Source organism: Pristiophorus japonicus, chromosome 12, assembly GCF_044704955.1.
Source record: "Pristiophorus japonicus isolate sPriJap1 chromosome 12, sPriJap1.hap1, whole genome shotgun sequence".
Lineage (NCBI taxonomy): Eukaryota > Metazoa > Chordata > Chondrichthyes > Pristiophoridae > Pristiophorus > Pristiophorus japonicus.
In genome coordinates, this window is record NC_091988.1 from 133,548,925 (window position 1) to 133,621,013 (window position 72,089).

At 45.9% G+C, this 72,089-nt stretch overlaps 1 protein-coding gene across 2 annotated transcripts; it reads left to right on the forward strand.

Moving 5' to 3' along the window:
• Positions 1-21,678: 21,678 nt before the first annotated feature.
• cstf1 (cleavage stimulation factor, 3' pre-RNA, subunit 1) lies at positions 21,679-58,833 on the forward strand. Of its 2 annotated transcripts, none has more exons than XM_070895959.1 (6): positions 21,679-21,748; positions 37,489-37,688; positions 42,400-42,677; positions 45,228-45,425; positions 46,616-47,006; positions 54,969-58,833. In XM_070895959.1, the coding sequence occupies exons 2-6, from the start codon at positions 37,520-37,522 to the stop codon at positions 55,226-55,228; spliced, it is 1,296 nt and encodes a 431-aa protein (XP_070752060.1). In that variant the 5' UTR covers positions 21,679-21,748; positions 37,489-37,519; the 3' UTR covers positions 55,229-58,833. The 2 variants fall into 2 exon arrangements, with proteins under 2 accessions (XP_070752060.1, XP_070752061.1); XM_070895960.1 differs by lacking the exon at positions 21,679-21,748 and adding an exon at positions 22,439-23,964.
• The last annotated feature ends 13,256 nt before the right edge of the window (positions 58,834-72,089 follow it).

The following is a 72,089-nucleotide window of genomic DNA, read 5'->3' on the forward strand; positions in this document are numbered from 1 at the left end:
TGCGAGCGCCACCTGCTGGCCGTCTTCTGGGCGCTACAATATTTTGCCTTTATTACTGGACTACAGGCTACCATCCTTCATAGCGGTCACACACCTCTGAAACTACTGATGAAACCTGGATTCCTCACAGCGCCTCAGCAAATAGACATCACAATTTCTGGTCTATGAAGTGGACCCGCATGAATGTTCGTTACCCCTGATTAACTTTGAGACCCATCCTGTGCAGAAAGAGCCCATACAGGGAGCCCCAGATGTCTACATTGATGGATCCTCATATCACATCGAAGGATCCTCCCACACCGAGTATGCTGTGATATTGCCAGAGAAAACCATCCAGCGAAGATGCAACAGACAGTACTCACAGTATGCAGAAATTGCTGTGAAGGAAACTTCAGATAGATCTGTGAATATCTGGTCCGATAGTGCCTATGCTATAAACACCTATTGTGTCAAAAATGACTATTGTACATTAGATGCACACTTGGAGCTGGAATGGATCGTGGCGGAGGTTCGACGAATGTTTGGTGCGGAGGTGCGGCGGGTGATCAAGGCAGAGGTGCGGTGAATGTTTGTGGCGGAGGAGCGGCGAGAGATCGTGGAGGAGGTGCGGCGAATGAGGGTACGGGGCCCAGATGAGCCGAGAGTCATGGGGCAGCATTGCGATATGTGTGCGCACTAGGTCCGTGCAGCAGGGCAGGTCTCCAGTCATCCTGGTTAATCCTTTCCACTGGATAAAGGCCTAGCTCTGTCAAGCCCGTGTGGTGGCTGGTGTGCAACGGCCACCACACGTTAAAAAAATCCACGCACAGGCATCTTCCACCCCCTCAATTGGAGTTCAGGACTGGAACATCGGGTCCTTCATTGAAACATCTGTGAACTCTTGTGGAATCTAGTCACCCTCGTTTGAGGGACCGCCTATGATGATAATAGATGGTAAAGCTCTGGTCCATGGGCCCTGGTTACACCTGTTCTGGTCATACCTTAAATAGCAATCCAAGCCCTGCTTCAAAGGAAAGCTAGCAGCCCATAGAAAAGGGGGTCCACATAGTGAGGAAAATTCCAGAGCAGCCAAGGATGCTACGATTGATGGGAAGATAGAGGATATAATTGTTGAGCCCTGCAATGCTGTTAGCAAGGGCTCTCCAGCAGATCACCTGTAGTTAAAATCCCTGCAGCAGCAATACTGGCCATATGCTGTTGTAAGCGCCTTCCTCAACCGGCAGCCAGGGCCCCCAATACCATATTAGCCACTGCCCCTGACTCAGCGGAGCAGTTGCTGATGTTCAAAAGAAAGCCAAACGCCTGCCCGGTGGTGTGTGTTTCATCAGGGGTGGGTCAGGAACTGCTCTCCCTCTTTCACTCCCACCCCACGGCAGGGCACTATTTGGCCGTAGTAACCTTCTACAAGGTAGCATCCACAGCTTCCATGAGGGAAACTGTCATGTATTCAACTGTCATTGTAATCCATGTATAAACTGACCTAAGTTGTACACCGTGAGAACACTGACCACTAGGTGATGAACTTGTGGGAGACACTCCTAACCTGGACTTTCAGGTATAAAAAGGGAAGCTCCACCCATCTTCTCCACTTCAGTGCTGGCCAATAAAGGTTACTGGTCACAGAGTGACCTTCTCTCTAGTATGGGCCTCGTGTGCATTTATACTGTATAGTAAGGACATATTATTGGTGACAAGAAACTGGGATTTAAACCACGCGAGCATGGCCATTAGCAGCACAGACGAGAGGTACTGTGTTGGTGATGATTGGGACGATTTTATTGTGAGACTACAGCAAAGTTTCGTCACTAAGGAATGGCTGGGACTGGATTTGGTAGACAAACGCAGGCCTCATCTCCTGATGGTTTATGGATCCAGGACGTACTCCCTGATGAAGGGCCTTCGAGCACCAGAGAAGCCGACGGACATACTTTTGAAGAGCTCAGTAAGTTGATCGGGGAACACTTTAAACCGGCGAGCAGCATGCACATGGCGAGACACCGGTTTTACACGCACCGGCGGCGAGAAGGGCAAAGCGTTCCTGACTTCGTGGAAGATCTCCGGCGACTGGCGAGCCTATGTAAGTTCCCAGATGCATGCAGAGCGGAAATGCTGCGAGACTTTTTCATTGAGGGCATCGGGCACGCTGGGGTTTTCAGTAAACTGATTGAGACCAAAGACTTGACCCTGGAAAAGGCGGCTTTGATGGCCCAGACATTTATCTCAGGGGAGGAAGAGACCAGAATGATGTTTGACAAAAATCTTGGTTTAAATGCAGCAAATGGACAGGGAGTCAACATTGTTAACGCGGCACACAGTTCTCCAGGCAGACAGTGGCAATCGGACATGCCCGAGCATGTAGTCGAACCCAAAGGGGAAATTCAACAGAGACAATGGCTAGCTGAACGGCGATTCATGCCATCGCAAGGGACAAAGCGGTCAGTAATGGGGCCATCTACACCTGTCAATGGTGCATTTAAGGACAGTTACAGAGACAGTCAGAGACGATCGACTGGCAATGGACCTTTTGTTTCCACAACGGCTCATGTTGGAGGTGTGGAGGCAAACACACAGCCAGAGCTTACAGGTATCAGCAATATACCTGCAGAAACTGCAATGTCAGCAGTCACTTGGCGCGTATGTGCAGGAAGTCTGCAGCCAGGTTGATGTACGAGGAGGATGGGCCCGATGTAAGCCCTACGAGGCCAAATGGACACGGGAGGAAATCGCTGGCAGCTGAAGTTCAGCGAGTTCATGTGGAGCACATATACAGTTCATACACCAGGACGCCACCGATAATGATGAAAGTGCTCCTCAATGGCATCCCAGTATCAATGGAGCTAGACACGGGGGCCAGCAAGTCCCTGATGAGTATCAAACAGTTCGACAAGTTGTGGGCGTCCAAGGCTAGGAGGTCAAAATTATTGCCGATTGACGCACAGCTACGGACATATACAAAGGAGATCATTCCGGTGCTAGGCAGCGCCACGGTAGTCGTGACCCACAAAGATTCGGAGAACAGGTTGCCACTCTGGATTGTCCCAGGGGACGGTCCCGCACTACTGGGGAGGAGTTGGCTTGCTGTCATGAACTGGAAATGGGGCGATGTCAATGCAATTTCTTCTGTGGAACAAATATCATTCACACAGGTCCTGGACAAATTTGACTCACTATTTCAACCCGGCATTGGCACTTTCATGGGGACCAAGGTAGTGATTCACATAAACCTGGACGCCAGGCCAGTACACCACAAGGCCAGAGCGGTGCCGTAAGTGATGCGGGAAAAGATAGAAGGCGAATCGGACCACCTGCTGAGGGAAGGCATCATCTCGCCAATCGAATTCAGTGACTGGGCGAGCCCGATTGTGCGGGTGCTCAAGGTGGATGGGTCGGTCAGGATATGTGTTGATTACAAGGCCACCATCAATCGGGTGTCACTCCAAGACCAGTACCCGCTACCGAGAGCGGAGGACCTCTTTGCGACGCTATCCGGTGGCAAACTTTTTTCAAAATTGGACCTGACCTCAGCTTACATGACCCAGGAGCTGGCCACCATCACGACACACAAGGGGTTGTTTGAGTATAACGGATGTTGGTTCGGGATTCGCTCGGCCGCCGCGATCTTTCAACGAAACATGGAAAGTCTCCTCAAGTTGATTCCAAGGACGGTGGTTTTTCAAGATGACATCCTCATCACGGGTTGCGATACTGAAGAACACCTCCACAACCTGGAGGAGGTGCTGCGCAGACTGGACCGGGTAGGTCTGCGACTGAAAAAGGTGAAGTGTGTCTTCCTAGCTCCAGAGGTAGAATTCCTGGGGATGAGGGTAGCAGCAGACGGGATCAGACCTACTGCATCCAAAACGGAAGCGATCCAGAGAGCACCCAGACCCCGTAACACGATGGAGCTGCATTCGTTCCTGGGGCTCTTGAACTATTTTGGTAACTTACTTCCCAAATTGAGCATGCTGTTAGAGCCACTACATGTGCTCCTACGCAAAGGTCGCGAATGAGTCTGGGGGGACAGCCAGGAAAGGGCTTTTGATAGAGCACGCAATTTGTTATGCTCCAACAATCTGTTAATACTATCTGACCCATGTAAGAAACTTGTTTTAACGTGCGATGCGTCGTCCTATGGGGTTGGGTGTGTGTTGCAGCATGTTAATGCCAAGGGTCAGTTACAGCCGGTAGCTTATGTCCCAGGCAGAAAGGAGCTACGGGATGGTAGAAAAGGAAGCGCTTGCATGTGTATATGCTGTAAAAGAAAATGCACCAGTACCTGTTTGGCAGGAAATTTGAGCTGGAGACAGATCACAAACCCCTAACGTCCCTTTTGGCTGACAACAAGGCCATAAATGCAAATGCGTCAGCTCGCATACAGAGGTGGGCACTCACGTTAGCTGCCTATGACTACACAATTCGGCACAGACCGGGCACTGAAAACTGCGCCGATGCATTCAGCAGGCTCCGATTAGCCACCACCGAGGGGGCAACCGAGCATGCTGCTGAGATGGTCATGGCTGTTGAAGCTTTCGAAAGCGAAGGCTCACCCGTGACAGCACGTCAGATCAAAGTCTGGACAAAGAGAGACCCGCTACTGTTTTTAGTCAAGAAATGTGTCCTGAATGGGGACTGGGCAGCCACGTACGGGGCATGCCCTGAGGAATTTAAACCATTTCACAAGTGCAAGGATGAACTCTCGATTCAGGCCGATTGCCTAATATGGGGAAACCGAGTAATCATGCCCCAGATGGGCAGAGAGGCGTTCATCCAAGAACTCCACAATGAGCACCCAGGCATTGTCATGATGAAGGCAATTGCCAGGTCATACACTTGGTGGCCAGGGATAGATGCAGACCTGGAACTTTGTGTTCGTAGGTGCAACACGTGTGCCCAGCTGGGCAATGCGCCCAGGGAAGCCCCCCTTAGCTCCTGGTCCTGACCTGCCAAGCCATGGTCACGCATCCTTGTGGACTACGCAGGTCCTTTCATGGGTAAAATGTTTTTGGTTGTAGTAGATGCCTATTCCAAATGGATCGAGTGTGACATTCTCAATTCAAGCACATCCTCTGCCACGATAGTAAGTTTACGGGCAATATTCACCACTCATGGTCTACCGGATGTCTTGGTCAGCAACAATGGCCCGTGCTTTACAAGCATCGAATTTCAGGACTTCATGGCAGGAAATTGTATCAACCATGTCAGAATGGCACCGTTCAAGCCGGCCTCAAACGACCAGGTGGAACGAGCAGTGCAGATAATCAAACAGGGGATGCTCAGAATCCAAGGGGGCTCCCTACAAAGCCGCTTATCACGCCTCCTGTTGACCAATAGATCCCGACCACACTCGCTCACAGGGGTTCCACCCGCAGAGCTGCTAATGAAAAGGACGCTCAAATCCAGGTTATCCCTTATACACCCCACCATGAAAGAAATTGTTGAGAGCAGGCATCAGTCACAATGTGACTACCATGACGGGAATGCGAGGGCGCGATTTATTGATGTCAATGACCCTGTCCTTGTCCTCAACTACGATGCAGGGCCCAAATGGCTCACAGGCACTGTGATTGCCAAAGAGGGGAATAGGATTCTGGTAGTTAAACTCACCAATGGACAAATCTGCCGCAAACACGTGGATCAAACAAAAAGGAGGTTCAGCAACCCCATAGAAGAAGCAGAGGAAGAACACTTTGTAGAGTTCACTCCACCACAGGTGGCCGAACACCGGAACCAAGTGGAGGAGAGCCCACTCACTGTGGGCAGTCCGGACAGGCCTGAGGCACCGCAAACAGCAGACACTCAGGCCAGCGCCCAACAACCGGAGCCCCAACTCAGGCGCTCTACAAGGGAGTGTAAACCACCAGAGAGACTTAACCTGTGATCCCAATAAGACTTTGCGGGGGAGGTGATGTCATGTATTCAACTGTCATTGTAACCCATGTATAAACTGACCAATGTTGTACACCGTGGGAACACTGACCACTAGGTGGTGACCTTGTGGCAGACACTCCTAACCTGGACCTTCAGGTATAAAAGGGGAAGCTCCACCCATCTTCTCCACTTCAGTGCTGGCTAATAAAGGTTGCTGGTCACAGAGTGACCCTCTCTCTAGTATGGGCCTCATGTGCATTTGTACTGTATAGTAAGGACATATTAGAAACAATTAAATAATATGAGGCACAATGCCTACCGTGCCTGCAGCACCATCCTCCCACGTGCACTAACCTAGCCTTGCTTCAAAGCGCGCCTCCACCTCAAGGGCCATGGACTCACCTCCAGATAGACTTCATTGGGCCGCTTCCACAGACACAAGGCGATTTTCAGCATGCCCTAGTGGTGGTGGATCTATTCACTAAATGGATCGAAGCATTCCCCTGCCGTTCCAACACTGCAATCATGGCAGCCAAAACACTATCAAATCATGTGTTTTGTAAGTGGGGAGTACCAGTACAAGTGGACAGCGATCAAGGTTCGCATTTTACCGGTAAAAGTTTTACACACCTGCAGGAAATGTTGCGGATAAAACACAAATTACATTGCTCACCACCCCCAGTTCTCCGGAGGGGTCAAAAAGGGGAACAGGACCCTCAAGTTAATGTTAAAAAACTTATGCGTGGACCACCCCACTCAATGGGCTAACATGTTGCCAATGTGATAAATGTCGATGAGGTACACACCTTACAAAACAACAGGGGTCTCCCCTTATCAGTCCATAACGGAGAGGCTTATAAGGATGGCAGGCCAGCGAACACTAACAGGGATGAGTCCCTGACAAGGAAAACATGTAGTTCCAAGTGGCTGGAACAAGTGGTAGATCACACTGATCGGATGAATCGATTTGTGACCACAAAATTGGGGGAGTCAAAAAGACAAATTAAAAGGTACTTTGACAAGAAAGTACGTCCCTTTGAGTATCAGGTGCGGGGACACCGTAATTATTCCAAATTATGAGAAAAAGAAGCATGCCTTTGAGCCCAGGTGGTGGGGACTGCATACGATTATAGTCTGTTTGAACTTCGCGGTTTATTTGATTCAGTTACCGGGGGAAAAGGGCGTTAAGTACAAGAAATAGTATCACATTAAAAACTGCCAAAGAGTAAACACTACAGTGATCTTGTTTCCCACAGGATCATGATATGGAGCCTTATGATTATCGGAACGATACTGGCCACGACCGAAGTGGAGGGAAGATGGGGAAGCGGGAGCTGCAGCATGATTTACGAACAAGCAGAGGCCCTGAGAGCAGTGGATAACTTTGGCCATCCACTTTCCCCTCTCTCCCTAAGTTTAAAATCCATTCTACAGTGGTCATCCACCTCACAGAGACATTTAATACAGATGAGACAGAACAATAATAATAATAACTTTTATTTATATAGCGCCTTTAACATAGTAAAATGTCCCAAGGTGCTGCACAGCAGTGTTCCAAGACAAATCAGATAAATTTGTCACCGAGCTACAAAAGACAAAATGAAGGCAGATGACCAAAAGCTTGGTCGAAGAGATAAGAAGCGTCTTAAAGGAGGAAAGAGAGGTAGAGAGGCGGAGAGGTTTAGGAAGTGAGTTCCAGAGCTTAGGGCTCAAACAGCTGAAGGCACGGCCACCGATGGTTGAGTAGTTATAATGAGGGAGGTTCCAGAGGCCAGAATTTGAGGAGTGCAGACATCTTGTGGAGTTGTGAGGCTGAAAAAAATTACAGAGATAGGAAGGGGTTGGACTCATTTGTAAACAAGGATGAGAATTTTGAAATCAAGGTGTTTTTAACCGGGAGCCAATGTAGGTGAGAAAGCACAGGGCTGATGGGTGATTGTGACTTGGTGTGGGTTAGTACACGGGCGGCTGAGTTTTGGATAACTTCAAGTTTACATAGTGTGGAATGTAAGAGGCCGGCCAGGAGTGAGTTGGAGTAGTCAAGTCTAGAGGTAACAAAGACATGAATGAGGGTACCAGCAGCAGAAGAGCTGAGGCAGATGCGGAGGCGGGCAATGTTATGGAAAAAGGCGGTTTTAGTTATGCCATGGATATGCGGCTGGAAACTAATTTCAGGGTCAAATATGACACCGAGGTTGCGAACAGTCTTGTTCAACCTCAGATTGATGCTAGGGAGAGGGATGGAGTCAGTGGTTAGGGAATGCAGTTTGTGGTGGGGACCAAAGATAATGGCTTCGGTCTTCACAATATTTAATTGGAGAACATTTCTGCTCATCCAGTACTCGATGTTGGACAAGCAATCTGACCATTTAGATACCAAGCAAGGGTCAAGAGAAGTGGTGGAGAGGTAGAGCTGGGTATCGTCAGCATACGTGTGGAAACTGACGCTGTATTTTTGGATGATATCACCAAGGGGCAGCATGTAGCTGAGAAATAAGAGGGGACCAAGGATAGATCCTTGGGGGACACGAGAGGTAACGATGCAGGAGTGGGAAGAGAAGCCATTGCAGGAGATTTTCTGGCTTAGATTAGATTTTCTGAATTAGATAGATAAGAATGGAACCAGGCGAGTTCAGTCCCACCTAGCTGGATGTTGGTGGAGAGGCGTTGGAGTGGTCAACTGTGTCAAAGGCTGCAGACCATTCCAGAAGGACGAGGAGGGATAGTTTACCTTTGTCACACTCACAAAGGATGTCATTTGTGCTGTTTTGGTACTGTGGCAGGGGCAAAAACCAGATTGAAGGGATTCAAATATTGAATTCATGGAAAGGTGGTCACGGATTAGGGAGGCGACAACACGTTCATAGAAACATAGAAACATAGAAAATAGGTGCAGGAGTAGGCCATTCGGCCCTTCGAGCTTGCACCGCCATTTAATGAGTTCATGGCTTTTTATTTTGATCCAATGCTGGATACAGAAAGACCAGCATAACTGTACCATAGCAGACAGTGTCATTAACTTCAGTACCCCATTCCTGCTTTCTCGCCATACCCCTTGATCCCCCTAGTAGTAAGGACTACATCTAACTCCTTTTTGAATATATTTAGTGAATTGGCCTCAACAACTTTCTGTGGTAGAGAATTCCACAGGTTCACCACTCTCTGGGTGAAGAAGTTTCTCCTCATCTCGGTCCTAAATGGCTTACCCCTTATCGTTAGACTGTGACCACTGGTTCTGGACTTCCCCAACATTGGGAACATTCTTCCTGCATCTAATCTGTCTAAACCCGTCAGAATTTTAAACGTTTCTATGAGATCCCCTCTCATTCTTCTGAACTCCAGTGAATACAAGCCCAGTTGATCCAGTCTTCCTTGATATGTCAGTCCCGCCATTCCGGGAATCAGTCTAGTGAACCTTCGCTGCACTCCCTCAATAGCAAGAATGTCCTTCCTCAAGTTAGGAGACCAAAACTGTACACAATACTCCAGATGTGGCCTCACCAAGGCCCTGTACAACTGTAGTAACACCTCCCTGCCCCGTACTCAAATCCCCTCGCTATGAAGACCAACATGTCATTTGCTTTCTTAACCGCCTGCTGTACCTGCATGCCAACCTTCAATGACTGATGTACCATGACACCCAGGTCTCATTGCACCTCCCCTTTTCCTAATCTGTCACCATTCAGATAATAATCTGTCTCTCTGTTTTTACAACCAAAATGGATAACCTCACATTTATCCACATTATACTTCATCTGCCATGCATTTGCCCACTCACCTAACCTATCTAAGTCACTCTGTGGCCTCATAGCATCCTCCTCGCAGCTCACACTGCCACACAACTTAGTGTCATCCGCAAATTTGGAGATACTACATTTAATCCCCTCGTCTAAATCATTAATGTACAATGTAAACAGCTGGGGCCCCAGCACAGAACCTTGCGGTACCCCACTAGTCACTGCCTGCCATTCTGAAAAGTACCCATTTACTCCTACTCTTTGCTTCCTGTCTGCCAACCAGTTCTCAATCCACGTCGGCACACTACCCCCAATCCCATGTGCTTTAACTTTGCACATTAATCTCTTGTGTGGGACCTTGTCAAAAGCCTTCTGAAAGTCCAAATACACCACATCAACTGGTTCTCCCTTGTCCACTCTATTGGAAACATCCTCAAAAAATTCCACAAGATTTGTCAAGCATGATTTCCCTTTCACAAATCCATGCTGACTTGGACCTATCATGTCACCTCTTTGCAAATGCGCTGCTATGACATCCTTAATAATTGATTCCATCATTTTACCCACTACCGATGTCAGGCTGACCAGTCTATAATTCCCTGTTTCCTCTCTCCCTCCTTTTTAAAAAAGTGGGGTTACATTGGCTACCCTCCACTCCATAGGAACTGATCCAGAATCTATGGAATGTTGGAAAATGACTGTCAATGCATCCGCTATTTCCAAGGCCGCCTCCTTAAGTACTCTGGGATGCAGACCATCGGGCCCTGGGGATTTATCTGCCTTCAATCCCATCAATTTCCCCAACACAATTTCCCGACTAATAAGGATTTCCCTCAGTTCTTCCTTCTTACTAGACTCTCTGACCCCTTTTATATCCGGAATGTTGTTTGTGTCCTCCTTAGTGAATACCGAACCAAAGTACTTGTTCAATTGGTCTGCCATTTCTTTGTTCCCAGTTATGACTTCCTCTGATTCTGACTACAGGGGACCTACGTTTGTCTTTACTAACCTTTTTCTCTTTACATATCTATAGAAGCTTTTGCAGTCCGCTTTAATGTTCCCTGCAAGCTTCCTCTCATACTCTATTTTCCCTGCCCTAATCAAACCCTTTGTCCTCCTCTGCTGAGTTCTAAATTTCTCCCAGTCCCCAGGTTCACTGCTATTTCTGGCCAACTTGTATGCCACTTCCTTGGCTTTAATACTATCCCTGATTTCCCTTGATAGCCACGGTTGAACCACCTTCCCTTTTTTATTTTTACGCCAGACAGGGATGTACAATTGTTGTAGTTCATCCATGCGGTCTCTAAATGTCTGTCATTGCCCATCCACTTTCAACCCCTTAAGTTCAAGTACTTTGGACAGGAAAGGGAGGTTGGAGATGGGGCAGTAGCTAGCAAGCACAGTGGGTTCAAGGGTTGGTTTTTTGGGGAGAGGGATGATGACAGTAGATTTGAAGGAGAAGGGAACAGTACCTGAGGACAGAGAACCGTTAACAATGTCGGCTAATATGGGAGCCAGAAAAGGAAGTTGGGTGGTCAGCAGTTTAGTGGGTATAGGGTTAAGGGAGCAGGAAGTGGGTCTCATGGACAAGATGAGCTTGGAGAGATCAAGAGCAGAGATCAACGAGAAACTAGAGAAAGATGTGAATTTAGGGCTAGGGCAGGTGGGAGCATCAGATGAAGTTGGGCCCCGGTGGGCTAGGGGAAGGAAGGGAACTCGCAGAGGCAGCTGATCGGATGGTCTCAATCTTTGAGACAAAGAAGTCCATGAGCTCCTCACACTTATTGTTGGAGGATGGTGTGATTGAGACAGGGGAGAGAGGTTTAAGGAGATGGTTAGCAGTAGAGAATAGTAGCCTGACATTATTTTTGCAATCCAAAATGATCCTGGAACAGTGAGCAGTTTTTGTAGACAAGGGTAGGAATCGATAATGTTTTACGTGTTCAAGCGTCTGTCCTTCCAGGGGATTTGTAGGATCGTTGGTGGTATTTCTCCAGCGATTTGAGGTGTCTACTGTATATGGTCCACGTCTCTGAGCCATACAGGTGGGCGGGTATCACTACAGCCCTGCAGACCATGAGCTTGGTGCCAGATTTGAGGGCCTGATCTTCCAACACTCTCTTCCTCAGGCGGCCGAAGGCTACGCTGGCACACTGGAGGCGGTGTTGGACCTCGTCATTGATGTCCCCTTGCTGATAATAGGCTCCTGAGGTAAGAAAAGTGGTCCACGTTATCCAAGGATCAGGCCGACATCCCCAGCATCGAAGCACTGACCACACTCGACCAGCTCTGTTGGGCGGGCCACATTGTCCGCATGCCCGACACAAGACTCCTAAAGCAAGCGCTCTACTCGGAACTTCTACACGGCAAGCGAGCCCCAGGTGGGCAGAGGAAACATTTCAAGGACACCCTCAAAACCTCCTTGATAAAGTGCAACATCGCCACCGTCACCTTGGAATCCCTGGCCAAAGACAGCCCTAAGTGGAGGGTGCATCCGGGAGGGCGTTGAGCAACTCGAGTCTCGTCGTGGAGTGCATGCAGGAAGCAAGCACAGGCAGCGGAAGGAGCGTGTGGCAAACCAGACTCCCCACTCACCCTTTCCTTCAACCTCTGTCTGGCCCACCAGTGACAGAGACTGTAATTCTCGTATTGGACTGTACAGTCACCTGAGAACTCACTTTTAGAGTGGAAGCAAGTCTTCCTCAATTTCGAGGGACTGCCTATGATGATGATGTGTTCGAGTCAGATCTGGTGGTGCATGGCTAAACCAGTTGTCTGCCACATCCACTCAAGTCTGCGCTCTTTTGACTTGAGGGAGCAAAGATTAGGGCTGTACCAGGGGGAACGGCCAGCGTGGGAGAGAGTAATCTTTTTAATAGGGACTAGGGCATCAAAGGTGGTGATGAGAGTGTGTTTGAGTAGATCTGTGGCTGCAGAAATGTCATTGTTAAAAAAGGGCCAAAGGTTTGACAGTTTTGAGTTGATAAGTGCAGTTGTAAAAGAGTTTGGAGAGTTTTTTTTCCAGGGGCGGATGCAGAAGGAAGTAAGTTTGGATTAGGGAAGGGGAATGTGGGTTGAGAGCAATACAAGGAAATGGTCAGAAATGGCTTTAACTTTAATTGATACAATTGAAATAGAAATCCTACAAGAGATTGCAAAGTCAAGGGGGTGGCTTTGAATATGGGTTGAGGAATTTACATGGAGGGAGAGATTAAGGGAGGCTAGGAGGTTAGTGAACTCAGAGGAGAGAGAGCAAGATGAATAAAGATGGAGGTTGAAGTCACCGAGGATGAGAAGTCGCTCGATTATAATGCCATAAACAGCAGAGCTATACAAAAGCTAGGAGTCAGCCCATAGTGGGAAACAGTGTATAATGTAGGACAACACCCCTGGCTCAGGAGCCTCTCAATGTTTATGATACTGGCACAAGCCATAATTGTAGTGATGGCGATCATCATGATCTGCTCCTGAGAAAACTCCTTAGAAAACTGAACTAACATATAAGAACATAAGAAATAGGAACAGGAGCAGGCCATACGGCCCCTCGAGCCTGCTCCGCCATTCAATAAGATCATGGCTGATCTGATCATGGACTCAGCTCCACTTTCCCGTCCGCTCCCCATAACCCCTTATGCCCTTATCGTTTAAGAAACTGTCTATTTTTGTCTTAAATTTATTCAATGTCCCAGCTTCCACAGCTCTCTGAGGCAGCGAATTCCACAGATTTACAACCCTCTGAGAGAAGAAATTTCTCCTCATCTCAGTTTTAAATGGACGGCCCCTTATTCTAAGATTATGCCCCCTAGTTCTAGTCTCCCCTATCAGAGGAAACATCCTCTCTGCATCCACCTTGTCAAGCCCCCTCATAATCTTATACATTTCGATAAGATCACCTCTCATTCTTCTGAATTCCAATGAGTAGAGGCCCAATCTACTCAATCTTTCCTCATAAGTCAACCCCCTCATCCCCAAAATCAACCTAGTGAACCTTCTCTGAACTGCCTCCGAAGTAATTATATCCTTTCGTAAATATGGAAACCAAAACTGCATGCAGTATTCCAGGTGTGGCCTCACCAATACCTTATATAGCTGTAGCAAGACTTCCCTGCTTTTATACTCCATCCCCTTTTCAATAAAGGCCAAGATACCATTGGCCTTCCTGATTACTTGCTGTACCTGCATACTATCCTTTTGTGTTTCATGCACAAGTACCCCCAGGTCCTGCTGTACTGCGGCACTTTGCAATCTTTCTGCATTTAAATAATAACTTGTTTTTTGATTTTTTTCTGCGAGCCCTGAGGAGATAAATCAAATGAGGGGTCAATAAGGATATTTCCCCCTCAAGGCGGGGAATCTATAAGAACAAAAGTGTAAGTTAATGATAAAATTATGATGTGTGATGGACTCGAGACTATTGTTATGGGATGTATGCAATAGAGATGAATTTGGTGAGTATGTATAAACTCATGAACACAAAATGGATACAAAATGGCTCTTAACAGGGAAACATTACTTTACCTGTTGTAATTAAGTAGAATCCATAAGATACACGTAGACTTGTTTTGTCCGATAGGCTACGTGCATGTGTGTGTGTTTGATAAACTTATTCCAAATTGTTTTAAAAGTCTTGCTGTCAATTTAATGCCAGAGAGGGAAAATCTTACAAGAACAAAGGAACATAGATATACCCCAACCTTGCCATCCAACCTGCTGACAAGGGTGGCGCTGTTGTTTGGCAAACTGACCTCTACCTTGCAGAGGAGCAGACTGAGGATGGTGACAAACATTTGAGGGCAGCCGAAACAGAGAAAGACGCTCCATAATCCCTCACGGTTGGCAGTGTCAAAGGCCTTTGTGAGGTCAAAGAAGGCCATGTACAAGGGTTGGTGCTTCTTGAAGTTGCCGCGCAGTGAAGATCATGTCCGTTGTACCCCTTAGCGGATGGAATCTGCATTTTGACTCTAGGAGGAGCTCTTCAGCCACAGGGAGAAGATGATTGAGGAGGATTCTTGTGATCATTTTCCCTGTGGCTGACAGCAGGGAGGTTCCTCTGTAGTTACTGCAGTCGGACCTGTCCCCTTTCTTAAAGATGGTCACGATTATGGCATCTCTGAGATCTCCTGGCATGCTCTCCTCCTTCCAGATAAGAGACGTGAGTTCATGTTTCGTGCCAATAATGTTTCTCCACCCTGCTTTAGTGCTTTGGCGGGAATTCCATCTGCTCCTGTTGCCTTGTTATTCTTCAGCTGACGGATGGCCTTTTCTACCTCGTGCCGGGCTGGGGTTGTGCTGAGATGATGGTGGGTAGCATGGTGCGGAATGGAGTCGAGGACACTTGTGGAAATGTACTTTTAAAGTTACATTTCCTGTTACATGTACCCTTTGGCAATGAAATAAAATGGAGTCCCGGTCCTCCCAGAAGCCCCTGCAGCGAACAGTCTGCTTCTGCATAAACATGCTAACTTTGACTGAAACTACTGATAGCTGATTAATTGAGAAAAGCAGGAGCCATCTGTATGAGTGAGGGAACCTTGAATATACCCACCCAGCCGGAGGCTTAACCACCAGATAACAGAAAGAATGTCCTGTTGGAATAAGTACTACCCATTGTACTCCCCTGTACTACTAATAACCTGTTGCTATGCTAGACCTTAGAAGGACTAGATAAAGGTTGTACAGATATGTAAAGACTCAAACAAGGATGTGGTACTAATTAAATTGGAGAACTCTTTATCTGTATTTGCTGACCGCAAGGGCAGAACCGATACACGTGATGGAACCATAACTTGTTTGTTCTACTGTATAAAGATATTGTAAATTTGTACCACTGTAGGAGTTTTCGCTTAGCCTTTGACTGAGCGAGACTCTTCCTTGCTGCAAGTAAAGCTTATTAAAGGAACAGCTACCGGAGCTGATTGTGTCAGTCGTATATTGAGAGTCGAGATTTCGACAATTACTTCTTGGAGGTCCCACCGAGATTGCTTACTCTCTACTCTGTGAGTGAACAGATGCTGGCATAGTGCCTCTTCAGTGAAGGGTTTAACTGGCCAGAATAAGGTGAGCCTTTTGCTCACAAGAGGTCTCTTTACTGTTGAATCGCATGTGTAATCTGTTGTCCACAGTGGAGGTACTGTGATATACGAGACTCGCCATTTAAGAGCCAAAGTTATTTTTGTAATCATTTCCTTCTCAGCTTGTACGCAGAAGGGATCTGATCCTGAAAATATCCGATCTTGAAACAGCCCGGGGAGATTTTCATTAGTAAAAGGTAAAAAGAGCGCTATCGATCGATGATCCTTGTGTGATAGGATCAGGGTCCTTGTGTGTTTGGACCATAAATTAAGATTATCCTTGTTTGATAGGATAATACAAGTCCCTAAAGAAAAGTTCCTTGTGTGATAGGACTGCCTTAGAAGGGACAGGGTCCTTGTGTGATAGGATCTGGGTCCTTGTGTGATAGGACCATAAGTTTTATTAAGATAAGTTAAGGACTCGGTCTGTAGTAGCGTACAATGCAAATTGAGAATTGACTATGTGTTTAGATAGAGTTTAATGCTATGATTTGTATACCCGCGTGGATGTTAATTGTCTTAGTTGTCCTTGTTATACTGTTGTATTCAGTACTTTTGTGCGACATTGCAATTAGAGAAATGGGAAGAGTCACTAGGGAAAATTGTGATTCGGAAAAACAAGGATTGATTGAGAAAAGAAACAGTAACTGATTGATCAATTACGGTTGGTTCGTGTCAACATATCTCACACACCCAGACTGAGCCCGAATTAAGAGCCTTTTCAGGCCACGTGACGGCCAGGAGAAGTGGGCGTAGAGAACTCGGTTGACTGAAAGGATTGTGAGATCAGAAACTGTGAAAAATCTTAATTATCCAGAATGGGTGCCTGAGCAAATTAAACACCACCAAAGGGCACATCAGCCTATTTTATGCTCCAGGATTGTGGTCAGTCTTCAATTGACCACCTAAAAAAAAATGGGTAAAATGGACTACGGATGGAAACAGGCCATTTCCACCTGATGGTTCATTTAATTTAGAAAGAATAACATGTCTAGAGGAGTGTCTTATAGACAGAGACCCAGGTAGAAGAGGTAAAATAAAAAGAAAGTAATAGAAAAGGCCTGGGTTCCGATTTTTCGAGCCCACGTAAAATTAACAGAGGAAGTAAATCAATATGTAAGAAATAAAAAAAACTGATGTGATGTATGGATCCAAAAATAGAGCTGGCCAAACAATAAGCTTTGTTGAATGAAGAGAGACTTTTGTGAATATCTGTCTTTGAATGAGAGTGCTTGTGTGATTTTTGACTGCCGAATATTTGAGGTGGAAATTAATGAATTTTTCCATGTGTCTGAAAGCCTGTTTGAGAAAGTGGTGGAGCTGTCTGCTGTTTAGCTCCACCCACTTTTTCGGACAGAGTGAAAGTTTTTTTTCAACCCTTCATAGTGTTGTCCTGTAGGTGGGAAGTTTTAAGAAAGTGTGTACCTAGAATTGAATTACATTTTAAGTTAGAAACGCAGGTATGGATTTATTCAGATGATAAGTTACAGAGCTAGGAAATGCACAAAGGATAGGTTTGTTGAGAATTTTTTTTTTTTAAATTGCGTGGTCTTGTTGGTTTAAAAAAAAAATCTATTTTGACACGCTCACTTGTCAAAAGAAAACACGCAATCATTGATTACATTGGGTTGAAAGACAATAACTTTAGTCTAGGAATGAGATAAAGAACGGAGAAGGAAAGTTGTAATGCCTTTTTAAAAAAAAGCCTGTGTGGGTCTCTCGAGGCTGGGGAAGTACACCCCATTTTCCTTTGTGTAAAACCTTGACACGAAAGCTTCTAGCTCAGTAAAAAGAGTTTTAAATAAAAGATTGGCAGTACATTATTTGAAGTGGGATTTTGAGATATTTCAGGTGATTCTCCTTGATAAACATTTCGGTTGTATTGGAAAATCTTGGGTTTGGAAGCCTTTTTAATAAAATTACACAACTACTGCGTCAGAAGCTGAAGCTTAAAAAGTTGTAATTTATGAGACACTGCATCATAAAATTGAAGTTACAGAGCAAAAGATTGGAGGTTTTGATGTTCAACTTCTAAAACAGAAGTTGGGCACACAATTATAAAACAAGTGCTTTGCATTCTGTGACCTGTGAATCACTATAAGCATAAATGAGAAGTCCGATTTAAAAAAAAACAGTATTACCATATTTGACATTTTGTAATCCAACAATAAATACAAATACTACAAAAGGGAATGCAGGTGTCATTGTTTCCACTAAGGAAAAATAATTGCTCAGATCCGCCACCCACTATTAATGATGTGCTGGCCTTTCAGTTGCAGGCCAGTACAGAGGAGGTGTTGACCTGGACAAAAGATCAATGCTATAAAAATCCAGAAGGAATATGGGTTTACCATGACGGCCGTATGGTGGCGCCCAAATCCTTACTTCCATGGATTGTCCAATGTGTTCATACATTCACACATGCGGGCAAAGAGGGGATGGCAAATTATATTTTGGCAACTTGGTATGCACCAGGTATTTCGGCAATTGCAAAACAAATCTATGAAAATTGTGTTACCTGTCAGATAAGACAGAAAAATTAGAATCTGCCTCCCATCCAAATCCAATGGGGCCTTTTGTACATTTACAAATGGATTTTATTGAATTACCTATGTGTATGGGATTTAAGTATGTACTAGTTATCGTAGATGTGTTCTCTTGATGGATTGAAGCCTTTCCATGTAAAAAGGCCGATGCCACTACTGTCGCTAAATTTTTGCTAAAAGAAATCGTACCGCGCTTCGGAATTCCTGCTAAGCTTCCTAGTGATAATGGATCACATTTTACGGGAACTGTTATAAAAGAAATGTGTAAAGCTTTACAGATTAACCAATGTTTTCATTGCAGTTATCATCCACAATCAGCTGGACTTGTTGAAAGATATAATGGAATGCTTAAAAACAAGTTAGCAAAATTATGTAATGACACTGGACTAAAATGGGTAGAACTGCTGCCCTTAGCCTTGATGGTAATGCGATCTGCAACCAACAGAACAACAGACCTATCACTGCATGAGATAGTTATGGGACGTCCCCAACGACTATCTTTTACAGCACCGTTTACTGCAAAACAAATGGACATCCATAAAATAGAAGAAAATATGTTGAATTATTGTATTGCGCCAACCAAATGCATTTCCAGCTTTCATTCGCAGGTAAAAGAAGCTCAAGTCAAACCAGTGGAAGGGAAGTGTCACAATCTGGAGCCCGGACAATTCGTTTACATCAAAATCTTTAAAAGAAAAAGCAGTCTACAACCAAGATTTGAAGGACCATACCAGGTCTTGCTGACAACTAATACTGCAATCAAGGTAAAAGAAAGACCAACATGGATCCATGCGTCCCATTGCAAAAGGGCACCCGACCACGAGGAAGGGAAGAAGGAGCGAGAGAAACAGAAAAAGGAGGAACGAATAAGGAACTGTATGGACTATGGGGACTGATAGTGCTATGCTTAACAGGATTGTGCCTTGCATTATTGATAGTACCAGAAGCACAGAAACGTGAACAAAGGGAACTACAGGAAAATGTATTTATGGCGCTGAGTTATAAGTATGCTCAAGAAAGAAGCTTGTCTAATTGTTGGATATGTTCCCATGTACCTGTCCACTCCGAAGGGGGTATTCCCCGAAGATCCGTCCCCTTTAATGAATCAGAAATGGCAGAATGGTTAATAGTGCAAAATAGGACAAACCTAACCAAAGTGTCAGGAACGAAGGATCTAACAGAATGGAGGTCAGCAGGGTATAAACTTACAACCTTCCAGGGATGGTATCAGCCAAATTATAATTATAACCGTCAGCCACCATTCCTAAGTATTACTCCCGGAATAGGAAATCCTGAAGGTATAATATGCCTAGTGAGTAATGAGACTAAAGGACCAGAAGTGGGACGCAGCAAGTGTCCCCAAATGACTAAATGGCAAGCCACAGCAAATCCCACTGACGGGAGAAAGATAGCAACCTTTAACTGGACGATGGTCCATAATAAAGCCTCAGGTGAAGGGTGGGATGGTGAGACCACTCGAGTATGGATGGCACGGAAGGTCCAAAAACTGACGTCCTATAATTGCACTTACTTTATTTGTGGCCATAAAGCCTACCCATGGTTACCAGCCAACTGGATGGGGTCCTGTTACTTAGGATATGTGATACCCTTTATTAGGACAACAAAGACTCTAAGGGATGCCGATGGAAGTCATAGACTTAAAAGGGATTTGACATGGTTAAATGGAATATTCAACGTAATGATACCACCCTATGGAATAGCATCAAATGAATGGCAATTACGGGAACTGGCTAATTTAGTAGAATCAGTAGCCAAAACAACTTCACAAGCCTTCGAAAGGGTAAATGACAAAATGGTAGCCATTCGAACAGTGGCTCTCCAAAATCATATGGCTTTGGATTATCTCCTAGCCAAAGAAGGAGGGACATGCGCTTTGATTGGTGAAGAATGCTGTATGTATATCCCGGATAATTCAGAAGAGATCAGCAGTCTAGTTGAATATATTAAGAGGAAGGTAATAGAGTACAAACAAACTATTGGCCGGGGCGGTACCACCTTGTGGAACTGGGCATCTGGATGGTTGGGATCCCTCGGAAGATCCTTGGTACAGGGTTTGATCATATTCTTGCTGATAATCTTTACCCTATACCTTTTATTTGTATTAGTTAAGTATTGCTGTGCCAGGTTGGGAAAAACAGTGTTACCGACCAAGACCACTGCTAGGGTTATGGTAGCAACAACTACTGAAGGTTCTAGTGTGGAAATGGAAGTAGAAAGACTATGCAAGATTAGAATGGATTAAGTTGTCCTTGTGAAGGACAAAAAGGAGGGAATGTGGAAATGTACTTTTAAAGTTGCACTTCCTGTTACATGTACCCTTTGGCAATGAAACAAAATGGAGTCCCGGTCCTCCCAGAAGCCCCTGCAGTGAACAGTCTGCTTCTGCATAAACATGCTAACTTTGACTGAAACTGCTGATAGCTGATTAATTGAGAAAAGCAGGAGCCATCTGTATGAGCGAGGGAACCTTGAATATACCCACCCAGCTGGAGGCTTAACCACCAGATAACAGAATGTCCTGTTGGAATAAGTACTACCCATTGTACTCCCCTGTACCACTAATAACCTATTGCTATGCTAGACCTTAGAAGGACTAGATAAAGGTTGTATAGATATGTAAAGACTCAAACAAGGATGTGGTACTAATTAAATTGGAGAACTCTTTATCTGTATTTGCTGACCGCAAGGGCAGAACCGATACACGTGATAGAACCATAACTTGTTTGTTCTACTGTATAAAGATATTGTAAGTTTGTACCACTGTGGGAGTTTTCGCTTAGCCTTTGACTGAGCGAGACTCTTCCTTGCTGCAAGTAAAGCTTATTAAAGGAACATCTACCGGAGCTGATTGTGTCAGAGTCTTATATTGAGAGTCGAGATTTCGACACACTCGCATCGAAGACAAGAGTTTCGGTTAAGGAGATCTTCGAAATTCATCTTCCAACGGGCACTGACAGCCTCTCTGTCCTTGATGAGTACCTCACTGTTCTTGGCCCTAAGTGGGGTAGAGCCTTGGGTGCTTGGGCCGTAGGTGGACTTGACTGCGCTGAAAGAATCCTCGCACGCTAACATGCAAGCCGTAATCCTGACCAACGCATCCACCACAAACTCAATCCATGAGCAGGCAGGGAAGTGGAGCTGAGTCCATGATCAGATCAGCCATGATCATATTGAATGACGGAGCAGGCTCGAGGGGTGCCAAATGGCCGACTCCTGCTCCTATTTCTTATGTTCTTACACGGAGCCCAAGAAGGGCGCAATTGCCTGCATTTCAAAGTAATTCACTATGTGTAAAACAATGCTGACCCAAGAGTCCTATCTTGCTCTGCACCAGAATGATTGACACTGGAAAGACCTGGGTACATCACAGGCTGCCTGGGGCGCGGTACGTGATGACGTCACAGGCTGCCTGGGGCGCGGTACGCGCTGACGCCACAGGCTGCAAGGCGCGCGGGACGCGCTGACGTCAGCCCGTTAGTTCGCGCCGCTTCCGCCGTTTGTCCCGGTGAGTAACCGTCGCTCTGGTGAGGCCTGGGTCCGGGCTTTGGGCTGCGCGTCTTGGCCCAGCTGTCTGTTCAGTGTGTTAATTTGTGGTGGCGGGAGAGCGGGGCCGGGGGAGCGACCCCGACCGGACCCGTTACCCTCCCAGACCCGGATCGGACCCGTTACCCCCCCAGACCCCGACCGGGCCAGGGTCACCCCCCCCTCCCCAGACCCCGACCGGGCCAGGGTCACCCCCCCCCTCCCCAGACCCCGACCGGACCCGTTACCCCCCCTGACCCCGACCGGGCCCGTTACCCCCCCCCCCCCCAAGACACGGACCGGGCCAGGGTTACCCCCAAGACACGGACCGGGCCAGGGTTACCCCCAAGACACGGACCGGGCCAGGGTTACCCCCAAATCACGGACCGGACCAGGGTTACCCCCAAATCACGGACCGGGCCAGGGTTACCCCCAAGACACGGACCGGGCCAGGGTTACCCCCAAATCACGGACTGGGCCAGGGTTACCCCCAAGACACGGACCAGGCCAGGGTTACCCCCAAGACACGGACCGGGCCAGGGTTACCCTCAGACACGGACCGGACCAGGGATACCCCCAGGGACAGGTCCGGATCAGGGGTACCCCCAGAGACAGGTCCAGGCCAGGGTTACCCCCGGACCTGGGTCCAGGTCAGGATTACCCCCAGACCTGGATCCAGGCCAGGATTACCCCCAGACACGGGTTCAGGCTAGGGATACCCCCAGACACGGATCCGGACCAAGGTTGCCCCCAGACACAGGCCAAGTCAGGGTTGCCACCAGACATGGGCTGGACCAGGGTCGTCGACGGACACTGGTCAGAACCAGGGATACCTCTAGACACGGGACCAGACTAGGTTTACCTCCAGACATGGGTGGCCGGACCAGGGTTACCCCCAGACACGGGCCAGATCAGGGTCACTCCCAGACATGGGCCGGATCAGGCTTACCCCCAGACAGGAGCCAGACCAGGGTTGCCATCAGACGTGCGTCGGACCAGGGTTACCCCCAGACACGAGTCGGATCAGGCTTACCCCCAGACAGGAGCCGGACCAGGGTTGCCACCAGACGTGCGTCTGTCCAGCGTCCACAGGCACTGGCTGGATCAGGCTTACCCCCAGACAGGAGCCGGACCAGGGTTATCCTCCGACACGGGTCGGACCAGGGTCAACAGACGCCGGCCAGACCAGGCTTACCCCCAGACAGAAGCCGGACCAGGGTTACCCTCCGACACGGGTCGGACCAGGGTCAACAGACGCCGGCCGGACCAGGCTTAACCCCAGACAGGAGCCGGACCAGGGTTACCCTCCAACATGGGTCGGAACAGGGTCCACAGATACGGGTTGGACCAGAGTTACCCTCCGACAGGGGCCAGACCAAGGTTACCCTCCGACAGAGTCCGGACCAGGGTTCCCAGACACGAGCCGGACCAGGGTTACCCCCAGACAGGGACCGGACCAGGGTTACCCCCAGACAGGGGCCGGACCAAGATTACCCCCAGACAGGGGCTGGACCAGGGTTACCCTTAGACAGGGGCCGGACCAGGTTTACCCTTAGACAGGGGCCGGACCAGGGTTTCCAGACAGTGGCCGGACCAGGGTTCCCAGACAGGGGCCGGACCAGGGTTACCCTCAGACACTGGTTCGGACCAGCGTTACCCCCAGACATGGATTCGGACCAACGTCACCCCGAGACACTGCACCAGTCCAGGGTTACCTTCAGAGAAGAGGCTGAACCAGGGTTACTCCCAGTGTCTGAGCTGGACCTGAATTCCCTCCAGACACTGTACTGGCCCAGGGCTACCACCAGACATGGAGTCGGACCAGGGTTTAAACCCTCAGAAATGAGCCGGACCAGGATTACTTCCAGACATGGGCCAGACCAGGGTTACCCCCAGACACACAGTTGGACCAGAGCTGACCTCAGATACCAATTGGGCCGGGGTTACCCTCGGACACATGGTTGGACCAGCACTGCCCCCAGACAGCTAACGGTCCCGAGTTCTCCCCAGATACAAACTGGGCCAAGGTTACCTCCAGACCAGAGTTACCCCCAGCCACAGCGCCCGACCAAGGTTTCCCTTAATGTACCCACTCGTGCTTAAATAGCCTGCTGACAGCGTCTGCCTCAAGCTTACAGATGGTTAACGGCAATTTGAGCAAGGTACTGGAGGGTGTTCGTGGAGCTTTATCCCAGAAAGGTATTGGCTTTTATGAGAAGGGGAGCAGGGAAAATTGGCAACAACAAACTAAAAAAATGAGATAGGAACATGAAGAAAAGCCAGGAAGGGCTGAAATATATCTTTTTTGGCTGTATGATCCAAACTTAGATCATTTTTTGGCTGCTTTCCTCATGTTCCTTGTGATTGTGGACCTGAGGCATAAAACTGTCACTGACTTGACACAAGTTGGCAACTTCACTTGAAGAATAGCTGATGTGGGGAATGGAATCAGTACCCTGTATTCTGAGGTTGGAGCTGAGGTATGTTATTGGGCAGAGTGGAGAGACCTTTATCCTGGATCTATAAGCAGATTCATATTTGCTGATGAATCCGAGATGGACTAGCGCACAAGCAGAATCCTGTGATCTCCATATGCCACTGTTTATTTTAGTTGGCAATGTTGCTGCTAAAGACTATTTGGAAGCCAGAGATCCACAGTTTCCATTGGCACAAATGAGGGAATCCAACATTCCTGATGGCCGAGATTCCAAGAATCACAAAAAAGTTGGTCTCCTGTCACAACAACAAACGTTGGATGCTTTATATTTACATATATCACCGAACTTCATTGTTGCTGGGTCAAAATCCTGGAACTCCTTGCCTAACGGCACTGTGGGAGTACCTTCACCACTTGAGTTGCAACGGTTCAAGAAAATGGTCCTCTACCACCTTCTGCAGGGGGACTAGGGATGGGTAAAACGAGCTGGCTATGCCAGCGACACCAACATGAATAAAAAGACTAAGGGTGCCTGACCAACCATGGCAGAGATTCACTTTTATTGTTGCACCCTTCAGGCGTGATAGCTCTCCCTGCTCTGGGAATGCGTGATGCTGACATTGGGTGCCATGAAGTGGAAGGTGTTCTAATCTCGAGCACTGACATCCCTCATTTGATGAGTAGCAAACATCTGTCACCCATATTTCAAGAACCTACCGCGCTATTTCTCATTCTCACCTCCTGAGAATCCATTTACTGCTAAATCAGGAATTTGAGGCACTTCTCTTGAATGCTTCAACAGTGTCAGCATTCACTGCATGAGGTGCGCTTTCTACAAGTTAGCATGAAATTGTTCTATAAGTTTAGCTTATAGTCATGTCTTATTTGAGAGGTCAATTAGTCAAAATTCTGGACATTCCAGCAATGCTTTTCTGGGATATGAAAAGAGCTGTTCTGTTTGAATCTAAGAGTCAGATGGAAAATTTCTGGGAGAAACAACTACCCACTTTGAAACTCCTGAGATAGAGGTCAAATCTCATGAGATAGAGATAATCTAAATTAGCCTCCTGCATTGGGATAATATTTAATAGAAAAACACTGCGTAATATAAAAGTTATTTAGTACTTAGAGATGCAATCCTTTCATTATTTTTCCACTTGTGGCGTTAGATGGAAAGACCTGCTGTAAATATAGCGCTAAATCGCTTATTTGCTTGTTTGATTTAATTAAATTAGCTTAAACTGAAAACAAAGTCTGAAAATGTAATACATTATTCGCTCATTGATGATGAGAAATCCAACAAAGGAGTTCCAGGATTTTGACCCAGCGGCAATGAAGTTCGGTGATATATGTAAATATAAAGCATCCAACGTTTGTTGTTGTGACAGGAGACCAACTTTTTTGTGATTCTTGGAATCTCGGCCATCAGGAATGTTGGATTCCCTCATTTGTGCCAATGGAAACTGTGGATCTCTGGCTTCCAAATGGTCTTTAGCAGCAACATTGCCAACTAAAATAAGTGCAGAAGCAAAAAATAATAGAAACATAGAAAATAGTTTCAGGAGTAGGCCATTCGGTGCTTCGAGCCTGCACTGCCATTCAATGAGTTCATGGCTGAACATGCAACTTCAGTACCCCATTCCTGCTTTCTCGCCATACCCCTTGATCTCCCTAGTAGTAAGGACGACATCTAACTCCTTTTTGAATATATTTAGTGAATTGGCCTCAACAACTTTCTGTGGTAGAGAATTCCACAGGTTCACCACTCTCTGGATGAAGAAGTTTCTCCTCATCTCGGTCCTAAATGGCTTACCCCTTATCCTTAGACTGTGATCCCTGGTTCTGGACTTCCCCAACATTGGGAACATTCTTCCTGCATCTAATCTGTCTAAACCCGTCAGAATTTTAAACGTTTCTATGAGGTCCCCTCTCATTCTTCTGAACTCCAGTGAATACAAGCCCAGTTGATCCAGTCTTCCTTGATATGTCAATTCCGCCATCCCGGGAATCAGTCTGGTGAACCTTCGCTGCACTCCCTCAATAGCAAGAATGTCCTTCCTCAAGTTAGAAGACCAAAACTGTACACAATACTCCAGGTGTGGCCTCACCAAGGCCCTGTACAACTGTAGTAACACCTCCCTGCCCCTGTACTCAGATACCCTTGCTATGTGAGGTCATCCACCTTGGGGGGGAAAAAAAAACAGTAAAAGGGAATATTATTTGAATGGGGAGAAATTACAACATGCTGCGGTGCAGAGGGACCTGGGGGTCCTTGTGCATGAAACTCTTTGAGTCTACCTGCAAAAACAAAAAACATTAAACCGTGCCACCCGACCTGGGTGACACACCAGACATTTACAAGGCCCTTTTTTTCTCCCCCCCCCCCCCCCCCTTTTTTTTTTGTTTTTCTTTTTCTTTTTTTTTTGGGCACTAAAATCACAATTTTCCCCAGTGCCCCCTATAAAAGGGAAGGGGGACACTAAAAGCACCGGCAATTAAAACAAATTAAACTTTAAAACGTAAAATCAAATTAAAATTTGGTTGCCGGGCGTGATGATGCACTCCAGTCCCTCCGGTGCCCACCTCTCGCGGAAGGCCGCGAGCGTACCGGTGGACACCGCGTGCTCCTTCGAACCCATGCCCCCGAAGAGACTGGAGCCTTAATCCAGCGCCTTAGACCGCTCGGCCACGCTACCGGCTATCCTTGTGCATGAAACCCAAAAAAGTTAGTTTGCAGGTGCAGCAGGTAATCAGGAAGGCGAATGGAATGTTGGCCTTCATTGCGAGAGGGATGGAGTACAAAAGCAGGGAGGTCCCGCTGCAACTGTACAGGGTATTGGTGAGGCCGCACCTGGAGTACTGCGTGCAGTTTTGGTCACCTTACTTAAGGAAGGATATACTAGCTTTGGAGGGGGTACAGAGACGATTCACTTGGCTGATTCCGGAGATGAGGGGGTTACCTTATGATGATAGATTGAGTAGACTGGGTCTTTACTCGTTGGAGTTCAGAAGGCTGAGGGGTGATCTTATAGAAACATTTAAAATAATGAAAGGAATAGACAAGATAGAGGCAGAGAGATTGTTTCCACTGGTTGGGAAGACTAGAACTAGGGGGCACAGCCTCAAAATAGGGGGGACCAATTTAAAACCGAGTTGAGAAGGAATTTCTTCTCCCAGAGGGTTGTGAATCTGTGGAATTCTCTGCCCAAGGAAGCAGTTGAGGCTAGCTCATTGAATGTATTCAAATCACAGATAGATAGATTTTTAACCAATAAGGGAATTAAGGGTTATGGGGAGCGGGCGGGTAAGTGGAGCTGAGTCCACGGCCAGATCAGCCATAATCTTGTTGAGTGGCGGAGCAGGCTAGATGGCCTACTCCTGTTCCTAATTCTTGTGTTCTTATGGTTATGTAAGAACAAATATTTGGGCAAATTGCTGCGGTGCATAAACTATAGAGCTGTAATAGTGGGGGATTTCAACTACCCTAATATTAACTTGGAAAAAGGGGTAGAGGGTGTGCAAATCCTAAAATGCGTTCAGGAGAACTTCTTTCGCCAGTATGTAACAAGCCCAACAAGGGAGAGGACGGTTCTGGACTTGGTTTTGGAGAATGAAGAGAGGCAGGTGGAAGGGGTATCAGTGGGAGAGCATGTAGGTGCTGGTGATCATAATTCATTAAGATTTAGGGTTGTTATGGAAAAGGACAAAGGGAGACCTAGAATAAAAGTTCTCAATATGGTGCCTTCCCCTGGTGACTTACCAGGGGAAGGCACCAGCAGTCAGGTTCATGGCACCGTGGGTGGCTCTGCTGCACAGAAGGGAGAGAAAAAGAGTGGGAGAGCTATAGTGATAGGGGACTCTATTGTAAGGGGAATAGATAGGAGTTTCTGCGGCCGCAACCGAGACTCCAGGATGGTATGTTGCCTCCCTGGTGCAAGGGTCAAGGATGTCTTGGAGCGGCTGCAGAGCATTCTGGAGAGGGACGGTGAACAGCCAGTTGTCGTGGTACATGTAGGTACCAACGATATAGGTAAGAAGCGGGAAGAGGTCCTACAAGCTGAATTTAGGGAGCTAGGAGTTAAATTAAAAAGTAGGACCTCAAAGGTAGTAATCTCTGGATTGCTACCAGTGCCACGTGCTAATCAGAGTAGAGGGAGCAGGATAGTTAGAATAAATACGTGGCTTGAGCAGTGGTGCAAGAGGGAGGGATTCAAATTCCTGGGACATTGGAACCAGTTCTGGGGGAAGTGGGACCTGTACAAAAGGGACGATCTGCACTTGGGCAGGACTGGAACTGATGTCCTCGGGGTAACATTTGCTAATGCAGTTCAGGAGTGTTTAAACTAATATGGCAGGGGGATGCGAACCTATGCAGCGAGATAGGGCGAAGTAATATGGAGTCAGAAACAGATGGTAGAAAGCAATAGTGGAAGGCCGAGTAAACAAAGGCAAGAAACAAAAAGGGTCACACTACATCATAATTCTAAAAGGACAAAGGGTGTTAAAAAAACAAGCCTGAAGGCTTTGTGTCTTAATGCAAGGAGTATCCGTAATAAGGTGGATGAATTAACTGTGCAAATAGATGTTAACAGATATGATGTGATTGGGATTACAGAGACGTGGCTCCAGGATGATCAGGGCTGGGAACTCAACATCCATGGGTATTCAACATTCAGGAAGGATAGAATAAAAGGAAAAGGAGGTGGGGTAGCATTGCTGGTTAAAGAGGAAATTAATGCAATAGTTAGGAAGGACATTAGCTTGGATGATGTGGAATCTATATGGGTAGAGCTGCAGAATACCAAAGGGCAAAAAACGTTAGTGGGAGTTGTGTACAGACCTCCAAACAGTAGTAGTGATGTTGGGGAGGGCATCAAACAGGAAATTAGGGGTGCGTGCAATAAAGGTGCAGCAGTTATCATGGTTGACTTTAATATGCATACAGATTGGGCTAACCAAACTGGAAGCAATACGGTGGAGGAGGATTTCCTGGAGTGCATAAGGGATGGTTTTCTAGACCAATATGTTGAGGAACCAACGAGGGGGGAGGCCATCTTAGACTGGGTGTTGTGTAATGAGAGAGGATTAATTAGCAATCTCGTTGTGCGAGGCCCCTTGGGAAAGAGTGACCATAATATGGTGGAATTCTATATTAGGATGGAGAATGAAACAGTTAATTCACAGACCATGGTCCAGAACTTAAAGAAGAGACCGCATGGATGAACTACAACAATTGTACATCCCTGTCTGGTGTAAAAATAAAAAAAGGAAGGTGGCTCAACCGTGGCTATCAAGGGAAATCAGGGATAGTATTAAAGCCAAGGAAGTGGCATACAAATTGGCTAGAAATAGCAGTGAACCCGGGGACTGGGAGAAATTTAGAACTCAGCAGAGGAGGACAAAGGGTTTCATTAGGGCAGGGAAAATAGAGTACGAGAGGAAGCTTGCAGGGACCATTAAGACGGACTGCAAAAGTTTCTATAGATATGTAAAGAAGGGTAACTTTGAAGGTTTGAGGCGTGAATTGGCTAGGATAGATTGGCGAATGATACTTAAGGGGTTGACTGTGGATGTACAATGGCAGACATTTAGAGACCGCATGGATGAACTACAACAATTGTACATCCCTGTCTGGTGTAAAAATAAAAAAAGGAAGGTGGCTCAACCGTGGCTATCAAGGGAAATCAGGGATAGTATTAAAGCCAAGCAAGTGGCATACAAATTGGCCAGAAATAGCAGTGAACCCGGGGACTGGGAGAAATTTAGAACTCAGCAGAGGAGGACAAAGGGTTTGATTAGGGCAGGGAAAATAGAGTACGAGATGAAGCTTGCAGGGACCATTAAGACGGACTGCAAAGGTTTCTATAGATATGTAAAGAGAAAAAGGTTAGTAAAGACAAACGTAGGTCCCCTGCAGTCAGAATCAGGGGAAGTCATAACAGGGAACAAAGAAATGGCAGACCAATTGAACAAGTACTTTGGTTCAGTATTCACTAAGGAGGACACAAACAACCCCCCGGATATAAAAGGGGTCAGAGGGTCTAGTAAGAAGGAGGAACTGAGGGAAATCCTTATTAGTCGGGAAATTGTGTTGGGCAAATTGATGGGATTTAAGGCCGATAAATCCCCAGGGCCTGATGGACTGCATCCCAGAGTGCCTAAGGAGGTGGCCTTGGAAATAGCGGATGCATTGACGGTCATTTTTCAACATTCCATAGATTCTGGATCAGTTCCTATGGAGTGGAGGGTAGCCAATGTAACCCCACTTTTTGAAAAAGGAGGGAGAGAGAAAACAGGGAATTATAGACCGGCCAGCCTGATATCAGTAGTGGGTAAAATGATGGAATCAATTATTAAGGATGTCATAGCAGCGCATTTGGAAAGAGGTGACATGATAGGTCCAAGTCAGCATGGATTTGTGAAAGGGAAATCATGCTTGACAAATCTTCTGGGATTTTTTGAGGATGTTTCCAGTAGAGTGGACAAGGGAGAACCAGTTGATGTGGTGTATTTGGACTTTCAGAAGGCTTTCGACAAGGTTCCACACAAGAGATTAATGTGCAAAGTTAAAGCACATGGGATTGGGGGTAGTGTGCTGACGTGGATTGAGAACTGGTTGGCAGACATGAAGCAAAGAGTAGGAGTAAATGGGTACTTTTCAGAATGGCAGGCAGTGACTAGTGGGGTACCGCAAGGTTCTGTGCTGGGGCCCCAGCTGTTTACACTGTACATTAATGATTTAGACGAGGGGATTAAATGTAGTATCTCCAAATTTGCGGATGACACTAAGTTGGGTGGCAGTGTGAGCTGCGAGGAGGATGCTATGAGGCTGCAGAGTGACTTGGATAGGTTAGGTGAGTGGGCAAATGCATGGCAGATGAAGTATAATGTGGATAAATGTGAGGTTATCCACTTTGGTGGTAAAAACAGAGAGACAGACTATTATCTGAATGGTGACAGATTAGGAAAAGGGGAGGTGCAACGAGACCTGGGTGTCATGATCCATCAGTTATTGAAGGTTGGCATGCAGGTACAGCAGGCGGTTAAGAAAGCAAATGGCCTGTTGGCCTTCATAGCGAAGGGATTTGAGTACAGGGGCAGGGAGGTGATACGACAGTTGTACAGGGCCTTGGTGAGGCCACACCTGGAGTATTGTGTACAGTTTTGGTCTCCTAACTTGAGGAAGGACATTCTTGCTATTGAGGGAGTGCAGCGAAGGTTTACCAGACTGATTCCCGGGATGGCGGGACTGACATATCAAGAAAGACTGGATAAACTGGGCTTGTGTTCACTGGAGTTCAGAAGAATGAGAGGGGATCTCATAGAAACGTTTAAAATTCTGAAGGGTTTCGACAGGTTATATGCAGGAAGAATGTTCCCAATGTTGGGGAAGTCCAGAACCAGGGGTCACAGTCTAAGGATAAGGGCTAAGCCATTTAGGACTGAGATGAGGAGAAACTTCTTCACCCAGAGAGTGGTGAACCTGTGGAATTCTCTATCACAGAAAGTTGTTGCGGCCAATTCACTAAATATATTCAAAAAGGAGTCAGATGTCGTCCTTACTACTAGGGGGATCAAGGGGTATGGTGAGAAAGCAGGAATGGGGTACTGAAGTTGCATGTTCAGCCATGAACTCATTGAATGGTGGTGCAGGCGCGAAGGGCCGAATGGCTTACTCCTGCACCTATTTTTTATGTTTCTATGAAGGCCAACATGCCATTTGCTTTCTTAACCGCCTGCTGTACCTGCATGCCAACCTTCAATGACTGATGTACCATGACACCCAGGTCTCGTTACATCTCCCCTTTTCCTAATCTGTCACCATTCAGATAATAGTCTGTCTCTCTGTTTTTACCACCAAAGTGGATAACCTCACATTTATCCACATTCTACTTCATCTGCCATGCATTTGCCCACTCACCTAACCTATCCAAGTCACTCTGCAGCCTCATAGCACCCTCCTCGCAGCTCACACTGCCACCTAACTTAGTGTCATCCGCAAATTTGGAGATACTACATTTAATCCCCTCGTCTAAATCATTAATGTACAATGTAAACATCTGGGTCCCCAGCACAGAACCTTGCGGTACCCCACTAGTCACTGCCTGCTATTCTGAAAAGTACCCATTTACTCCTACTCTTTGCTTCCTGTCTGCAAACCAGTTCTCAATCCACGTCAGCACATTACCCTCAATCCCATGTGCTTTAACTTTGCACATTAATCTCTTGTGTGGGACTTTGTCGAAAGCCTTCTGAAAGTCCAAATACACCACATCAACTGGTTCTCCCTTGTCCACTCTACTGGAAACATCCTCAAAAAATTCCAGAAGATTTGTCAAGCATGATTTCCCTTTCACAAATCCATGCTGACTTGGACCTATCATGTCACCTCTTTCCAAATGCGCTGCTATGACATCCTTAATAATTGATTCCATCATTTTACCCACTACTGATATCAGGCTGACCGGTCTATAATTCCCTGTTTTCTCTCTCCCTCCTTTTTTAAAAAGTGGGGTTACATTGGCTACCCTCCACTCCATAGGAACTGATCCAGAATCTATGGAATGTTGGAAAATGACTGTCAATGAATCCGCTATTTTCAAGGCCACCTCTTAAAGTATTCTGGGATGCAGTCCATCAGGCCCTGGGGATTTATCGGCCTTCAATCCCATCAATTTCCCCAACATAATTTCCCGACTAATAAGGATTTCCCTCAGTTCCTCCTTCTTACTAGACCCTCTGACCCCTTTTATATCCGGAAGGTTGTTTGTGTCCTCCTCAGTGAATACTGAACCAAAGTACTTGTTCAATTGGTCTGCCATTTCTTTGTTCCCTGTTATGACTTCCCCTGATTCTGTCTGCAGGGGACCTACGTTTGTCTTTACTAACTTTTTTCTCTTTCCATATCTATAGAAACTTTTGCAGTCCGTTTTAATGTTCCCTGCAAGCTTACTCTCGGTACTCTATTTTCCCTGCCCTAATCAAAGCCTTTGTCCTCCTCTGCTGAGTTCTAAATTTCTCCCAGTCCCCGGGATCGCTGCTATTTCTGGCCAATTTGTATGCCACTTCCTTGGCTTTAATAATATCCCTGATTTCCCTTGATAGCCACAGTTGAGCCACCTTCCCTTTTTTTATTTTTATACCAAACAGGGATGTACAATTGTTGTTGTTCATCCATGCGGTCTCTAAATGTCTGCCATTGCCCATCCACTGTCAACCCCTTAAGTATCATTCGCCAATCTATCCTAGCCAATTCACGCCTCATACCTTCAAAGTTACCCTTCTTTAAGTGCTGGACCATGGTCTCTGAATTAACTGTTTCATTCTCCATCCTAATGTAGAATTCCACCATATTATGGTCACTCTTCCCCAAGGGGCCTCGCACAACGAGATTGCTAATTAATCCTCTCTCATTACACAACACCCAGTCTAAGGTGGCCTCCCCCCTAGTTGGTTCCTCGACATACTGGTCTAGAAAACCATCCCTTATGCATTCCAGGAAATCCTCCTCCACCGTATTGTTTCCAGTTTGGTTAGCCCAATCTATATGCATATTAAAGTCACCCATGCTAACTGCTGTACCTTTATTGCATGCACCCGTAATTTCCTGTTTGATGCCCTCCCCAACATCACTACTACTGTTTGGAGGTCTGTACACAACTCCCACTAACGTTTTTTGCCCTTTGGTGTTCTGCAGCTCTACCCATATAGATTCCACATCATCCAAGCTAATGTCCTTCCTAACTATTGCATTAATCTTCTCTTTAACCAGCAATGCTACCCCACCTCCATTACCTTTTATTCTATCCTTCGTGAATGTTGAATACCCTTAGATGTTGAGTTCCTAGCCCTGATCAATCTGGAGCCACGTCTCTGTAATCCCAATCACATCATATCTGTTAACATCTATTTGCAAATTTAATTCATCCACCTTATTACGGATACTCCTTGCATTAAGACACAGAGCCTTCAAACTTGTCTTTTTAACACACCTTGTCCCTTTAGAATTTTGCTGTATTGTGGCCCTTTTTGTTTTTTGCCTTGGGATTCTCTGCCCTCCACTTTTACTATTCTTTCTATCTTTTTCCTTTGTCTCCCTTTTATTTCCCTCTGACTCCCTGCATAGGTTCCCATCCCCCTGCCCAGTTTAATTCCTCCCCAACAGCACTAGCAAACACTCCCCCTAGGACATTGGTTCCGGTCCTGCTCAGGTGTAGACCGTCCGGTTTGTACTGGTCCCACCTCCCCAGAACCGGTTCCAATGCCCCAGGAATTTGAATCGCTCCCTTCTGCACCACTCCTCAAGCCACGTATTCATCTGAGCTATCCTGTGATTCCTACTCTGACTAGCCCGTGGCACTGGTAGCAATCCTGAGATTACTACTTTTGAGGTCCTACTTTTGAATTTAGCTCCTCGCTCCCTAAACTCATCTCGTAGGACCTCATCCTGCTTTTTACCTATATCGTTGGTACCTATGTGTACAACGACAACTGGCTGTTCACCCTCCTTTTTCAGAATGTCCTGCACCCGCTCCGAGACATCCTTGACCCTTGCACCGGGAGGCAACATACCATCCTGGAGTCTCGGTTGCGGCCGCAGAAGCGCCTATCTATTCCCCTTGCAATTGAATCCCCTTTCACTATAGCTCTCTCATTCTTTTTCCTGCCCTCCTGTGCAGCAGAGCCACCTATGGTGCCATGAACTTGGCTGCTGCTGCCTTCCCCTGATGAGTCATCCCCCTCAACAATACCCAAAGCGGTGTATCTGTTTTGCATGCAGATGACTGCAGGGGACCCCTGCCCTACCTTCCTTACACTGCTCTTCCTGCTGGTCACCCATGTACTATTAGGCTGAGTACCCTTTACCTGCGGTGTTACCAACTCACTAAACGTGCTATTCACGTCATTCTCAGCATCGTGGATGCTCCAGAGTGAATCCATCCGCAGCTCCAGTACCGCAATGCGGTCCGTCAGGAGCTGGAGGCGGATACACTTCCCGCACACGTAGTTGTCAGTGACACCGGAAGCGTCCCTGATTTCCCACATAGTACAGGAGGAGCATAACACGTGTCCGAGCTCTCCTGCCATGACTTAACCCTTAGATACACTTAAGTTGGCAACAACAATGCTAAATGTTACTTACTGATAAAGAAAAAGAAAAGTTACTCACCAATCACCAGCCAATCTCTTACCCCCTTGGCTGTGATGTCAACTTTCGATTTCTTTCTACATCTTTTTTGCCTTCTCCCTGTAGCTGCACAAGCACGCCTCAGCGACGCACCTCCCGACTCTCTCCACGCACCTGGAACTCCCGAGCTTCTCCGACACGTTGTGCCTTTTTATCGGCCTCAGCGATACACCTCCCGACTCTCTCCACGCACCTGGAACTCCCGAGCGTCTCCGACGCTTTGGGCCTTTTTATAGGCCTCAGCAACGCACCTCCCGACTCTCTCCACGCACCTGGAACTCCCGAGCCTCTCCAGATAAGGATTTCTACCCTAATCAAAGTTAACAAATGACATCCTATGTGACTGTGACTATGGTAAACTATCATTTTCGACCCGCCTGCAGCCTTGACATGGTTGACCACACCATCCTCCTCCAATGCCTCCCTGCCGTCATCCAGCTGGGTGGGACTGCACTCACCCGGTCCCATTCTTATCTATCCAGTCGCAGCCAGAGAATCACCTGCATCGTTACATAAGAAAATAAGAAATAGGAGCAGGAGTAGGCCATATGGCCCCTCGAGCCTGCTCCGCCATTTAATACGATCATGGCTGATCTAATCATGGACTCAGGTCCACTTTCAGACCCACTCCCCATAACCCCTTATTCACTTATCATTTAAGAAACTGTCTGTTTCTATCTTAAATTTATTCAATGACCCAGCTTCCACAGCTCTCTGAGGCAGATTTACAACCCTCTCAGAGAAGAAATTTCTCCTCATCTCAGTTTTAGATAGGCGGCTCCTTATTCTAAGATCATGCCCTCTAGTTCTAGTCTCCCCCAGCAGTGGAAACATCTTCTCTGCAACCACCTTGTCAAGCCCCCTCATAATCTTATACGTTTCGAAAAGATCACCTCTCATTCTTCTGAATTCCAATGAGTAGAGGCCCAACCTACTCAACCTTTCCTAATAAGTCAACCCCTTCATCTCCGGAATCAACCTAATTACCTCTGGTGTCCCCCAAGGATCCATCTTTAGCCCCCTCCTATTTCTGCCCTATATGCTGCCCTCGACGACGACGACATCCGAAAACACGTCAGTTTCCATATGTACGGCACCGTCGCCTTCACCTCTCTTGATTAAAGAGATAAATAGAAATGAGATCTTAAAAGTCCTCAGTTGAGCACAAATGAAAGTTTGGCCAAAAACAGATTGATAGTCAGTAAGCCACAGAGCGATCACTAGTGTCAGAAGACTAGAATACCATGGAGTGGAAAGGTGATGATCGAGTGGTGACCTTAAAATATTATACAAGATAGTAAACTATGGAAAAGGTAGATCTAGAAAATTACTTCAAGCAAACTTACAAGAGTAGAACAATGGATCACAGATTGCAATTGATTAAACACAAATTTAGGATTAACATCAGGAACTTCATTGAGAGTGATGAACACTTCTAGAAAAAGGTGAAAAGTCTGTAATTATTTAAAAAAACACTGGGGTCTTTCTGGATGTATGAACTAAACCAGGTATTATTTTTTCACCCATATTTACCGTGATTGGAGCTGTAAATGTTACAGCTACTCTAGTTGGCAATAATCTGGTATTGCCACATTAAAGTTTACACTGATTTTTCATTTTGCAAGTCAAAAACACCAAAAAAAAAGCATGTGTTGAATATTGGACTTGTGGACATTGCATGCCATTCAAAAAATTCATGTAGATTAACAGAACAAAACAACTGTATTCTCATTGAATAATGGACTTGCATTATAATGTCAAACAAATTCAAATATTCACTAAGTTCCAGTATTCTAGTGAGCTATGGGGTATTTTCAGAACAGATTTATTTCACTATTTGTGCTGAGTTAACTAATCTCAGCTGAGGTAGCAGTGGAGGCTCCACAATCTGGCTCAGTGTCTCTGGGCTAGAGAGGTGGGATCCTTCGCTCAAATACCCAAGTTATACTGCACATGTGGCCAGCATATTTAGATGAGGAGCAGAAAATAATTAAAGGTGTAGGAAATAGAAGCATGTTCTGTTTTGCTAATCACATCAGGTTTAATCATATTGTCTGCTGTGAAACAACTGACTTTTAATATATTTTTAATCCTCCAGGATAATTGCACGCAAGAGAATCACTTAAGAAATGTTCCGACCTAAAGTTACTCTTAAAGACCGGCAGCACCTTTATCGACTCATTATTGGCCAGCTACTGTATGATGGTTACATGAACATTGCATCAAACCTGATCAATGAGATCAAGCCCCCATCCGTTTGTTCCCCCTCTGAGCAACTACTGCATCTTGCCAAGCTTGGTAAGTACCTTGTGTTCATCCTCTTGGAACTGAATTTAAAGTATTTTATCAGATCTCCTCTCCTCTCCTGTTGGCAACTCACTGGGGTACGGTCACATAGGTGCTAGGTGACTTGCTCAAGTAACTATCCTTCACGTGTAAACCTGGATGATGAATGGCAGCAGGCTATTCAGCAATGGAGAGCATCATGGTTGAGCCTGGTCCTGTTTTTGCCTAATGTCCACACACATACTTTCAAGTGGCCAATTTTAAGAACGAAAGAATTAGGAGCAGGAGTAGACTATTCGGCCCTTGGAGCCTGCTCTACCATTCAATAAGGTCATGGTTGATTTTCTACCTCAACTCCACATTCCTGCACTAATTTCCTTAATATCCAAAAATCTATCGCTCTCTGTCTTGAGTATACTCAATGACTGAGCCTCCACAGCCCTCTGGGGTAGAGAATTCCAAAGATTCACAACCATTTGCATGAAATCTGTCCTCATCTCAGTCCTAAATGGCTGGCCCCTTATTCTGAGACTGTGACCCCTGGTTCTAGACTCCCCAGCTAGGGGAAACATTGTCCCTGCATCTACCCTGTCAAACCCTTTAATAATTTTATACACTTCAGTGAGATCACCTCTCATTCTTCTTAACGCTAGGGAATATAGACCTATTCTACTCAAGCTCTCCTCATAGGACAATTCCCTTATTCTGGGAATCAGTCTAGTGTACTTTTGTTGCACTCCCTCTAAGGCAAGTACAGGTATATCCAATTTTATACTTAGATGTTGAAGGCTTCATTTCTGGATGGATGCACACCCTTGACCATGAAGCTGCTGTTTAGTAATGTGCTGCGCGTGTCATGACTCACATCTTGTTTTATTAGAAAATGAAACAGAGTTTGAAATGAATAAACAGCAGCAATATATTCAAGATTACAGTACAGTAATTTGAAAAAGATACAAACCTTTTTTTGATCATTCTTGGGATGTGAGCATCGCTGGCAAGGACGGCACTTATTGCTCATCCCTAGTTGCCGATATGAGCTTCTCTGCACTTTCAGAAACCTCCTTAGCCTTATCTCTTCGACAATTCCCCCAATCCTTCCTCCCACTCTTGGATTTGAAACCCAACTGTGATGCGTTAAAGGCACTATATAAATATAAGTTGCTGTGTGAGCCTTGATGATTAGTGTTGGTAGTCTATTGAACTCCAGCGGCACGATCCAATGCGTATAAGGTGGTCAAGGTTAGTGGGAAAATAGAAGATTGGGAAAATTTTAAACGACAGCAAAGAATGACTAAGAAAGCAATAAAGAAAGGAAAGATAGATTACGAAGGTAAACTTGCGCAAAACATAAAAACGGATAGTAAAAGCTTTTACAGATATATAAAACAGAAAAGAGTGACTAAAGTAAATGTTGGTCCCTTAGAAGATGAGAAGGGGGATTTAATAATGGGAAATGTGGAAATGGCTGAGACCTTAAACAATTATTTTGATTCGGTCTTCACAGTGGAAGACACAAAAACCATGCCAAAAATTGCTGGTCACAGGAATGTGGGAAGGGAGGACCTTGAGACAATCACTATCACTAGCGGGGTAGTGCTGGACAGGCTAATGGGACTCAAGATAGACAAGTCCTCTGGTCCTGATGAAATGCATCCCAGGGTATTAAAAGAGATGGCGGAAGTTATAGCAGATGCATTCATTATAATCTACCAAAAGTCTCTGGACTCTGGGGAGGTACCAGCGGATTGGAAAACAGCTAATGTAACGCCTCTGTTTAAAAAAGGGGGCAGACAAAAGGCAGGTAACTATAGGCCGGTTAGTTTAACATCTGTAGTGGGGAAAATGCTTGAAACTATCATTAAGGAAGAAATAGCGGGACATCTAGATAGGAATAGTGCAATCAAGCAGACGCAGCATGGATTCATGAAGGGGAAATCATGTTTAACTAATTTACTGGAATTCTTTGAGGATATAACGAGCATGGTGGATAGAGGTGTACCGATGGATGTGGTGTATTTAGATTTTCAAAAGGCATTCGATAAGGTGCCACACAAAAGGTTACTGCAGAAGATAAGGTTACGCGGAGTCAGAGGAAATGTATTAGCATGGATAGAGAATTGGGTGGCGAACAGAAAGCAGAGAGTCGGGATAAATGGGTCCTTTTCGGGTTGGAAATCGGTGGTTAGTGGTGTGCCACAGGGATCGGTGCTGGGACCACAACTGTTTACAATATACATAGATGACCTGGAAGAGGGGACAGAGTGTAGTGTAACAAAATTTGCAAATGACACAAAGATTAGTGGGAAAGCGGGTTGTATAGAGGACACAAAGGCTGCAAAGAAATTTAGATAGGTTAAGCGAATGGGCTAAGGTTTGGCAGATGGAATACAATGTCGGAACATGTGAGGTCATCCACCTTGGGGAAAAAAACAGTAAAAGGGAATATTATTTGAATGGGGAGAAATTACAACATACTGCGGTGCAGAGGGACCTGGGGGTCCTTGTGCATGAATCCCAAAAAGTTAGTTTGCAGGTGCAGCAGGTAATCAGGAAGGCGAATGGAATGTTGGCCTTCATTGCAAGAGGGATGGAGTACAAAAGCAGGGAGGTCCTTCTGCAACTGTATAGGGTATTGGTGAGGCCGCACCTGGAGTACTGCGTGCAGTTTTGGTCACGTTACTTAAGGAAGTATATACTAGCTTTGGAGGGGGTACAGAGACGATTCACGAGGCTGATTCTGGAGATGAGGGGGTTACCTTATGATGATAGATTGAGTAGACTGGGTCTTTACTCGTTGGAGTTCAGAAGGATGAGGGGTGATCTTATAGAAACATTTAAAATAATGAAAGGGATAGACAAGATAGAGGCAGAGAGGTTGTTTCTACTGGTCGGGGAGACTAGAACTAGGGGGCACAGCCTCAAAATACGGGGGAGTCAATTTAAAACGCGAGTTGAGAAGGAATTTCTTATCCCAGAGGGTTATGAATCTGGAATTCTCTGCCCAAGGATGCAGTTGAGGCTAGCTCGTTGAATGTATTCAAGTCACAGATAGATAGATTTTTAACCAATAAGGGAATTAAGGGTTACGGGGAGCGGGCGGGTAAGTGGAGCTGAGTCCACGGTCAAATCAGCCATGATCTTGTTGAATGGCGGAGCAGGCTCGAGGGGCTGGATGGCCTACTCCTGTTCCTAATTCTTATGTTCTTATACCCCAGCCCGATCCTGTCCCATTTGACAGACATATGCACTTCTGCCAGGAGTTGCTGGTGAGCAAATCCTGGCAACTTTCTTGATTTTCCCCCAACCCAATTTCTGTAACCTGGGATACTGAGATCTACGGTAGCATCTTCCCACCCTGCAATCAGATCAGTTACCTCAGCACAGTCTTGGAGTCAATTGGAAACCTTAGTGGTCTGTGTGGTTAAGCTACTTGCTGATCTCTCTCTCTCTCTCTCTTAGGCAGTCCCTCGGAGTCAAGGGTGACTTGCTTCCACACTAATATGAGTTCTCAGGTGACTGGAGAGTCCAATGTGGGACCTACAGTCTCTGTCACAGGAGGAACGGGAGGTTGGGGTGCCTGGGTTGCCGCGTGCTCTTTCCGCTGTTGACGCTTGGCTTCAGCTTGCTCTCGGCGAAGAGTATCGAGGTGTTCAATGCCTTCCTGGATGCTTTTCCTCCACTTTAGGTAGTCTTGAGTCCGGAATTCCCAGTTGTCGGTAGCCATGTTGCACTTTTTCAAGGAGGCTTTGAGGGTGTCCTTGAAGCGTTTCCTCTGCCCACCTGGGTCTTGCTTGCCGTATCGGAGTTCCGAGTAAAGCGCTTGTTTTGGGAGTCGCTTGTTTTGGGAGTCTCGTGTCAAGCATGCGGAAGATGTGGCCCGGCCAGCGGAGCTGATCGAGCGTGGTCAATGCTTCGATGCTGGGGATGTTGGCCTGAGCGAGAACACTGATGTTGATGCGCCTATCCTGCTAATGGATTTGCAGGATCGTGCGGAGGATTTGCTGAGCTATTGGGATAATCACAAACACAATTTTGGCCTCACCTGAAAGGGTTTTCAATTCCCTCCATGGCCTCGCCCCTCCCTATCTCTGAAGCCTCCTCCTACAACCCTCCAGGATCTCTGCGCTCCTCCAATTTTGACCTCTTGCGCATCCCCGATTTTAATTGCTCCAACATTGGCGGCCATGCCGTCAGCTGCCTGGGCCCTAAGCTCTGGAATTCCCTCCCTAAACCTCGCCGTCCTCCTTTAAGATGCTTCTTAATACCTATCTCTTTGACCAAGTTTTTGGTCACCTGAACTAATATCTCTATGTGACTTGGTGTCTAATTTTGTTTAACAACGCTCCTGTGAAGCACCTTGGGCTGTTTTACTACGTTAAAGATGCTATATAAATGCTAATTGCTGTAAAATCCCTTACACCATCCTAGTACAAGGTTTTATACTTTTGAAACATAAAGTGACACACCAGTGCAAGGTATATATTGTTTTTCAATAAATGATACTTAGCCAGTCTCTGTAGAAGAGCTAGAGATGGGGAGGAGAGGGTTAAAGATTGTTTTTTTTTAATGAAGGTTCAGAAATTTCCAAGTTGTGATAATGAAAATATCTGTTGACATTGTGATTTCAGACTGTAGATTTTATTGTGCGTTAGTCCTGAAAAGGACTGGTTTGGTTAAACTCTCATTGATTCTTATATTCTGACATGGTTGTTACTCACAGGACTGGAAAATGACGACAACACTGTTCAGTATGCTATCGGGCGATCAGACACTGTAGCTCCTGGTACAGGCATCGACATGGAATTCGATGCTGATGTTCAGACCATGTCCCCAGAGGCTGCAGAGTACGAGACATGCTACGTGACATCGCACAAAGGGCCATGCCGAGTTGCCACCTATAGCCGAGATGGACAGCTTATTGCCACGGGTTCTGCTGATGCATCCATCAAGATTCTGGATACTGAGAGGATGCTAGCAAAGAGTGCCATGCCCATAGAGGTACAGGAGTAAACTGAACACAACTATTTTGCAAGAGTTCAAATTCAGTTATGAAGTATGACTTTTTTTCTCCTGAGGGTGTTGACTTTTGCTGGGGTACAGTTCCATGGGCACTGATCGACCTCTGGTAGGTCACCCTAGCAGCCATGCATAGGTCTTGCTTGCTCGCAGTTTCTTTGGTTATAGGGTGTTGCAGCGAAGTCCGGTCCTGTGTTCTCCACACATCCATACATATCAGGTATGGTAGTGTGGCCCTTATGATACTGGACTAGCCACCCAGAGGTTGAGAGTTCAAATCCCACCATGGCAAGTTGTGAAATTCAGTTCAACAATTCTGATCATATTATTGAAACGTATAAGATTCTGAGGAGGCTTGACAGGGTCGATGCAGAGAGGATGTTTCCCCTCGTGGGGGAATCTAAAACCAGGGGGCATAATTTCAGAATCAGAGGTCGCCCGTTTAAAATGGAAATGAGGAGGAATTTCTTCTCTGAGGGTTGTAAATCTGTGGAATTCTCTGCCACAGAGAGCTGTGCAGGCTGGGTCATTGAATATATTTAAGGTGGCGATAGACAGATTTTTGAATGATAAAGGAGTCAAGAGTTATGGGGAGCGGGCAGGGAAGTGGAGTTGAGGCCAAGATCAGATCAGCCATGATCTTATTGAATGGTGGAGCAGACTCGGGGGACCAAGTGGCCGACTCCTGTTCCTATTTATTATGTTCTTACGTGAGCTGGCACCAGAAAAAACTACCAGGAAAGCTCTTGGATTATCGTTAAAAAAGCAACTGGCTCACTAATGTCTATCAAGGGAGGGAACCTACCACCCCAGCTTTGACTGGCTCATACAGGCCATTAATGCCCTTGGCCTTGCCAGCATCACCCACAGCCAAGGAACAAAGGTAAATAAAAAACAATATGTATTTTCCAGCAGGGCTCATTGGATAAACATCAGGAGTGGGAACTCCTCTTTCCTCCACTGTAAGGTCCCAACAACTGCCCTGGTTGATACCAGCTAACACATCATAATGATGGTTCGAGTGTGGGACCACCTTGTCTGTATTATTCAGTATTGACGGCCGGTACCTTTATGCACCAAGCCGGGAACTTTTACTTTATTATTTGATCAGTCCTTAATTTAGAACCACATATTTGCATCTCCAGTTGGCATCTTTTCCTTATATGATATTTAAGCTGTTACAGTAAGGTATGAGCAATTTTCTCTACGACCTACATTTAGGTTCAGTCCAGACGTGAGGAATAATGATTTTCTCTCTCTGCTTGTTCTTAAGGATCCTAGTTAAGCACCCACAATAACTCAGTTGGTAAAGGTAAATAGCTGATTCATACAGATCCCACAGTCTCCAAGGCCGGTACCCAAGTTCCAGGGATTGGTGCTAAGTTAGTTAATCTGAGCCAGGGTAACGGTAGGGAAAGCCACAGTTTATCTCATTGCCCTGTGTCAGCCAACATTCCATTCCTGTTTATTATCCAGTAAGTCTGAGCATGGTTGGAAAGTGCACGTGCCAATTTCAGGTTAAGATCGGGATCAGCTGTGCAGTCTTCCATAGCCAAATAGTGAGTGGATACTCACTATTTGAAACCATATACCAGCAAAAGTTAGCGGCTTCAGCAGAGGAGGAAAGAAAGAAAACGACAGAAGAATATCAGTAAGATAAATTGTTCCACTATATATTGCGTGGTGCACTGCTCGGTCTGTGACACCCAGTCCAGGCAGAAGGTATGATGGTTTTGTCCATTTGACAGCTGTTTCAGGTGCTAATTAAATTGAGTGTGCAATGACTGAATATTGAGCTACTTTTCACATTGGGAATGATTTTCTAACTCTCCTCACAAGGGTATTTGTTGGCTCACGTTATTCTTATTTGTAGCTTAATTTAAAGCATATATACATTCTGACTTTGGTTTGATGCATTCTGTAATTTTAGTTCAAATTAGAAATGTTGGAAGCAACTTGTGCAGATGTTATGCTGAGGAATAGAAGTGTGGATCTTTCATGCTAAAAGATCCTTTACTGCATAGCCATTTAAAGTTACTCTACCTTTTTGGAAATGGTATTCTGTTGTGAAACTTTGTGCACTGCACTACAATAACAGCAAGGGGGCACTCTGACCAAAGGCAGTATGCACAAAAATATTATCCTGTACAACAGTAATTCATTTGCACAAAATTGTGATTGATTTATTCACTATTAAAATTGCCCCATTTATCCCTGGTCCTGGGATGATGCTATTTTATCCAGTTTTAATCTATATATTTTTTTGGCCCAGTCCATGTACTGATTTGGTCTGCGAGTCTGGGTGAGTCTGGGAGGTTACTGCCAATGCAGCTGTAAGCCTGTAATGGATGCTCCTCTAGTTCAATGCATTGGTGCTGGATCACACAGGCTCACATCGAGAATTATTGCAGCCGTACTATTTGGACATGGAGTACAGCAAGTGAAGTCACAGTGCTACTGTGTGTGTTGCTTGGCTTCAAGAGAAAAGTTCAACTGTTTGTAATACAGTATTTTAATAATTGTCTTACACAGGTGATGATGAATGAGACAGCACAACAGAACATGGAGAACCATCCTGTAATTCGCACGCTGTACGATCACGTGGATGAGGTCACGTGTCTTGCTTTCCACCCCACAGAACAGATACTAGCGTCCGGGTCAAAGGACTACACACTGAAACTCTTTGACTATTCCAAACCTTCTGCAAAAAGAGCATTCAAGTATCTTCAGGTTAGAGATCAAAATTGATGGGCTCATTTGATAGCATTATTGCCTCGAAGTTAGAAGGTTGTGAAGATTCTGGACCTGATTATGCATTCTCGTTTGCCACCTTATTGTAGTACTGATAAAGTGTTGCATTGTTTGAGTTGCTGTCTCTTGAGGCCCAGTCTGCTTGTTTAGATGGATGTAAACAGTCTCATAGCGGTTTCTGGCCAATTTTTCTCCCTTAACCTACACTATTAGCTGGTCATTTAATAATTTTCCGTTTGTGGGTCCTTGCTGTACCCAAAGCAGCTGCTATATTTGGCTATCTGACAGCAGTGGCTGCACTTCAAATGTAATTCGTACTTTTATAGTTTTTTGGAATGTCCTGAGAACATATAAAAGATGTCTCTTCTAAGCTGCCCGCGTGTGCAGATGTGCAGCATTTGGGAAGGTACCGCGCAGGCCACTCACAAGCTGTTTGCATTTAAGATCCCGTGTGGCAAATTTAAACATAATGCACAAAAAAAATTAGAGGGAACATTGCATATAAATGCAGAATTATTCTTAACATATAGTTGTAAAGGGGTTGTTTAAGGGACATTTCCATGCTCTGCCACTCCCATTAGCTCCTTCCTCTCTCCAATTTTGCTGAAATTCAGTCCACGAATGCTGGCAGCATTCCAACACCTTTGTCCAAATGTCCATTCTCCACGTATGAGTCTCAGTAGGCTTATCAGCAGTGAGCATTACAACTGAGACCAATCCTATCCTCCTATATGTGCACTTTCTACCATCCATATATGTGCACTTTCTAGCAAGGGTCACTGGAGTGGCCTGCGTGGTACCTTCCCAATTGCTGCACGTCTACGTACGCGGGCAGCTTAGAGGAAACTTCTTTTATGTGTTCACAGGACATTCCAAAAAACTATAAAAGTACGGATTACATTTGAAGTGCAGTCACTGCTGTCAGACAGCCACTTTGGGTACAACAAGGTCCCACAAACAGAAAATTATTAAATGACCAGATAATAGTGCCGGTTAAGGGAGAAAAATTGGCCAGAAACCTGGGAAAACTCCCCAGGCTATGGGACCTTTTACATCTAGCCGGCTGATTTTTCTCTTGGGACCTGCAGGTAAGAAAGGAAGAAATTGGAAGGGGGTGGGAGAAATGAGTTGTCATTAGTCTCTGCAGTTCACCTTTTGTGTGTTTTTAGGAAGCAGAAATGCTGCGGTCCATCTCCTTTCACCCCTCTGGAGACTATATTCTAGTGGGAACGCAGCACCCCACTCTGCGATTGTATGATGTCAACACCTTCCAGTGCTTTGTGTCGAGTAATCCCCGCGATCAGCATACAGATGCTGTCTGTGCAGTGAGCTACAACCCCAGTGCCAATATGTACGTCACGTGCAGCAAAGATGGTAACATCAAGCTGTGGGACGGCGTCTCGAACCGCTGCATCACCACCTACGAAAAAGCACACGATGGCGCAGAGGTGTGCTCCATTATGTTCTCTAGAAATTCGAAGTATGTTTTGTCGAGTGGAAAGGATTCTATCGTGAAGCTATGGGAAATATCAACTGGGCGCACAATGGTCAAGTACACAGGTAAGAAAAACTGAGCAAAATCTGATTGTGAACTGAAAGTTCAGCTATGGTCGTGCGTCCCCATCACTCATCGTGAACACGTAATGATGTCGTTGAGGACAGGAGGTTTCTTTCTTTCCTACTCTTTCTGTTCCAGCATGCCGATCGATGTGTATTTTTTAATATTTTATTGAGAAACCCACGGTTACCATTCTTCTAACTTTTAGAACCTGCGACGCTACATAGTACATCATCATCATAGGCAGTCCCTCGAAGTGAGGATGACTTGCTTCCACACCAAAAAGGGATGAGTTCACAGGTGTTTCAATATTCCAGATCCCGAACTACATCCTGAAGGGTGGAAGATGCCTGTGCCGTGGATTTTTTTAACGTGTGGTGGCCGTTGCACACCAGCCACCACATGGGGCTTGACAGAGCTCAGTCTTGGTCCAGTGGCAAGGGTTAACCAAGACGACTGGAGACCTGCTCTGCTGCACGGACCTAGTGCGCACACATATCGCAGTGTGGGCTGGCCCGTGCTGCCCCTGGGCCCTCGATTCTTCTGAGCTCCAAACTCTCACCTCTCCTGGACCCCGGTCACTTCCATCTATAAACTCAGTACATGACACAATTTGCTCTCGGGACCATAAGGAAAAGTGATGTGGCTTTTATTTAATTCTGTGAAACTAAACAAAAGGGGAAGAAAGGAAATACTGGATTCTGTTTTTCTGTTTCCACTTTCATAATTTGAGTGGGCTAGCATTGTTTTCATGTGGATGCTTTTGGATGGTTTACACAAAAATATTTGAGCACCACATCAGTCATTTGCATTTTGTGTAGCTTCAAAGTCAAATCTGTGATTATCTTTAGCGCTAATAGATGTCTAGTTTGTAGTGATCTTTATAAATCAGGAAAATGCAAATGACAGCTCGTGGGGCACATGCAGCTTGTCAGCCACCAGTCCAGCCCATGAAACACAGCTAACTCAGTTCTATATATCCTTATATTTCTTGGTTGCTGCTTTGTCCTGTTCGAATTCTGTGGGCCTAGTGATTTGGAAAGGCCTGCTCTTAGTGCTGTTGTCCCATTTGTAGATCAATCCTAAATCACAGCGCAAAGATCTTTTAGTGTTAGCAAATTAATGAGAGCATTCATTTATTCTTCGAACAAGGAACATAGCTTAACTCATCTCATGGAAGATGCTTTTCTAATCATTTCTAGATTGCCACCCTATCAACTTGAATTGATTACACCGTGACAATTCATCATTCAGTAATAATGTCACCAAAAGGCCCTAGCTAGCAATGTCTAATGTGACGGTCACCATCAGTAAAATAAATCTAAAATAGAATACAGCTGCTCCCACCAACTACAAAACACAAAATACCTGGGAGGGACTCCTGTGACAGTTTAAAAATTGAGTTAGCTGACAAAGTCTCCAATGGCTTATCGCTTAAGTGCAACCTCCAGTATGGTACTGAGCCATACAGACCATACAGGAGGTACTAGTTTCTCGGATCTCTGCCAGAGAGAGGATCAAAGGTGTTAGAAATGGCCTCTGCACCCCAGAGTTAAGAAGGAGAAAAGTCAGCCTTTCCTACCCCTGCTGTAAACTATAGACTGTTCCTACCCCCGATCGTTATACAGTCTCCACTCCTGGAAGCTCTGCATGTGTTAATGTCATGTGAGGACAGGATGTAGCTCAACTGTGAAGTCCCATACAATTGAAAAGTCTTGTATGGGATCAGATACGAAAATGGGAAGGTATTAAATGCATGCCAATGCCCTTGGAATCTTATCCCAAAATGAGTCATCGCCAATGCAAGGTTCAAATTTCGGGACAGGTGAGTATAAACCTTTTTGCTAGCGTCCATAGGTAATAACTTAGCTTCGTTATATTCAATCTTTACTTTGCTGTACTGGTCAGCAATATTGCACAGATCTGGGTTGATGGCCGAAAGCTAAAGTTCGCTATTAGCAGTTACTGATGGGGAAGCTGTACAGGTAGCTCCCACGAATGTTCCGGTTTCCACACTAGAAACTGACAGGTGCTCGGAGTTTGAGGAAGCCCATCTGTGCACTGCTGCAACTCGGGTCAGTATGTAGCCAATATCTTTCCGAAGAACTCTGGAATGTCTTAGGTGGTCAAGAATCTGCCACATTGATTCGATTATAGTGAAAAGAGGCAGTCTGCGGAAGGCATTGAATTTATAAAAATGACCAGAAAAAGGGGAAGGAAATGATGAGAAATGGGGAAGGGAAAAAGGGAAGGAAATCTGAGTTTTAAACAAAAATACAACTTTTAAAAATAGGGAAATTAGTCCAGCGGTACAAGTGTAAACAGAATGCACAAAAACAAATGAATGGGCTGGAAATGATCCCCTTCCACTAATGGGGTGTTTAGGGTGGCTGGTTGGGGGGGGAACTAAACCCAGGTCTGTTTATAACCTGGCTACAAGCTATTCGTTACTACAATAACTTGCATTTATATAATGCCTTTAGCATAGGTAAAAACATCCTAAGGTTTTTCACAAAAGGAATAATGAAAATGGACAACGACCCAAAGGAGGAAGGGGTGACCAAAGGTTTTCCAAGCAGTGTTTTTTAAGGAGAGTTTTAAAGGAGGAGAGGGAAGTGGTAAGGCAGACGTTTAAGTCGGGAATTCCAGCGACTGGGACTGGGACTGTGACGGCTGAAGGCAACGCTGCCAAAGGTGGGGCAAAGGGACGGAGGGATGCACAGACACTGAAATCAGAGGAATGGGGAATTCAGAGGGTTGTAGGGCTGGAGGAGGTTACAGAGATGGAGAGGAACATGGTCATGGAGGAAATTAAACATAAGGGTGAAAATTTTAAATTTGAGGCTTTGGGGAACTGAGCCAATGTAGGTCAGCGAGCATAGGTGTGACTAGTGAACGTCATTTGGTTTGGGATAGGATATGGGTAGTATAGTTATGGATGAGCTGAAGTGTAGAAAGGCAGTCCCTCGGAATCGAGGAAGACTTGCTTCCACTCTAAAAATGAGTCCTTAGGTGGCTGATCAGTCCAATACGAAAACCACAGTTGGGACATACAATTGTTGAGGGAAGGAGTGGGTGGGACAGGTTTGCCGCACGCTCTTTCTCTGCCTGCGCTTGATTTCAGCATGCTCTCGGCGATGAGACTCGAGGTGCTCAGCGCCTTCCTGGATGCACTTCCTCCACTTAGGGCGGTCTTTGGCCAGGGACTCGCAGGTGTCAGTGGGGATGTTGCACTTCATCAGGGAGGCTTTGAGGGTGTCCTTGTAACAATTCCTCTGCCCACCTTTGGCTCATTTGCCGTGAAGGAGTTCCGAGTAGAGCGCTTGCTTTGGGAGTCTCGTGTCTGGCATGTGAACAATGTGGTCTGCCCAGCAGAGCAGATCAAGTGTGGTCAGTGCTTCAATGCTGGGGATGTTGGCCTGGTTGAGGACGCTAACGTTGGTGCGTCTGTCCTCTCAGGGGATTTGCAGTATCTTGCGGAGACATCGTTGGTGGTATTTCTCCAGCGACTTGAGGTGTCAACAAGAGCAGACATTGACGACGAGATTCAACATCGCCTCCAATGCGCCAGTGCAGCCTTCGGCCGCCTGAGGAAAAGAGTGTTTGAAGACCAGGCCCTCAAACCTGTCACCAAGCTCATGGTCTACAGGGCTGTAGTAATACCCGCCCTCCTGTACAGCTCAGAGACATGTAGAAAGGCTATGGCTGTGTTGGACGTTGTTTACCTGAGGTTGCCTTTAATGCCCTCTGAAGATGTCTGGGCTTCAAAGCCATGTGCAGACATTGTGTAACGAGCAAATTGCAGGTATTATCTGAGTCAGAGACTTGAACACACAATCCAGGCTGACACTTCATTGGAATACTGAAGAAATGCTGCACTGTCTTTCAGATGAGCTGTTAAACCAACACGATGTCTGCCCTCTTGGGTGGACCTAAAGGATCCCATGATACTATTTGAAGAGGAGCAGGGGGTTCTTCTGGTGACCTGGCCAATATTTGTCCCTCAACCAAAATGACAAAAACAGGTTATCTAGTCATGTATTCCATTGCAGTTTATGGGACCTTGCTGTGCACAAATTGGTTTCTATATTTTGCTACATTACAACAGTAACTATACTTCAAAACTACTTAATTGGCTGTAAAGCACTTTAGGACATCTTGAGGTCATAAATGCAAGTCCTTTCCTTTCTCTGATTTACAGTGACTTCATATTCAGATACCATTTTTATTACTTGGGAAAACCAGGAATTTTACACTTTAGATACAGGGTATTGCATTCTGAAAATAGAAAAGCAGTTCTTGCCAGTAATATATAAGGGGAAGGGCTGGTTTACAATGACTGAATAGTCAAACTATATTTTTATTAGATGTGATTCTGAAATGTAATTTTTTTTCAGGATAATGCGATCCAATTCTGTCTACTTTTCCTTCAACACTGACAGCAATTCCACACTTAAAATGATACTGGGCTTTCAGATGATGAGAAAACGCTGTTAGACTGTTGATATTTTGGGGATTTCTGAAATTATATAAGTGAAATTTACAAAATGTGAGAAGCTCTGATGCAAAAAAAATGAAGCCCTGATAGTGTGTAACTATATTACTACTTTTACTGGCTTTTTTCAAAATGAAGTCATACTTTTGCAGATTGTGAAGTGCTCACAGTTGCCCAGAATTGTCTTGCATCTTCTGGACAGTTTTGAGTCCCTTTGAATTGAAACTTTCTGACCTGTCTAAATTAATACGGCTTTCAAGTCAGTCTAATAAACCAACCTGCCCACCGGTAATGCACAACTGGGTTTCCTCTAGCTCCTAACACTTGTTAGTTTCTAGTGGTCGTACCTCAAAACTGCACAATGCGATACAAAACTTGCGTTCCGCTTCTTCCATCTGCTGCCATCAGTGGCCCATTGGAATGTAACATGAGCAAACCATTGGGAATGGGGCCCACAGCAGGTGTTCCACTTATAATATGGTAAATAAGAAAGACATCTGAAATCTAAATTAAGCCTAAATATATATATATTTATTTTATTTTTGAAATGTTAACTGAGTCAGAAAACAATTGCTCTTGTCTGAAACTGAGAGTCAAAAGGTTTGCAAATGGATATTCATCTGTTTCCTTGTGTTTATATTAATCCTCTGCTTTCTCCTTCCCTGAAGGTGTTCACTGTTCACTCGGCTACACTCATAGGCACCAGTCACGCTCTGATACCTTGCCTAAATGGCTATTCTTCTTCTATAAGCCCTGGCACTGACTGCTGGCAGTCTATTTAACTTGGGCACGGGGCATCACAGCCAAACCTGATTGTGTTTTCGGCAAATGTCCACTGGCACTCACTTTGAACAAGGGTTGCTGGATCAGCAGTCAGGATCACTAGCTGATTTCATCGTCCCTAACCTAGAACACTGAGGTCAATTGAAGCTCCTTACTGGTAGATGCTCTCTGCTAATTTAACTCCGTGCCCTTAGGTTAGATTAGCTGAGATAAGCTAACTCAGCGGAGAAATGTATTCAGCCAAAGTTACATTGTGAGGCAGTGAACTCCCAGTAATACTGGATTCGAATTAATGTTAGAATTGTTTTCAAATGTTTTTCTGCCATTTCACCCCTCAGCCCTGTATTCTTAACGTTAAGCCTGTTTTTAATATCCTTTGTAAATATATTTCCAAAAAAATCTGAGTATTTTGGTAGTTTTAAAAGGTATGTGATTTTCAGAATTCACCGAAGGATTAAAAAGTTTATTTTTGTGTCCATTTTCCCCCCCACCCCCCATCCTCTCCCAAAAGTGATCATTCATGCTGGATTGCGGTTTCATAGACACTGGCATTCCTCCAATACCTTAGCCTAGGGGTGTCCAAGCTTTTATCCTGGTAGGCCACATAACTTTGTACCATGGAGCCTTGGGGGGCATATATGAAGTTTAAACCCATATTTCCCACTTGAACTAAGTTACTGATTACTGGTGATATGACTTCGGATTTATCCGCCAATGAAGCAAAAGTCCAAGAAATTCAGACCGGGCAATCCGATGAAAAAGGGCTTCAAGCATTAGATTACCAGGACTTTAGGGGTTGCATGTGGCCCTGGAACTGCAGGTCGGACACCCCATCAATAGCTCAACTTAGCATTCTTCATGGGCGAGTCTAGACAGTGGGTATTGACAGTCCATTGGATTGTTGGCGAGGGCAGAAGAAATTACATCTGAGGCTGACCCTTCCCTCAACTAATATTCATAATAATAGATCAGCAGGGGTCCCTGGATAGCAGTCAGCAATGGGAACCCTGGCCAACTTTCCCCTCACTGACCCTAATTGTAACACCTACCGTTACCCCCACTGAGACTAAATAGCTCATCACAGACCAGGACTTGGAATGGTCCTGGTCCCAGTTCCACGTTGAGCCACTGAAGCAGCCCACCGCCGCTCTCTCTCGCCCGCCCGCGCCCCCTCTCGCCCGCCCGCGCCCCCCTCTCGCCCGCCCGCGCCCCCCTTTCGCCCGCCCGCGCCCCCCTCTCGCCCGCCCGCGCCCCTCTCTCGCCCGCCCGCGCCCCTCTCTCGCCCGCCCGCGCCCCTCTCTCGCCCGCCCGCGCCCCTCTCTCGCCCGCCCGCGCCCCTCTCTCGCCCGCCCGCGCCCCCCTCTCGCCCGCCCGCGCCCCCCTCTCGCCCGCCCGCGCCCCCCTCTCGCCCGCCCGCGCCCCCCTCTCGCCCGCCCGCGCCCCCCTCTCGCCCGCCCGCGCCCCCCTCTCGCCCGCCCACGCCCCCCTCTCGCCCGCCCGCGCCCCCCTCTCGCCCGCCCGCGACCCCCTCTCGCCCGCCCGCGCCCCTCTCTCGCCCGCCCGCGCCCGCCCGCGCCCCCCTCTCGCCCGCCCGCGCCCCCTCTCGCCCGCCCGCGCCCCCCTCTCGCCCGCCCGCGCCCCCCTCTCGCCCGCCCGCGCCCCCCTCTCGCCCGCCCGCGCCCCCCTCTCGCCCGTCCGCGCCCCCCTCTCGCCCGCCCGCGCCCCCCTCTCGCCCGCCCGCGCCCCCCTCTCGCCCGCCCGCGCCCCCCTCTCGCCCACCCGCTCCCCCCTCTCGCCCGCCCGCTCCCCCCTCTCGCCCGCCCGCGCCCCCCTCTCGCCCGCCCGCGCCCCCCCTCTCCCGTGCCCCTCCCTCCCCCGCCCGCGCCCCTCCCTCCCCCGCCTCCCTCTCTTTCCCCCCCACCTCCCGTCCTTCATCCCCCTCCCCCCTCTCCCGAGTACGCAGGTGCAGAAGGATGGAAAAAGAACAGTACAAATAGTCACTCTGTTCAAATACACAGTCAGGAGTGAAAAGCCATGGGCTTAGACATGGCAGGCGGATTTAGATCAGGCAGGCGGGCTGAGGTTGGCTTCACAAGGGGTGGTGTTAAGGGAATTACAATAAGCTGTTAATCTCTTAATGGCCAGAACTTTCATATTCAATCACAGATTCATTTTCCATTATCCACAATTGGCCATCCATTTAATATTGATGAGGGAATTTTTTATTTGGGCCTTTTGTTTCGACATGTTGGCAGAGGTAGTGACAAGCCACTTGGCACCGGGCAAAGAACCAGGCCCATTCTGGAATAAGGGTCAAATCTAGTGCGCCTACTGCTGCCGCAGTTAATTCAGCACAAACATGGGATTAAACTTGAACCTTCCTGCCCTCTGTGGCTCAGTTCCACATGGGCATGGCATTTGCTGACACACTACTCATTCGTTGTACTGAATATATTGAGTTTCTTTCAATCTAAATTCTTTTTCTATCTTAAATTGCTAATTGCATGTAATTTAGTGTGGGGATGGAGGGGAATCTGTTTTGGATTTGATTTGATTTACAAACGAGAAGGACTATGTGTTACTGCATCGTGCCAGCCATGCAGTTATAGCGAATGCAAGTAGTAAAAACAAAAGAGTAGGAGGTGCTCATAAGTCTCATAATTTGTTGTATATTTCCTCCATTTAGGAGCAGGATTGAGCGGCAGACAAACACATCGCACCCAGGCTGTCTTCAACCATACCGAAGATTATGTGCTGCTCCCTGATGAAAGAACAATAAGCCTGTGCTGTTGGGACTCTCGTACAGCCGAGCGCAAGAATCTCCTGTCTCTAGGACACAACAATATTGTTCGCTGCATAGTGCACTCTCCTACCAATCCTGGATTCATGACCTGCAGCGATGACTTCAGGGCCAGGTTCTGGTATAGAAGATCCAGCACTGATTGAAACATGTAACTAAAGCATGAGGAAGTGGGGGCCACACAATCCTGGTCACAGTTGCACTGAGGAGGAGTTGAGAAGCATTGTAGGAACTGAAGTTCTTTCAACTTGCTCTACGCTCCCTCTTCGTCATGTTGTAAACTTTGGCCTGAGGTAACAGAATTTGTTCCAAAGTACCAGTGTGCCATTTGCTAAAATGTTACTCAGTTTGTATGAAGATGCCAAGCTGGTTGGCCTCCATACATCTGTGGCTTGTTTGCTTTTGTTCACCTTTTTATTCTTGTATTATTTAGATATAAACATTTTGTAACATGGGAAACTACTCGTTTGATTTATCCGTTTTCATACATCTTTCCACAATTGAAAATCAAAAACATTATCTCAGCTTTATACAGTCATAGGTTCAGTAAAGCCATTTCAGCCTCAGAAGTCAGACCATCGTCTTCATCACTTCGAAGGCACAACATCAGAAGAGGAAGGGGCTTTAAAATGGCGGCTTGCAGTGAGTGTTGGAAACAATCACCCATATAACCCCCAGACTCCTTTCATTTCAGACCTTTGACTGAGACTAAACTTTTTTGCATGTACTTCTGCTTATAATTTCCTTGAGATACCTACGAAATTGACAAAGTTGATTGATTAATCCTTTTGGAATAAGAATCCATCGACATCTCGCATGTAAGCCTCAGGGTGAATGTTGGCAGACCTTTCACTCAAGAGGGGGCAGAAGTGAATCCTGTTCTCACCCAGTGTCCACATTTCCTGCCATCCTGATACATCATCTGAGCAGAAACTAGGAATTCAATCTGGGACCTTCATGTTCTGCTTTACCCAGTGAGCCATTGGGGGAGCCCAAATAAAAATATACTTCAATACTTTGTGATCTTAATTACTATAGTGCTGTAAAGCTCAAATTGCTTTCTCCAGTCACAACTCCAGTTTGGAAGGACAAAATCTATAGTTGGACAACTGGGTGTTTTGAGTTTGAGTGGACATCGTATAAAATTTCACATCACCACAGTTGCATATTACTGAAATCCTGTAGCTGGCCTATGATTTCTTATCTCAGTATGTGAGTCGGTGAACTATTCTGATTCCATGGTAACATTTTCCCCTTGTTAAAACAATTGTGTAGTATGGAATTCCTTGAAAAGTTGGCATTCTACATAGCTAAAACATGCATAATAGTTGTCTGAGAGCATGGAGCTCTTAGTTTTTTTTAGTACTTCCAAACATATGGGGTGTAAGTGTCCTGTGTTTGCTGGCTGTCAGGGCCCTAAGTGAAATGAATCGGGGGCAGTCTCAATGCAGTTCATAATTGGTGCGGACCTAGAGCACAAAACTGCCTCTAATTCCATACAAAATTGACAAGACTCGCTCCAAGTGGCTACAGGGTGGCTAGTATGGCAAGTGGAAAAATGTGGCACGGGTCTCAACTGGGGCAGCGGTAGGAGCACTGGGCCTCAGCATCCTACAAGGAAGGGGAACACCGCTCAGGGTTCTTGATCCTGATCTCTTTTCAGTGACCGCTACTGGAGAAGTTCCAGATTGTGAGGACAGGATAGTGCCCAGTGTGATATGCACCCCATCCCCCCCCCTTCCAATGTGGTTAAATACATTGTGACACTCGGTGTGAGGCCTTGCGCGTGAATAATGGACATGGTACTGGAGAGTGAACTGCGTATATGGAACTTCACCACATTGTGACGCTGCCTTCACCAAAGCTGAGGAGAAAATTGGTGAGGGAAAATAGCGTTCGTCTATTATAGCGTTACACCTTTAACTTGAGAAGGATAGTTACTATGAACATAAATAACTAGGGTCAATTTTAACTCTATACTTGTTTTTAGCTAATAACCAGTGTTGCTTATTCAATCAGTATTCATTTGCAATCTCTACACCCCATTTGGCTGTTCTTGTCCACAGCTAGCTTTGAGGTGTTTTAAATCACAGTTAGTATCTGACAGACTAAAAAATGGATGCTGTTTTAATTTAAGTAAAAGTTTTAAATTTGTAATATGCAAGATCACTATGCAGCTTATCCATTTTTCTTTGTATCCCATCAGACATAAAAAGTAGTTATTTCTTAATAGTTATTTTGTTGGTAGTTAAATAGTAATAAATAAAATGTGAAACTGTGACTACTGTGCACCATTGTAGTTGTCTCTTTTCTCCTCAGTTTTCTCTCCTGCTCTCAGCTGACTTCTCCTGAGCCATGATTCTACAGGTTACTCATAGCCTTCTGTTATCTTGTACATGTTTCCTTTCTTTGTGAGTGGGCCTAGATAATGTGTGTTGAGAGATCAGTCAACCAAGTGGACCATTAGCAAAGTCTGCTGCTTTTCTCCCCTGACAACAACAGCACAGGCACTTGCCAGCAGGGATGACTAGATACTGATCAGGAGGTAGGAACTCCAACTGATTCTTTCTTTGTTACCCCTTGCCCACCCGCACCCAGGAATGCTGTGACAAATTTTAGTGCCCTTACTGTCTCTCCCTGGCTCATTTGGTAGCACTGTCACTTCAGTCCCATTCCAGGATTTTGGCACTTATTTGAGGCTGACACTTAAATGTGGTACTGAACGAGTGCAGCAATGTTGCAGGTGCCATTTTTCAGGTGAAATGTGAAATTGAGATTCTAGCTACCTGTTCAGGTGGATGAATGACATCCCACGGCACTATTTAAAGAAAAATAGAGTTGGTGTCCTGGTCGACATTTCTCCTTCAACCAACATGACCATAAACAAATTAGCACATTTTTATTTTTTTTTACTTATGTGTTTGAGACAGGATTTTTGGTTGAAATTATAATATATTTTTGATATTAAGTCAGATTCAGAACCCTGAGGATTAACTCCCAAAGATCTAGCATGTTTTTCTTTAACCGAGAGGAATAAAAAGCTGCTGCTGTCGGAACAAGCAAGTCCAGGGATTTCAATGACATCTCCTGAAAGGAAATAGGTTAGCCATTAAAACTACCTGTCCCACCTGTGACAGGGACTGTGGTTCTCATATTGGACTGTTCAGCCACCAAAGGACTCATTTCAAGAGTGGAAGCAAGTCTTCCTCGATTCCAAGGGACTGCCTATGTTGATGATATCCACATCAGTTTGAGACAAGGGAGGGAGAGGAGAACTTCAGCACCTTCCAACGCCACATAGTGTATTCTCACACACAATGTTGGAATGGTTTCTTTATTGCTCAGCGCAGCTGGGGCGGAGGTGAACCGATGGCAATTGCTGATCCAAGGTGGTAGGTTTGATCGGCAGTTTTAACAATCCAATCGCAGATGTGGAGAGCTGTGGGTTAATCTGGATCTGCTGTAACTTCAGCAGAAGATATGTGGAAACCTTGGGGAAATGGTGTGTGTGACTATTTTTCCAGGTATTCGAGAAAATTCAGGTCAGGTTCTGCAGGGGCAGTGTGAGTGTGCTGCTTACATTGAGTGCTGACTAGTCAGAAAAGTGTATTTTGCCCATTAATAATGTGGCATGCTTTGTCATTTTCTATGTTGCAAGAAATGTTATGAAATAGGTTAAAATTCACTGTAAACATTATTCTGTTCATTCACATATATGTAAAATAAATCATCCTGTTGGATTGTAATTTCATCTTATTAGAGTGCTCATCAGTCTGCCTTCTGGAAGATGGGAGAAATGTATTTTGGAGCATGTGAGATTACATTATCCAGTTTACTTAAGGATTTAATTGTTATAACTACCGGGTCACGGTCACGTTCACTGTTTCCTGTAAGCTGCGCTCTCTTCTGCGTGGCCTGTTTCTTTTAATGAGCGGTCCCTTTAAACTTCTGCGCATGCGCAATATTTACGTGGAAAAGCCGGTGAGCGGCTTACGTGTGATCTTTCACATTATTGCACGGTGGCGCAGCTTAGAGGGGATTGGTCACATTATTGTTTGACTAGATATTTGGCACTAAAGCTAAACTCCTGGTTGTAAGGTACACAGGGCTCACTTATCAGAGACTGTTGATACTATTCTTGAGAGTATCTCTTCCAGACCTGAAATTTGTAACCCTTGTTACTCATCTCATTTGATGTTTCTTGCTGTGGATAGTTGGTTGCATATTTACTTCAAAGCAATTGGTTGTAAAGTGCTTTGAGAGGTCCTAAATGAGACAGCCCTATATAAATTTAAGTTTTTTCTTGATGTAATGAGTGAGATCAACAAACTTAGCACAGATAGTGGATTGAACCTTGGCCTTTGTGGCCTGTATGGCTAATACTGTACTTGTCTAATATTGAGTTTGTGACCATTTCTGTTGGAAAATACTAAATACTTTTTCTGCATGCTAACTCGTGCACTTACTTTTACTTCTCATTTTTATATGCTTTGAGTTTGTATTTCATAACAGCCTCTCAAAGATGAGTTTATTTGCTCACAAGAATACTTAACTTGAGGTGATTGCACATAAGGATTTTTAGGGTCATGTTACTGACCCAAGTAAGGATTTTGTTGAGAGGTTATTTTCCAGGCGAGTTGCTGGAAGTGTGGAGAATGAAATGTTGTGATCCTGAGCTGCCAGTTACAACAATTGCTTTGTTTTAACGTCCTTTCAGTGCATACCCTTTTTCTTCTCTTTTCGGAGTTCCTGACAGGAACCCACATCAGTGTTTTCTCAATTACAATGAGCTTTTGTATATTCTCTGCCTTCTCTTAGGCAGTCCTCCGGAGTCGAGGATGACTTGCTTCTACACTAAACTGAGTTGTCAGGTGACTGATGAGACCAATGCAGGATCTACAGTCTCTGTCACAGCTGGGGCAGACGGTGGTTGAAGGGACGGGTGGGTGGGGTGCTTGGGTTGTTGTACGCTCCGTCCATTGTTTGTACTTGGCTTCCACGTGCTCCCAGCGAAGAGACTCGATGTGTTCGGCACCTTCTCGGATGCTTCTCTTCCACTTTGAGTGTTCTTGGGCCAGGGATTCCTAAGAGTCGGTGGGGATTACATTTTTTCAAGGAGGGTTTGAAGTTGCCCTTGAAGCATTTTCTTTGTCCTCCTGGGGTTCGCCTGCCATTACATAGCTCGGTGCAGAGTGCTTGTTTCGGGACAAATGGAGTCAATGCTCATGTAAACCAGATGAACAATTAAACGCTTCTTCTGCAGAGGAACCTGTGAGTATGTGGCAAATGGCATCTGTCCTGTGCAATGTTTGTACAAAGCAATGTTTGTATGTGTGACGATCTGCTCCCAGGTCCCGAATCTGTACTGAGTCTTATATTGTGAGACACATTGAAGGGAAATTGACCAGCTAAACTGAGAATGTATTTAATTTAAGATACCTTTTGAGGGATTTCCCTGTCCTTTCCTACATAAGGATGTTAAGCAATTGACAACCTTCAGAGCTGTCAGTCACATCACTGGCTAGTAATCAGAAACTCTTGTCTGATACTGTTCCTCTCCCTAACCAGAGATGATGATGCCAATTGTAGCACTCCAACTGCAGGCCCAGATAGCTGAGCACAGATGGAATCAAAATTGGAGCCCTGTGTGCTGTGCGGCTTAGCAATTCACTGGGTGGTTCTTTGAGTGGTATCTTCTACGTTCACCTTCCGCCATTGGATAAACTTTGCAGCTAAAGAGCAGGACACCTCTTTGAAGCGTTTTTAGTTTGGCTCAGATCCAGGGCTAGTCAAACTCTGCATGAATGGCAGCGCGATCCCTTCTTCAAGAGAATGTGGCATTTGGTGTGTCTGTGGTAAGCAGCTGCTATAGTAGCCCATGGGAAAGTTACAGTAGCGATATAATGAAAAAACAGACTTGCATTTCTATGGAACCTTTCACAACCTCATGACGTTCCAAAATGCTTTATGACCAATGAGATACTGTTGGTGTAGTTTTTTAAAATTCACTCATGGGATGTAGGTGCTGCTGGCAAGGCCAGCATTTATTGCCCATCCCTAATTGCCCATGAGAAACTGATGGTGAGCCGGTTTCTTGAACCGCTGCAGTCCTTGTGGTGAAGGTACTCCCAAAATGCTGTTTGGGAAGGAGTTTCAGGATTTTGACCCAGCGACGATGAAGGAACGGTGCTATATTTGCAAGTCAGTACGGTGTGTGACTTGGAGGTTATGGTGTTCACATGCGCCTGCTGCCCTTGTCCTTGCCCTTGGCACTGTTGGCGTGAATGCATGACCTCATCTGACAGGGACTGTGGTTCTCGTATTGGACTGTTCAGCCACCTAAGGACTCGTTTTTAGAGTAGATTCCGAGGGACTGCCTATGATGATGAGGTGTTAGAGGTCATGGGATTCGGAGGTGCTGTTGAAGAAGTCTGTTGTAATGTAGGAAATGCAGTAGTCAATCTTCAGACAGCTAGCTCCCACAAACAAAAATAAACTGATAATGGTGATTAAAAAAAACTCTACTTCTCAATAGTGCAAATTAAAAAGTGCAGCAAAGACCATCTTAAAACTGTACAGCAGCTCAAATGTTATTTTAGTCCAATTTCTAATCCATATATCTACACCAATGTGATATTGAGCAGACAATCAGTTTTAATGATGTTGGTTGAGGGATCAATATTAACCAGAGCTCCAATATTGAATAGGATAATCTTCAAAAAGTGCCATGGGACCTTTTACATCCATCTGAGAGGGCAGACAGGGCCTTGGTTTAGCATCTTATCTGAATTATGGCACCTACATAAGAACATAAGAAATAGGAACAGGAGTAGGCCATACGGCCCCTCGAGTCTGCTCTGCCATTCAATAAGATCATGGCTGATCTGATCATGGACTCAGCTCCACTTCCCCACCCGCTCTCCATAATCCCTTATCCCCTTATCGCTCAAGAAACTGTCTATTTCTGTCCTAAATGTATTCAATGTCCCAGCTTCCACAGCTCGCCGAGGCTGCAAATTCCACAGATTTACAACCTTCTGAGAGAAAATTTTTTCCTCATCTCTGTTTTAAATGGGCGGCCCCTTATCCTAAGATCATGCCCTCTAGTTCTAGTCTCCCCCATCAGAGGAAACATCTTCGCTGCATCCACCTTGTCAAGCCCCCTCATAATCTTAGACATTTTGACAAGATCACCTCTCATTCTTCCGAACTCCAATGAGTAGAGGCCCAACCTACTCAACCTTTCTTCATAAGTCAACCCCCTCATCCCTGGAATCAACCTAGTGAACCTTCTCTGAACTGCCTCCAAAGCAAGTATATCCTTTCGTAAATATGGAAACCAAAACTGCATGCAGTATTCCAGGTGTGGCCTCATCAATACCTTGTATATCTGTAATAAGACTTGTCTGCATTTATACTCCATCCCCTTTGCAATAAAGGCCAATATACCATTGACCTTCCTGATCACTTGCTGTACCTGCATACTATCCTTTAGTGTTTCATGCACAAGTACCCCCAGATCCTGCTGTACTGCGGCACTTTGCAATCATTCTCCATTTAAATAATAACTTGCCCTTTGATTTTTTTCTGCCAAAGTGCATGACCTCACACTTTCCAACATTATACTCCATCTGCCAATTTTTTGCGAACTCACTTAGCCTGTCTGTCCTTTTGCAGATTTTCTGTGTCCTCCTCACACATTGTTTTTCCTCCCATCTTTGTATCATCAGCAAACTTGGCTATGTTACACTCAGTCCCTTCTTCCAAGTCGTTAATAGAGATTGTAAATAGTTGGGGTCCCAGCAGTGATCCTTGTGGCACCCCACTAGTTACTGATTGCAAACCCCGACTCTCTTTTTTGTTAGTTAGCCAATCCTCTATCCATGCTAATATATTACCCCCAACCCTGTGAACTTTTATCTTGTGCAGTGACCTTTAATGTGGCACCTTGTCAAATGCCTTCTGGGAGTCTAAATACACCACATCCACTGGTTCCCCTTTATCCACCCTGTTCGTTACATCCTCAAAGAACTCCAGCAAATTTGTCAAACATGACTTTCCCTTCATAAGTCCACGCTGACTCTGCCTGACCGAGTTTTGCTTATCCAAATGTCCTGCTACTGCTTCTTTAATAATGGACTCCCAACATTTTCTCAACCACAGATGTTAGGCTAACTGGTCTATAGGTTCCTGCTTTTTGTCTGCCTCCTTTTTTTAAATAGGGGCATTACATTTGCAGTTTTCCAATCTGCTGGGACCTTCCCAGAATCCAGGGAATTTTGGTAAATTACAATCAATGCATCCACAATCCCTGCCACTCCTTCTCTTAAGACCCTAGGATGCAAGCCATCAGATCCAGGGGATTTGTCTGCCTTTAGTCCCATTATCTTACTGAGTACCACCTCCTTAGTGATTGTGATTGTGTTGAGTTCCTCCCCTCTCCCCGCCCCCACTATAGCCTCTTAACTATCCACTGTTGGAATATTGTTAGTGTCCTCAACCGTAAAAACTGATACAAAATATTTGTTCAGAGTTTCTGCCATCTCCATGTTCCCCATTACTAGTTCCCTGGTCTCGCCCTCTAAGGGACCAACATTTACTTTAGCCACTCTTTTCCTTTTTATATACCTATAGAAACTCTTGCTATCTGTTTTTATATTTTGTGCTAATTTACTTTGAGTCTTTCTTCCCATAATAATTTTTTTAGTCGTTCTTTGCTGGCTTTTAAAAGCTTCCCAGTCTTCTGCCCTCCCAGTAGTTTTGGCCATTTTGTATGCTCTTGTTTTTAATTGGATACCGTCCTTTATTTCTTTAGTTAGCCATGGATGGCTATATTTTCTCTTACATTTCAGTGAGGAGGACAGGATGTATTTTTCTTGAAAGTTGTAAAATATCTCCTTAAATAGATAGGCGTTTCTGCGGCTGCAACCGAGACTTCAGGATGGTATGTTGCCTCCCTGGTGCAAGGGTCAAGGATGTCTCGGAGCGGGTGCAGGACATTCTGAAAAGGGAGGGTGAACAGCCAGCTGTCGTGGTGCACATAGGTACCAACGATATAGGTAAACAACGGGATGAGGTCCTACGAGATGAATTTAGGGAGCTAGGAGCTAAATTAAAAAGTAGGATCTCAAAAGTAGTAATCTCAGGATTTCTACCAGTGCCACGTGCTAGTCAGAGTAGGAATCGTCGGATAGCTCAGATGAATACGTGGCTTGAGGAGTGATGCAAAAGGGAGGGATTCAAATTCCTGGGACATTGGAACCGGTTCTGGGAGAGGTGGGACAAGTACAAACCGGATGCAGGACTGGACCTGGGCAGGACTGGAACCAATGTCCTGGGGGGAATATTTGCTAGTGCTGTTGGGGTAGAGTTAAACTAACATGGCAGGGGGATGGGAACCTATGCAGGGAGACAGAGGGAAATAAAATGGAGGCATAAGCAAAAGATAGGAGAATAGTAAAAGTGGAGGGCAGAGAAACCCAAGGCAAAAATCAAAAAGGGCCACATTACAGCAAAATTCTAAAGGGGAAAAGTTTGTTAAAAAGACAAGCCTGAAGGAGTATTCGGAATAAGGTGGACGAATTAACTGCGCAGACAGCAGTTAACGGATATGATGTAATTGGCATCACAGAGACATGGCTCCAGGGTGACCAAGACTGGGAACTCAACATCCAGGGGTATTCAACATTTAGGAAGGATAGGCAGAGAGGAAAAGGAGGCAAGGTGGCGTTGCTGGTTAAAGAGGAAATTAATGCAAATAGTAAGGAGGGACATTAACCTGGATGATGTGGAATCGGTATGGGTGGAGCTGCGGAATACCAAAGGGCAGAAAATGCTCCTGGGAGTTGTGTACAGACCACCAAACAGTAGTAGTGAGGTTGGGGACAGCATCAAACAAGATATAAGGGATGTGTGGAATAAAGGTACAGCAGTTATCATGGGCGACTTTAATCTACATATTGATTGGGCTAACTAAACTGGTAGTAATGCGGTGGAGGAGGATTTCCTGGAGTGTATTAGGGATGGTTTTCTAGACCAATAGGTTGAGAACTAACTGGAGAGCTGGCCATCCTCGACTGGGTGATGTGTAATGAGAAGGGATTAATTAGCAATCTTGTGCGAGGCCCCTTGGAGAAGAGTGACCATAATATGGTAGAATTTTTTATTAAAATGGAGTGACACAGTTAGTTCGGAAACTAGGGTCCTGAACTTCAGGAAAGGTAACTTCGACGGTATGAGGCGTGAATTGGCTAGAATAGTCTGGCAAAAGATACTTAAAGGGGTGACGGTGGATAAGCAATGGCAAACATTTAAAGATCACATGGATGAACTTCTGCAATTGTACATCCCTGTCTGGAGTAAAAATAAAATGGGGAAGATGGCTCAACCATGGCTAACAAGGGAAATTAAGAATAGTGTTAAAACCAAGGAAGAGGCATATAAATTGGCTAGAAAAAGTAACAAACCTGAGGACTGGGAGAAATTTAGAATTCAACAGAGGAGGACGAAGGATTTAATTAAGAGGGGGAAAATAGAGTATGAGAGGAAGCTTGCAGGGAATATAAAAACTGACTGCAAAAGCTTCTATAAATATGTGAAGAGAAAAAGATTAGTGAAGACAAATGTAGGTCCCTTGCAGTCGGATTCAGGTGAATTTATAATGGGGAACAAAGGAATGGCAGAACAATTGAACATATACTTCGGTTCTGTCTTCACGAAGGAAGACACGAATAACCTTCCGAATGTACTAGGGGATCGAGGGTCTAGTGAGCAGGAGGAAATGAAGGATATCCTTATTAGGCGGGAAATTGTGTTAGGGAAATTGATGGGATTGAAGGCTGATAAATCCCCGGGGCCTGATAGTCTGCATCCCAGAGTACTTAAGGAAGTGGCCCGAGAAATAGTGGATGCATTGGTGATCATTTTCCAATAGTCTATCAACTCTGGATCAGTTCCTATGGATTGGAGAGTAGCTAATGTAACATCACTTTTTCAAAAAGGAGGGAGAGAGAAAGCAGGTAATTATAGACTGGTTAGCCTGACATCAATAGTGGGAAAATGTTGGAATCAGTCATTAAGGATGAACTAGCAGTGCATTTGGAAAGCAGTGACAGGATCGGTCCAAGTCAGCATGGATATATGAAAGGGAAATAATGCTTGACGAATCTTCTGGAATTCTTTGAGGATGTAACTAGCAGAGTGGACAAGGGAGAACCAGTGGATGTAGTGTATTTGGACTTTCAAAAGGCTTTTGACAAGGTCCCGCACAAGAGATTGGTGTGCAAAGTCAAAGCGCATGGTATTGGGGGTAATGTACTGACGTGGATAGAGAACTGGTTGGCAGACAGGAAGCAGAGAGTCGGGATAAACGGGTCCTTTTCAGAATGGCAGGCAGTGACTAGTGGAGTGCCGCAGGGCCCAGTGCTGGGACCGCAGCTCTTTACAATATACATTAACGATTTGGATGAAGGAATTGAGTGTAATATCTCCAAGTTTGCAGATGACACTAAACTGGGTGGCGCTGTGAGGGGGACGCTAAGTGGCTGCAGGGTGACTTGGACAGGTTAGGTGAGTGGGCAAATGCATGGCAGATGCAATATAATGTGGATAAATGTGAGGTTATCCATTTTGGGGGCAAAAACACAAAGGCAGAATATTATCTGAATGGCGTCAGATTAGGAAAAGGGGAGGTGCAACGAGACCTGGGTGTCATGGTTTATCAGTCATTGAAGGTTGGCATGCAGGTACAACAGGTGGTGAAGAAGGCAAATGGTATGCTGGCCTTCATAGCTAGGGGATTTGAGTATAGGAGCAGGGAGGTCTTACTACAGAGCCTCAGTGATGCCTCAGCTGGAATATAGTGTTCAGTTTTGGTCTCCTAATCTGAGGAAGGACGTTCTTGCTTTTGGGGGAGTACAGCGAAGGTTCACCAGACTAATTTCAGGGACACTTCCGGTGTTCCTGTCCGGAAGTGCATCCGCCTGCAGCTCCTGACGGACCGCATTGCAGAACTGGAGCTGCGGGTGGATTCACTCTGGAGCATGCACGATGCTGAGAATGATGCGAATAGCACATTTAGTGAGTTGGCCTTACCACAGGTAAAGGGTCCACAGCCAGATAGGGAATGGAAGACCAACAGGAAGAGTAGTGCAAGGAAGGTAATGCAGAGATCCCCTGCGGTCATCCCCCTGCAAAACAGATACACCGCTTTGAGTACTGTTGGGGGGGATGACTCATCAGGGGGGGAGCAACAGCAGCCAAGTTCATGGCACCGTGGCTGGCTCTGCTGCACAGGAGGGCAGGAGAAAGAGTGGGAGAGCGATAGTGATAGGGGATTCAATTGTAAGGGGAATAGATAGGTGTTTCTGCGGTGGCAACCGAGACTCCAGAATGGTATGTTGCCTCCCTGGTGCAAGGGTCAAGGATGTCTCGGAGCGGGTGCAGGACATTCTGAAAAGAGAGGGTGAACAGCCAGTTGTCGTGGTGCATATAGGTACCAATGATATCGGTAAAAAATGGGATGAGGTCCTACGAGACGAATTTAGGGAGCTAGGAGTTAAATTAAAAAGTAGGACCTCAAAAGTAGTAATCTCAGGATTGTTACCAGTGCCACGTGCTAGTCAGAGTAGGAATTGTCGGATAGCTCAGATGAATACGTGGTTTGAGCAGTGGTGCAGAAGGGAGGGATTCAAATTCCTGGGGGAGGTGGGACCAGTACAAACCGGACAGTCTGCACCTGGGCAGGACCGGAACCAATGTCCTAGGGGGAGTGTTTGCTAGTACTGTTGGGGATTGATACGTCCTTACTATACAGTACAAAAGCACACGAGGCCCATACTTGAGAGGTGGTCACTCTGTGACTATTAATGTTTATTAGCCATCACTGAAGTGATGAAGGTGGGTGGAGCTTCCCCTTCTATACCTGAAAGTCCAGCTTAGGAGTGTCTCCCATAAGTTCACCACCTAGTGGTCAATGTTCTCACGGAGTACAACTTAGGTCAGTTTATACATGGGTTACAATGACGGTTGAATACATGACATTACCTCCCCGTCAAAGTCTTATTGGGATCACAGATTAAGTCTCTCTGGTGGTTTACACTCCCTTGTAGAGCGTCTGAGTTGGGGCTGGCCTGAGTGTCTGCTGTTTGCGGTGCCTCAGGCCTGTCCAGACTGCCCACAGTGACTGGGCTCTCCTCCGCTTGGTTCCAGTGTTCGGTCACCTGTGGTGGAGTAAACTCTACGTCGTGTTCTTCCTCTGCTTCTTCTATGGGGTTGCTGAACCTCCTTTTTGATTGATCCACGTGTTTGCGGCATTTGTCCATTGGTAAGTTTAACGATCAGAATCCTCTTTCCCTCTTTGGCAATCACAGTGCCTGTGAGCCATTTAAGCCCTGCCAGCGTAGTTGAGGACAAAAACAGGGTCATTGACATCAATACATCGCGCCCTCGCATTCCCGTCATGGTATTCACATTGTGACTGGCACCTGCTCTCAACAATTTCTTTCATGGTGGGGTGTATAAGGGATAACCTGGTTTGAGCCTCCTTTTCATTAGCAGCTCTGCGGGTCGGACCCCTGTGAGCGAGTGTGGTCGGGATCTATTGGCCAACAGGAGGCGTGATAAGTGGCTTTGCAGGGAACCCCCTTGGATTCTGAGCATCCCCTGTTTGATTATCTGCACTGCTCGTTCCACCTGGCCGTTTGAGTCTGGCTTGAACGGCGTCGTTCTGACATGGTTGATACAATTTCCTGCCATGAAGTCCTGGAATTCAATGCTTGTAAAGCACGGGCCATTGTTGCTGAACAAGACATCCGCTGGACCATGGGTGGCGAACATTGCCGGTAGACTTTCTACCATGGCAGAGGATGTGCTTGAATTGAGAATGTCACACTCGATCCATTTGGAGTAGGTGTCTACTACAACCAAAAACATTTTTCCCATGAAAGGACCAGCGTAGTCCACATGGATGCGTGACCATGGCTTGGCAGACCAGGGGCTAAGGGGGGCTTCCCTGGGCGCATTGCCCAGCTGGGCACACGTGTTGCACCTGCGAACACAAAGTTCCAGGTCTGCTTCTATCCCTGGCGACCAAACGTGTGACCTGGCAGTTGTCTTCATCATGACAATGCCCGGGTGCTCATTGTGGAGTTCTCTGATGAACATCTCTCTGCCCATCTGGGGCATGACTACGCAGTTTCAACCACAGTAGGCAATCGGCCTGAATCGAGAGTTCATCCTTGCGCCTGTGAAATGGTTTGAATTCCTCAGGGCATGCCCCGTACGTGGGTTCCCAGTCCCCATTCAGGATACATTTCTTGACTAAAGACAGTAGCGGGTCTCTATTTGTCCAGACTTTGATCTGAAGGGCTGTCACGGGTGAGCCTTCGCTTTCGAAAGCTTCAACAGCCATGACCATCTCAGCAGCATGCTTGGTTACCCCCTCAGTGGTGGCTAGTGGGAGCCTGCTGAGTGCATCGGCACAGTTTTCAGTGCCCGGTCTGTGCCGAATTGTGTAGTCATAGGCGGCTAACGTGAGTGCCCACCTCTGTATGCGGGTTGATGCATTTGCATTTATGGCCTTGTTGTCGGCAAAAGGGACGTTAGGGGTTTGTGATCTGTCTCCAGCTCAAATTTCCTGCCGAACAGGTACTGATGCATTTTTTTTACAGCATATACACATGCAAGCGCTTCCTTTTCTACCATCCCGTAGCCCCTTTCTGCCTGGGACAGACTTCAGGAGGCATAACCTACCAGCTGTAACTGACCCTTGGCATTAACATGCTCCAACACACACCCGACCCCATAGGACGACGCATCGCACGTTAAAACAAGTTTCTTACATGGGTCATATAGTGTTAACAGATTGTTAGAGCATAACAAATTGCGTGCTCTATCAAAAGCCCTTTCCTGGCTGTCCCCCCAGACCCATTCGCAATCTTTGCATAGGAGCACGTGTAGTGGCTCGAACAGCATGCTCAATTTGGGAAGAAAGTTGCCAAAATAGTTCAGGAGCCCCAGGAACGAACGCAGCTCCGTCGTGTTACGGGGTCTGGGTGCTCTCTGGATCGCTTCCGTTTTGGACGCAGTAGGTCTGATCCCGTCTGCTGCTACCCTCATCCCCAGGAATTCTACCACTGGAGCTAGGAAGACGCACTTCGCCTTTTTGCAGTCGCAGCCCTACCCGGTCCAGTCTGCGTAGCACCTCCTCCAGGTTGTGGAGGTGTTCTTCAGTATCGCAACCGTGATGAGGATGTCGTCTTGAAAGACCACCGTCCTTAGAATTGACTTGAGGCTTTCCATATTACGTTGAAAGATCGCAGCGGCCGAGCGAATCTCGAATGGATATCTGTTGTACTCAAATAATCCCTTGTGTGTAGTGATGGAGGCTAATGGGACTCAAGGTAGACAAGTCCCCTGGTCCTGATGAAATGCATCCTAGGGTATTAAAAGAGACGGCGGAAGTTATAGCAGATGCATTCGTTATAATCTACCAAAATTCTCTGGACTCTGGGGAGGTACCAGCGGATTGGAAAGCAGCTAATGTAACGCCTCTGTTTAAAAAAGGGGGCAGACAAAAGGCAGGTAACTATAGGCCGGTTAGTTTAACATCTTTAGTGGGGAAAATGCTTGAAGCTATCATTAAGAAAGAAATAGTGGGACATCTAGATAGGAATAGTGCAATCAAGTAAATGCAACATGGAATCATGAAGGGGAAATCATGTTTAACTAATTTACTGGAATTCTTTGAGGATATAACGAGCATGGTGGATAGAGGTGTACCGATGGATGTGGTGTATTTAGATATCCAAAAGGCATTCGCTAAGGTGCCACACAAAAGGTTACTGCAGAAGATAAAGGTATGTGGAGTCAGAGGAAATGTATTAGCATGGATAGAGAATTGGCTAGCTAACAGAAAGCAGAGAGTCGGGATAAATGGGTCCTTTACGGGTTGAAAATCGGTGGTTAGTGGTGTGCCACAGGGATCGGTGCTGGGACCACAACTGTTTATAATATACATAGATGACCTGGAAGAGGGGACAGAGTGTAGTGTAACAAAATTTGCAGATGACACAAAGATTAGTGGGAAAGCGGGTTGTGAGGAGGACACAGAGAGCCTGCAAAGAGATTTAGATAGGTGAAGCGAATGGGCTAAGGTTTGGCAGATGGAATACAATGTCGGAAAATGTGAGGTCATCCACCTTGGAAAAAAAAACAGTAAAAGGGTATATTATTTGAATGGGGAGAAATTACAACATGCTGCGGTGCAGAGGGACCTGGGGATCCTTGTGCATGAATCCCAAAAAGTTAGTTTGCAGGTGCAGCAGGTAATCAGGAAGGCGAATGGAATGTTGGCCTTCATTGCGAGAGGGATGGAGTACAAAAGCAGGGAGGTCCTGCTGCAACTGTATAGGGTATTGGTGAGGCCGCACCTGGAGTACTGCGTGCAGTTTTGGTCATCTTTCTTAAGGAAGGATATACTAGCTTTGGAGGTGGTACAGAGACGATTCACGAGGCTGATTCCGGAGATGAGGGGGTTACCTTATGATGATAGATTGAGTAGACTGGGCCTTTACTCGTTGGAGTTCAGAAGGATGAGGGGTGATCTTATAGAAACATTTAACATAATGAAAGGGATAGACAAGATAGAGGCAGAGAGGTTGTTTCCACTGGTCGGGGAGATTAGAACTAGGGGGCACAGCTTCAAAATACGGGGGAGTCAATTTAAAACCGAGTTGAGAAGGAATTTCTTCTCCCAGAGGGTTGTGAATCTGTGGAATTCTCTGCCCAAGGAAGCAGTTGAGGCTAGCCCATTGAATGTATTCAAATCACAGATAGATAGATTTTTAACCAATAAGGGAATTGAGGGTTACGGGGAGCGGGCGGGTAAGTGGAGCTGAGTCCACGGCCAGATCAGCCATGATTTTGTTGAATGGCGGAGCAGGCTCGAGGGGCTAGATGGCCTATTCCTGTTCCTAATTCTTATGTTCTTATGGTCAGCTTCTTCGA

Bases quoted from the DNA above. Each gene is read 5' to 3' on its own strand.
- cstf1 (XM_070895959.1), top strand. From the start codon at position 37,520: ATGTTCCGACCTAAAGTTACTCTTAAAGACCGGCAGCACCTTTATCGA. The intron at 45,426-46,615 runs GTTAGAGATCAA...GTGTGTTTTTAG, and splicing joins GAGCATTCAAGTATCTTCAG to GAAGCAGAAATGCTGCGGTC. The intron at 47,007-54,968 runs GTAAGAAAAACT...TCCTCCATTTAG, and splicing joins CACAATGGTCAAGTACACAG to GAGCAGGATTGAGCGGCAGA.